Raw genomic sequence first — 72,089 nt, 5'->3', positions numbered from 1 at the left:
CTATGGGACATGATGTGTATTTTGATGTTCATTTTTATTCAACACTGCTACATTACTATTTCTGCAGTTAATGAACATCATAGTTTATATATTTTATTCAAAAGTTCGCAAATTTATATGCATGTGTTTCACGTTCAATCACTTCCTGCTTCAGAACACATGAATTTCTCCAGGTTTCTTGACTATTCTTTTCATGAGACTTCTTTCCAAACACATTATTTTTGATTTCCATAATCACTTTTGAAGCAAAACTCACACACTTTTCAGGATAAAATATAACCCTAATATTACCATTAGATGTATAAGTGGTTGGAATGAATGATTGCATATCAATATGAGAATTCTTTTATATTTTCAGATATCAATTCAATCCATTATTTAAAGTGGAACCAGTTATATTATTTATACACAGTATGGTCTATTCATGCACAATCTGCATATTCATAGACACAGGGTACACCTATTTGTACCCCAAATACTAAATTATACGTCTCCAAAACATTGCTCCAGAAACGGTGGAAGAAATATTCATGTCACCTGATCTACACATACATTTTATCACAATAATATTCTGGACACAAAATGCAATGGTCACACTTATGATTTTAAAAAAGCCTAAATGGAAAGTGAACACGGATTACAAAAAAACATCCAAGTCCTGGTTACCTAATGCTCTCGAATTCAATCCTATTTGTGACAACATATTTGTTTCTTCCTAAGATTATATATTCAAACTCAACCCTGTTAAAATAAACCAATTACACACTTTATAGTTTTGCTGGTTTCCTAATGTCTCTATTTATGTCTACTTTCCTACATATTTTCCCCTGTTCATCATTGTGACTGACTCTTCACATGTGCTGACATTTACATTCACTCTCTACCCGAAACCTTATTTGTAAAGAACTTTTGGTCCAAATCCTATACTCACTCTTCTTTATAAACCTGCTGACTATCTTGGTAATCCTACGGACTATTCCTTTTTGACTAGATATTCTTTTTGTTATTCAATCATCCGAGGTACAAGATCCAATTTCATTGTATATTGACGTATCTGAGACATCTGTGCAGAATATAATTCAAAGCTAAGTATCCCACTCAAGGGCCCAATGCCCTACTTGGCTTCAAATCTTCACTAGATTTCTGTTTCCATCCTTATATTTCACCTATAAATTCTTTTAAATATCACAGGTTCCCAATACCATTATTCATCCAGCAGAATGATTGATAACCAAAATTGAACATATTATTAACCCTAACCATACACTGTTCCCTCAATCTAACTTTAGAGCAGTGCAGGGACAGAGTTGGTCTTACAAAAAAGGAATGTAGGGGATCTTCCACCTGCTGAGAATATCAAAGATCCATGCAGAAATGATCCCCGAAGAAGATGTAGACTGCTATGAAGGACCTGAGAGAGCAAAAGTCAGCTTCCATGGCACACAACCTGGTCAGTATGAAGGGATGTGTCTGAATAAGCCTCTCTCTTTTTAATATAGAGCAAATGGACCAAACCAGGCCTGTGTGGAGATATTTTCCCCGGTACCAATGGTTGATATACCATTCTAACTTGTGAAAGTGTCACAGGAAGTAGGGGCAGCCTCCATCTCATGGGACCCTTGGAAGCAACTGTTAGGACAAAGTGGTTGCCAAGGCTGTGAGCTCATTCACTTCATGAAGGAAGTGACCTACCTCACTTTCTTGGTGATGGAACTCTCTGAACTTGGGATCCCTGAAAACAGGCACCCAGAGTCAGGCCCAATAACAGTCACAAAGGTCTCACTTGTTTGGATTTATCAAGGAGAGAGTCAATCTTTCTTGGTATCTAAAGTTGTGAGGATGGCCAAATGCCAGGAAAGATCTGAATTGGGGTCTTTCCTGAGAAAGCAGGAATTGGCTCAACGCTGGCTCCTGACAACTTCACAGAGTGGGCCAAGGAGTCAAGATTTGAGAATAGAGAAGCCATTTCGGGGGAACATAGTATGGCCCACAACTCAGAGGACACTCTGGATAGTCACAGACCCTCTTGGGGGAAAAAGGTGCCTTTTTGGGAATGAGTGTGTGTATGTGGTTTTGTCTCATGCTCTGAGAATTGATATTAAAGGCGGTTTCTTTGGTTTAGAGTGGACAGTTTCTAGTAAGTCATTTGACAAAGCAAGTGTTTCTATGTCTGTGTATCCAACTGTGTCCATCGTTGTAGACATTACAAAAGAAAATGCATCAATGGATGTGTCCTGTCTAGGAGAAAGCTTCCCCACATTCATCCTGCCCAATTTATGAAAGGACGGAGGCTTGCATTATTGATGGGCAAGACCTGCTGTCTTCTTAAGTTTCTGTTTTCTTCCTGAATTCTGGCCACTCTCCAGAATAGACTCATGGTTTTGTGACCAAGATATGTAGCACCTCCAAGCTCTGCGACATGGCCGTGTACTGGATAGCTGAAGGGAATGGCGAGAATCTCAGAAAACAGAGATATCTGTGTGATCATGAAAGTCTCAGTGGAGAATCCCTGCTTTGGGCCTTTGCTTACCTATTGTTCTGTAGCACTGAATGTCAGGAAGGTCTTTGCCTAAGGCACCACTTTGTGAAACCTGAATTAAACAGTTTTCTAATGGAAAAGAATGAGCATCACCTGTCTCTCTTTGAGTAATTGCTATGAAAGGGATGTGTCTGAGCCAGTCTTTTGGCTATGTGTGAGGCTGCGGCTTGCATTCTCAGCACCTGATGGATCTAAAGAAAGATGCCATGTGTGCATCCAAAACCAAAATGGCCAAAAGAGCAGTCATTGTGGATAAAATCTCTTGCCTTCCTCTGTAAGGTTCCTGACCTCCATCAAGTGAGAATAGGAATCCTTTGGGTCAAATGACTTCTTCAAAGCCCTGCGGAGGCTAGCCAATAGGTTCTTGGGTTTTCTCATGACCCCAATGCACATAAAGAATCTAATCCCCACAGTCATAGGCCTCAAATTGGAGAAGCTGAGCAGTATTAATGGTAGGCCTTTTTGATCACTTCTGGTTCACAGGAGGGGTGTCCAGGCCACACTGACTTTATGGAAATGACGAGCAAGAGTGCATATTTTGGACACTGTCTTGTCCTGCGCTCCTCATAGAAACCTCCAGCTAGAGGTCATGATGCGTGTCTATATGGAAGAAGATGAGAGCCATGTGGGAGTATTTTGGTTTTAATTGTGGTCATTTGTGTGGCAGTTGGTAGAGATGACTGGGTCCACCTGGGTTTGAACTCTGGTGTGAATCCCCTTAGAGACTGAGTTCTGGAAATGACCTCAGAGAAGTATTGCCATGAATCGAGTTGGGATTTTAGGAAGCCATGCATGAGAGTCGCCCTTATAAACTTAGATCAAGGTCCAGGGTGGCTTTCCACAGAGCACTGGGAATTTCAGCCAAATTATCCCATGATTTTATTCTTAAAGACTTGGAAGACATACTTGAGAGTCAAAACACACATGGAACTCACATTGTAGACCTCAATAGGCCTGGCTTCATGTAACCTTTTGGCCATTCTTTGGGAAGCGTTGCCTATGAGAGTTCTCCAGAGTTTCACTGAAATGAGCTTCCTCAACATTTAATGGTTCTTGAAAGCCACAGTGCCTCCCAACTACATCCTTGAAAAATGGCTAGATAAATACCATGAAATTTTTGAAATTCCCATGACCAGGTGGCACTGGAGAATCTTTGGATGTCCTGTTGCTGATCATGAGTATACCAGAGAGTGCCTTGATTGACTGGAATTTATAAAAATAATGTAGAACAGAGATGCTAGTAAGTTGGAGCCTGCTGAGCAGTGGGCCTAGAGCAGTGGTGGCCACGTGTGTGATAAAACATATGTGGTGGGTCCATGTGATTAGCCCATTTGCTTCCAAATGGCTTGTGATTGACAAGGTGCAGCCAGCAGACCCTTATTTGTAAAGGCATCTTTTTATTTGGAGAGCTTTCATGGTAATGATCAGAATCAGGTTGATATGGTCAAGGGTGCAAGCTATGTGAGAAAGAAACCTGGTTGTTTTATTCTCCTGCAGACCCTAACCCACCACACGTGACAGAACTCCCTCTAGCACTGTGTCCCAGTTGAACTTGTTGTATTCTGTGAAGCAAATACCAAAGCCCCAGTGCAGCAGCAAGAACCACCACAAAAATTTGAGGAGGACCAAATGGCTTCACAGTCCACACGGGGTGAAACTTAGCCTCCAGTGGCCACACTTTACCTACAAAGAGAGAATTCAGCACTGCTGCCTCAGGTTCATTGGAAAATAAGAATCCATGTTCTCCAGGCCATATAGATGCAGACCCAGCTTTGATGGTCTCACTACAAAAGAAGCTAAAACTCCTTAATACAACATATATTTCAAGTGCCCAGCTTCAGATGCAGTTTCTCAAGAAGTCTTTAGGCCAGCAGAGCTCCATGTTTGTGGAGTGTTTACCATGTCCCTTACTTTTGGAAACTGCTCTACCACCTCCAAGGTTGTGAACTCCTGAGCATATTCCATTCCAGATTTGCATTCACAGATTTTCTAACTCTTCTCCTCTAATTGTGTCATACCTGGGGTGAAGGTAATGTCAAGGCATTGTTGTGGATGAGAGTGGGAAGATTTTTGTGTAGCACATATTTGCATACACATTGGATTCATTTTCCAATTTCCCATTCAAAATACTGAATCCCTGACACGAACCCATACCCTACTAGACTCTGACTACTAATCCTAATATGATGGAGAAAAATAACCGAAACAGAATAGAAATACAAGCAGTACAGAGAAGGCATGGTGTATAATTGGACTTGCCTTTTGCATTATGTAGGGTAGGTGTTAAAAATCTAGATAATTTTTAATTGAAATAGTTCTCCATGTGTTTTTAAAGTTAACAAATATGTGAATTTCTATCTCCCTTTCTCTGTAGCCTATTCAGCAAATATATTTTTATATGCACATATAGAATCCTAGCTGGTATCACATGTGCATACTTGTTTGAAGGCTGACGTGGCAGATAAAAATTATGAGAAGAGATAACTCCTCCTAAATGCTGTTGGATCTTAAAATTCAACCTATGGGTGATCTTCCTAGTTGAACAACATTATTCATAAATCCATGTTCAGTAAAATTAATATTTTTGGATCAGTGGACGAAATATATTTCACCATGAATTTCGATTGGCATATATACTGCTACTCTTTAATGTCTGTGTGTGTTTTTTTTGTGTATATATATATATATATATATATATATATATATATATATATATATATATATAATCTCCAGATTTTTTAAAATATGAAATATAGGTGTCTTATTATACACTCCCTAAATACATTCATATTCATGTATGTGGATTTATAATCAAATTTTCACAAGATTATTCTCAGAAATATTGATGCTCCTGAAACACATATTTGTTTCCTAGTACTGAAAACTAACCTCAATGAAAGGTGCCTACAAATCCTAATCTTTCTGCAGTAACTTACCCAGGTTAATATCAATGCAAGTAGATTCCTATGGGACATGATGTGTATTTTGACATTCACTTTTATTCAACACTGGTACAGTACTATTTCTTCAGTTTATTCACATCATAGGATAAATATTTCATGCAAAATTTCAAAATTTAAAACTTTTGATTCACTTTCAATCACTTCCTGCTTCAGAACACATGTATTCTTATGTTTCTTGACTGGTCTTTTATGAGACTTCTTTGCAAACACATTATTTTCGATTTGCATAATCAATTTTGACGCAAAACTCACACACACTTCATGATCAACCGTAACACTAATATTACCATTAGATGTACAACTGGTTGTAATGAATGTATGTATGCCAATATCAATATAAGATTTCCTGTATATTTTCAGATATCAATTTATTCCAATTCCAATTTCTAATGCTGGGTCCAGTTATATTATTTATTCACAGTATGGTGTATTCATTCATCATCTCTATATTCATCAAAACAGGGTACACGTATTTTTTTTGCCAATACTAATTTATAGGTTTTAAAAATATTGCTCCCCATAATGGTGGAAGAAATACTCATGTCACCTGATCTACATATACATTTTATCACAGTAATATTCTGGACACAAATGTAAAGGTAACACTTATGATTGTACCAAAACCTAAATTGAAAGTGAAAATATATTACTAAAAACATCCATGTCCAGGTCGCCTAATGCTCTCAAATTTCAATCCTATTGGTGACTACATATTTGTTTCTCCTAATATCATATATTCAACCTCAACCCTGTTGAAAATGTCTAATCCTGTTACTCACTTTATACTTTGCCTGATTTTCTAATGTCTCTATTTTATATCTGCTTTCCTACATATTTTCCCCAGTTCATCATTGTGACTGACTCTTCATATGTGCTGACATTTTCATTCACTCTCTAAACGAAACCCTATTGCTAAAGAACTATTGTTCCAACTCAAAGACTCACTCTTCAACCTAAACCTACTATCTTCCTAATCCTACTGACTATCCCTTTTTGACTGGATGTTCTCTTCGACATTCAGGCATCTGAGGTACTAGGTTTTATTCCATTGTATGTAGATTTACCTGCGACCACAATGCAGAATGTAATTCAAAGCTAAATATCACAATCAAGGGCCCAATGCCCTTCCTGGCTTCAAATCTTACCTAGATTTCTCTTTTCATACTTATATTTCAAATACATATTCTTATAAATATTTCAGGTTCCCAATACCATTATTCATCCAGCAGAATGATTCCTAACACAAATAAAACATGTTGTTAACGCTAACCATACACTTTTCCCTCAATCTAAATTTACAGAGGGAAGGGACAGAGTTGGTCTTACAGTAAAGAAATGTAGGGGGTCTTCCACCTACTGAGACTCTCAAAGTTCCATGCAGAAATGATCACTGGAGAATATATACGCAGCTATGAAGGACCTGAGAGAGCAAAAGTCATGTTCAATGGCAAACAACCTGGTCAGGATGAAGGGTTCTGTCTGAATCAGCCTCTCTCTTCTTAATGTAGAGAAGATGGACCAAACCAGGCCTGTGTGGGTAGCTGTTCCCGGGTGCCTATGGTTGATATACCATTCTAACTTGTGAAAGTGTCACAGGAAGTAGGGGCAGCCTCCTTCTCATGTGAGACTTGGAAGCCACTGATAGGACAAAGTGGTTGCCAAGGCAGTGACCTCATTCAGTTCCTGAAGGAAGTGACCTCACATCACTTCCTTAGTGAAGGAAATCTCAGAACTTGAGATTCATGAAGCCAGGCACCCAGAGTCAGTCCCAGTCCCAGTCCCAGTGGTCTCACTTGTTTGGATTTACCAAGGACAGAGTAAGTCTTTCTTGGTACCTACTGATGTGAGGATTGCAAAATTCCAGGAAAGCTCTGAAGAGGGGCCTTTCCTGAGAAAGCAGGTAGTGGCTCACCTCTGGGTCCTGACACCTTCACAGAGTTGGCCAAGGAGACCAGATCTGAAAAATTTCAGGCCATTTCGGGGGAAAATAATATGGCCCACCAGTCAGAGGACACTCCGGATAGTAACAGACCTTTTTGGGGGAAGGAGCTGCCTTTGTGGGTGTTGGTTTGTGGTTTTGTCTCATGTTCTGAGAATAGGTAGGCAAGGCGCTTTATTTGGTGTGGAATGAACTGTTTATTGTAAGTCATTTGACAAGGTGAGTGTTTCTATGTCTGTTTACCTCACTGTGTCCGTGGTTGTACTCATTAGAAAAAAGAATGCATCAATGGATGTGTCCTGTCTAGTAGAAAGCTTCCCAGCATTCATCCTGCCCAATTTATGAATGGAGTTCAGATTGCCTTATCAATCTGTAACACCTGCAATTTTCCTAAGTTCCAGTTTTCTTCCAGAATTCTGGCCCCTCTCCAGAATAGTCTCATGGTTTTGTCTCTAAAGTATGTACCACCTCCAAGCTCTGTGACATGGCCATGTACTGGATAGCTCAAGTGAATTGTGAGCACCTCAGAAAAATCAGATATATGTGTGAACACTAAATCTCAGTGGAGAAACCCTGCTTTGGGCCTTTTGCTTACCTATTATTCTGTTGCCATGAATGTCAGGAAGTTCTTTGCCTCAGGCCACCAATTTGTGAAGCCTGAAGAAAACAGTTTTCAAATGGAAATGAATGGGCATCACCTAGGGCTCTTTGCTTAATTGCTTTGGAAAGGGATGTGTCTGAATCAGCCCCTTGGCCCTGTGTGAGGCTGTGGCTTAGATTATCAGCACCTGATGGATGTAAAGAAAGATCCCATGGATGCATACAGAACCAAAATAGCCAAAAGAACTGTCATTGTGGATGAAGACTCTCGCCTTCCTTTCTAAGGTTCCTGACATCCATCAAGTGAGAATAGGGATCCTTTGGGTCAAGTGAGTTATTCAAAGCCCTGCAGAGGCTAGCCCATACATGCTTGGGTGTTCTCATTACTCCAATTCACATAAAGAATCTAAACCCCACAGTCAGTAGGCCTCAAATTGGAGAAGCCAAGCAGTATTAATGGCAGACCTATTTGATCACTCCTCGTTCACAGTCAAGGTTTCCAGGCCACACTGATTTTAGGCAAATGGGGGGAAAGGTAGGTTATTTTGGACATTGTCTTGGTCTGTGCCCCTCATGGAAAACTCCATCAAGAGGTTATGATGAGTGTCTACATGGAAGAAGATAAGGGCCATGTGGGAGAATTTTGTTTTGAATTGTGGTAAGTTGTGTGGCAGTTGGAAGAGATGCCTGGGTTTACCTGGGCTTTAACTCTGGTGTGATTCCCCTTAGAGTCTGAGTTCTGGAACTGACCTCAGAGAAGTATTGTCATGAATTGTGTTTGAATTTTACTAGGCCATGCATGAGAGTTGCCCTTGGAATCTGAGATCTAGGCCCAGAGTGGCTTTCCACAGAGCACTGGGAATCTCAGCCAGGATATCACATGATTTTATTCTGAAAGACTTTGCAGCCACAGTTGAGTCAAAACACGCATGGACTACACATTGTAGACCTCAATGGGCCTGGCTTCATGTGACCTTTTGGCCACTCTTTGGGAAGCCTTGCCTGTGAGTGTTCTCTAGAGCTTTCATTGAAATGAGCTTCCTCAACATTTAATGGTTCCTGAATGAATTGAAACCCCCAGAGCCTCCAACTTCATCCATGAAAAATGGCTTTATAAATACCATGAAATTTTTGAAATTCCCATGACCAGGTGGCACTGGAGAACTTTTGGATGTCCTGTTGCTGATGATGAGTGTACCAGACAGTGCCTTGATTGACTGGGTTTCATGAAATTTGTGTAGAACAGTGATGCCAGTAAGTTGGATCCTGCCCATTAGTGGGCCTAGAGCAGTGGTGTGAAGGTGTGTGATAAAACATGTGTGGTGGTGACATGTGGATCTGCCATTGGCTTCCCAAAGGCTTGTGACTGACATGGTACAGCCAGCAGACCCTTCTATGCAAAGGCGTTTTTTATATAGAGAGGTTTCAGGGCAATGTTCAGAATCAGGTTGCTATGGAAATGGGGGCAACTTATGTGAAATTGAATCCTGGTTGGTGCATTCTCATGCAGACCGTGACCCTCCACACGGGACAGAATTCTCTCCAGCACTGTGTCCCAGTTTAGCTCCTTGTATTTCATGAAGCAAATACCAAACTCCCAGTGCACCTGTGAGAAACACCAGGAAAATTGGAGAATGACCAAATGGCTTCACAGTCCACACGTGGAGACACTTACAACCCAGTGACCATAGTTAAACTACAAAGAGAGTATTCAGCACTGCTGCCTCATGTTCATTGGAAAATTAGAAACAATATCCTCCAGGTCACATTGTTGCACACCCTGATTTGATGGTCTCCCAACAAAGGATGCTAAAGCTCCTAACAACAACATATATTTTAAGTGCCCAACCTCAGAGGAAGTTTCTCAAGAAGTCTTTACACCAGCAGAGCTCCATGTTTGAGAAATGTTTACCCTGTCCCTTACTTTTGATAACTCCTCTAACACCTCAGAAGTTGTGAACTCCTGAGCATTTTTCATTCCTTATATATATTCACAGATTTTCTAACTTTTCTCCTCTAATTGTGTCTTACTTGGAACTAAGGCAATGTCAAGGCAATGTTCTGGATGAGAGTGTGAACATTTTTTTGTAGCACATATTTACATACACATTGCATTCATTTTACAATTTTCCATTCAAAATACTGAATCTCTGACACCAACCCATACCCTACTAGACTCTGACTACTACTCCTAATATGATGGAGAAAAATAACACAAACAGAATAGGAATACAAGCAGTTAGGAGAAATCATAGTGTATAGTTGTACTTGTCTTTTGCATGATTAATGGTAGGTGTTATAAATCTAGTCAATACTTAATTTAAATAGTTCTCCATGTGTTTTTAAGGTTAACAAATATGTGAATTCCTGTCTCCCTTTCTCTGTATCCTATTTAACACATGTACTTTTAAATGCACATATAGAATCATACCTGGTATCACATGTACATTCTTGTGAGGTGGCTGATTTGGCAAATACAATTTGTGAGAAGTGATCACTCCTCTTTAACGCTGTTGGAACTGAAAATTCAACCTATAGGTGAGCTTCCTAGTTGAACAACATTATACATAAATCCATGTTCAGTAAAAGAAATATTTTTGCATCTGTGGATGATATATATATCATGATAAATTTCGATTGGCATATATATTGCTAATTTAATGTCTCTGTGTGTGTGTATTTTGTGTGTGTGTGTATGTGTGTGTGTGTGTGTATGTGTATATATATATATATGTATATATACTCTCCAGAAATATATGTGTCTTATATACACTCTCTAAATTCATTCATGTTCATGTATATGGATTTATAATCAACTTTTCACAAGATTTTTCTCAGAAATATTCATCCACCTGAAATACATATTTGTTTCCAGTACTGAAAACTAACTTCAGTTTATGTTGCATACAAATACTATTATTTCTTCAGTAACTGACCCAGTTTAACATCAATGCAAGTAGATTCCAGTGGGACATGATGTGTATTTTGTCGGTCATTTTTATTCAGCACTGGTACATTACTATTTCTTCAATTTATGCACATGATAGGATATATATTCCATCTACAAGTTAGCAAACTTATAGGCAGTTGTTTCACTTTCATCACTTCCTGCTTCAGAACACATGAATTCCTCTAGGTTTCTTGACTGGGCTTTTCATGAGACTTCTTTCAAAACACATAATTTTCATTTCCATGATCACTTTTGAACCAAAACTCACACACTCTTCATGATAAACCATAATCCTAATATTACCATTAGATGTATTAGTGGTTGGAATGATTGTATGTATATCAATATAAGATTTCCTGTATATTTTCAGATATCAATGGAATCCATTATTTAAATTTGGAACCCATTATATTATTTATTCACAGTATGGTCTATTCATGCATTATCTCTATATTCAGAGTCACAGGATATACCTATAAGTACCCCCAATACTAATTTATACATCTTCAAAATATTGCTCCCAGAAATCGTGGAAGAAATACTCACGTCACCTTATCTACATATACATTTTATCACAGTAATATTCTGGACACAAAAAGCAAAGATGACACTTATTATTTTACCAATGTAAAGGTCAGGCGAGCGTCGGAGGAAGAGACTACCAGAGACTGTCTCATGCAACAGCCAAGGATTTATGGGGGTCCAGCATGCTGTGGTCAGAGCTCCCTTGAATAGAGCACAGAGCCCTGAGAACAGCTTAAGCAGAGCTTATATACTTTCCTTGGAGAGGGCAGAGAGGAAATTTTATTGATGGGTCAGGGCGAGTGGGCGGTTTGCGTCCAAACGGGTGAGGAAGTACATTCTGCAGTTTTGCAGTTGGGTACAGCACTTTCAGGGAACTAGATTAGCAAACAGTTCTCAAGATATAAACAGTGTTTTGTTAAGCATACCGAAAAACTGGAAGTGACAAGTACCTATTTTATTAACCTTTCATTCCCCACTTCTTCTTTTGGTTACTTTTAATCATAAAAATGATCATTGGGGGTGTCACATTTTATGTTTGCTAGTGTGGTATATTGTTTTCTGATTACCATAAGTTTAACTTGTCCAATTTGAGCATGGAGAAAGGAAACTACACGGTTGATCAAACAGGGTCCTACAATTAGCAATAATATGAGGATTATTAATGGACGGGCCAGGGCTGATAAAAACGTAGTTAACGAGGGGGCTTTGTGAACCAAGACTCAAACCACCTTTTTTGGGCCTCTCTCTCTTGTTGATGCTCTTCAAGGCATCTTCTTAATTTAATCATAGATTCTTTTACAACTCCAGTATGGTCGGCATAAAAACAACATTCTTCCCTCAATGCAGGACGAAGGCTCTTTCTCTCATGAAGAGGAGGTCCAACCCTCGACTGTTCTGTAAAATAACTTCAGAGAGAGAGGTTAAAGATTCGTGCAAAGCTGTGAAGGAGGTTTTTAATATCTTTAAGTTTTGGTCTATTATTGCTTCTAATTGGGTCATTTTTTGTGTCCCATGGACCAGGGCAGTGGTTCCTGTGCCCACCCCTGCAGCAACTCCTATTCATAATAGGATGACTAAAGTGAGGGATACAGGTTCCTGGCAGAACCGGCTTGTTTGCCCAACTATTTGATATTTAAATGCACCTGCGTCATGATAGAGCACTCTGGAAAATATCTGCACCATTACATAATTAATCACATCTGTTGACCATTTTATGAAAACATAAACAATGTTTAAGTATATAGAATTGTACTGCTGTAGAGATGGACAAGGCAAGGTACCTAAGATAGCACAGAAAACAGGGAAACAGTCTTATTTGGTTGCATCTGGATTTAGAGGGCATTGCTTCTGTTGTAATCAATTAATCCCTGAACCCCAAGTTTAGGTTGTTTCAGAATTTTGTACCCAGCAGGTAAGGGAAGGGGCTCAGAAGTTCACAGTCTGCAGAAGTTCACAAAAAGCAGTTTTTGTTTCTGTTTTTTTTTCCTCTGTTCTGGGCAAGTTAACTTTTTAAGGACACCTGGGAGGGGGGAGAGCTTTTTTCTTCTTTTTTTTCTTTTCCTCCCTGACAGCTGTTACCATGGAGCCCAGTTGGTAACTTCTTTATCTTAGAAATGTAGCCATCTCTATGAAGCCCCAGCTCTAGGCCAGAGGCCTTCTTCATATATTTTGTTAAAAACTAGTAAGGGGGTGTCTAGCTTAGGAGTGCTGATTTTTCCAGCCATTGACCAAGTAGAACAGAGCAACACGAATAGAGGAAGTTTATCTACATTGAACTCTTTTATAGGAACTGTGATGCTGAAAGGCTTAAAGTCAGCCATGGTGAAGACATCTGGAGAAGGTCATTTAAGACTTTTCTGTGGGCCTGGTACAGAGGGGAAGACGGGGAAGGCAGGGGATGAGAGCAGCTCCGTGGATCTGAGAATGAGGAAAAAGAGATATAAAAGAATTATGGGAAAGGGGTTTGGGATTTTCCTGGCAAGAAAACTGGAGCAGTAGAACAGGTAGAGCAGAGGGGAAGACGGGAGTGAGTATCCCAAAAAGCCTGTGAGGGACTTTAAATTCTTAGTAACCTATTTTCAGTGATGACAAAGCAACTTTAAAGGCCATTTTAATTACATATTGGATAGGCGTCTGAGGGCACTCCTTAGCTGGTTTGAGCTTTGGGTTAGCTGGTAAGAGGACCTGGTGGGACCCGGTGAGAGCACTGACAGGAGGAGAGAGGAGTGAGTGGGTGGAAGGGTACCTCAGTACCTGCAAGCTCAGCAAGGGTGCAATGGTCTGAGAACCAAGGGAAATTTGGGTTTTTGATCTAGTAACTGGAGCTGAGAAATCAGGTTGCTGATGTGGGAGTGACAGCAGAGAGTCTGGGGCAGAAGGCTGCGGGTGAGGATCTATTGGAGAAGCATAGTTCAGGATTTGAGCATAGGAGGGAAAAGGCCTACACGTAGGGGAATTTCCTTCCACCTTTTTGAGCACTTGTCGAAGTTGAAAAGGTCATGCAAAATTTGAGGATCTAGAGACCCCTCTGGGGGACATCGGTTCTTCTTATCTAACTGGTAATATGGCCAATGCTGTGTACTGAATTTGATGAGGAGTTTTGCTTACACCAGGTAGCCCCTGTATCCTCACATCCCCATTATTTACAGAAGTAGTTGGCTTTTCCCCCACACAGTCATGGCTGTTTTTGGCTTTGGTAGTCCGCCGGGCAAAGATAGTAATCTAGGCTAACCAACCTGCATCTGGCTCGCGTGTCCCTACATCCATAATGTTTGTTTCTATTATCTATTGTACAGAAAGTATTTAATGGAATTTTTGGGGATCCCCTTCATCAGGGATTTCCCAATAGGAAAGACGTATAGCCAGCTGACAAATTTCTTGGTGGAGAGATGGCCACCAGGTCCCTAAGTGGGCTGTATGTGCGATAGACCATACTTCTTGTCTAGTAGGATTTGTGATCAGCCATCGCTGCTGAACGGGCTGATGAGGGTTAGGACTACTGGTGGCCAATTGGAGAGTCTATAGTCTTATTCACATGGCGAATAAGCAATTTGAAAATGTTACCAGTCTTTTCCATTTTCCAGCCAGATTCTGGACAGGGCACAGGCTTGAGATGAGAATTAGGAACCAGGAAGTGATTCCGTCTAACTTAAGCACTGTAGGTGTTATAAGTAGCACCTGGTATGGTCCTGTCCAGCTGGGTTCCAGGGATGACACCTGATGTCGTGTTATGTAGACAAAGTCTCTTACTTGATATAGATGTGGAGTACCCTCTTCAGCAGGTTGGTAGGCAGTGGCCAGCTGTTTCCACAGGTATTGCTGAGTTCCTTCCAGAACTTTAAGTCTGTCAAGCAAGGTGGTGTGGAAGGGATCGTTAGATCTTTGAGTTAGGGTTAGGTCCCTTAGTGGAGATGGGGCCCCATAGAGAATTTCATAGGGGGTGAGGTTACACAAAGAAACAGAGGGAGTATTTCTTGCATGAAACAGTGCATAAGGCAGGAGCATAGTCCAATCTTTTATGCTACTCTTTAAGCTTAATTTCCTTTAGGTGTCTTTAATGGTTCTATTTAATTCTTTTACCTGTCCTGAACTCTAAGGTCTATAAGCACAATGTAACTTCCAATTAATCTCCAGGGTCCTGGCTAACCCCTGAGTTACCTGGGCCATGAACGCTGGTCCATTATCAGACCCTATTACCTTAGGCAGGCCGTACCTTGAAAAAATATCTTTCAGGATCTTCTTGACCACCATTTGCACCTTTTTTTTTGGGGGGGGGGAGGCTTCAATCCATCCTGAAATATATCTACAAAGAGTAGGAGATATTTAAGTCCATACCATGCTTGATTAGTTTCAGTAAATTCCACTTCCCAGAATTGTCCTGGTCTGGTTCCTCGTAGGTGCTTTCCTGCAGGAAGCTTGGAAGTGTAAGCATTAACCTATTGACAGACCCGACAGGCTTTTTTTTACCTGTTCAGTTATTTCCTTTCACTGTGAGTCGGTTAGTGGAAAACTCTGTTCTTGATCCTTCAGGAATGCCTGCAATTTCTTTGAACTAACTAAGTGTTAGTTAGTTCTTTGAACTCACTAAGGTGAGTGAACTGATGTACATTTTTAATGTAGTGTAGGGCTTTCTGAAATTTCAGGCTTTGCTCAGTGAAGTTGAGGAGTACAGTGTCAGTGTCCTTAGATGTTAACAAAAGCTTGCTGGTGCTCAGGAGTCCATTAGAATTGGGCATCTCCCTTTAACAGCGGGTATAAATGAGAAGTTAAGGACCCAAACACAGGAATCCTTAACCTGCAAAACCCAGCAGTCCCAAGAAACTCTCTGTGTTGTCTGCTGTTAGATGGGGGTGGTATCTGCACAACCGTTTGATTTCTGGGCTCAGTGAGCCATCGTTTACTGCCCCTAAAGGAATAGCCCAGGAAGGTTAATTCTTGCTGGCAAATTTGGGCCTTTTAAGAAGAAGCTCTATTCCGGAGTTGAGGAATCTCATATGATACTGCTTGGGTCCCAGATTCACAGATATCCTTGGTGTTGGCTGCCAGTAGCAGGTCATCCACGTTTTGAAGCTGGGTGACTTTGGGGTGCGTAGTTCTGAAGCTGTTGAGATCTCTGTGGAGGGCTTCATCAAAGAGAGTGGGGGAGTTTTTCAACCCTTTTGGGGCGTCTAGTCCAAGTTAGTTTACCAGACGTTCCAGTTTCTGGGTCTACCCACTGGCAAGCAAACAGCAACTGACTATATTTATGCAGAGGCAAGCAAAAGAAAGCATCTTTTAAGTCCAGAACAGTATACCATTTCCTCTCAGGGTTCAGAGTGATAACAGATTGTACGGATTAGGTACACTGGGGTGAATGTCCTACACTCTGTTGTAGGTCTCTCTTATGTCTTGAATGGGGGATAGTCCCTGGTTCCTGGCTTTTTATACTGGTAGCAGGGGAGTGTTTTAGGATGATTGACAAGGCCTTAGGACCCTAAGGCCAGATATTTCTGAATATGGGGCCTTATCCCATCTTTAGCTTTTTTGCTCAGAGGATATTGTTTGACATTGATTGGGGAGGCTGAGGTTTTTAACTCCACTGTTTTTGGAGGTTGTTTCATGGCTAGGCCTAACCCAGCAGTTTTTTTCCAGGCATCTGGGTAATCTGTTATCCATTTCTGGGGTAGCTTGCCTGTTTGATCAGCCTTGGGGGGTGTGAAGAGTTGCTGTTCATCTTCTATTGACATATTTAAAGCCGTGAATATAGGAGTTTTTACTAAAGGATTTAGAAATATCATTTTGGGGCCTTCGGGGTTAAAAGTAATTTTGGCCTGGAGCTTGGTGAGCAGATCTCTGCCCATCAATGGGGCCAGGCATTCTGGGATTATTAGGAAGGAGTGATGGATTTTTCCTTTCCTCATGTCCATGGTTTTCTTAGTTGTCTAATTCCCATATTTACTGATGTTAGCACTTTGAACTAGAGAGCTTTTATTTGATAGAGGGCCCAGTGGAGCCTTAAGGAGTAAGTATACTGCCCCTGTATCCACTTCACAGTTTACTGGGGTCGCCTCCACATCAAAAGTTATCCTGGGTTTATTGGGAGTCAAGCATTCTGGGGCTGAGAGCTCACTTGAATAGAGCAGAGAGCAATGAGAACAGCTTAAGCAGAGCTTATATACTTTCCTTGAAGAGGGCAGGGAGGGAAGTTTATTGATGGGTCAGGGCGAGTGGGCGGTTTGCGTGCAAACAGGTGAGGGTGTACATTCTTAGTTTGGCAGTCGGGGACAGCACATTCTGGGAAAAAGATTAGCAAACAGTCCTCAAGGTTTCAACAGTGTTTTGTTAAGCATACAGAAAAACAGGATGTGACAAGTACCTATCTTATTAACCTTTCACCAAATCCTAAATGGAAAGTGAGCATGGATTTCTAAAAACATCCATGTCCAGGTTACTTAATGCTCGCAAATCAATCCTATTGGTGACTACATATTTGTTTCTTCCTAAGATTATATATTCAACCTCAACCCTGTTGAAAATGACTAATACTAACCCTCACTTTATGCTTTTCCTGATTTTCTAATGTCTCCATTGATATATGCTTTCATACATATTTTCCTGAGTTCATCATTGTGACTGACTCTTCACATGTGCTGACATTTACATTCACTCTCTATCCGAAACCCTATTGCTACAGAACTTTTGTTCGAAATCCTATACTCACTCTTTTTTCTATGCCTACCAACTATCTTCCTAATCCTACCAACTATCCCTATTTGACTGGAAATTCTCTTTGACAATCAATCATCCAAGGTACAAGGTCCTATGCCATTGTATATCAATTTATCTGAGACATCTGGGCAGAATATAATTCAAAGCTAAGTATCCCAATCAACAGCCCAATGCCCTTCTTGGATTCAAATCTTATCTAGATTTCTGTTTTCATACTTATATTTCACCTATATATTCTCTTAAATATCGTGAGTTCAAATACCATTGTTCATTCCTCAGTATGATTCCTAACCTAAATTGAACCTGTTATTACCCTAACCATACTCTGTACCCTCAAACTAACTGTACAGAAGAGCCGGGACAGAGTTTGTCTTACAATACAGTAATGTAGGGGCTCTTCCACCTGCTGAGAACATCAAAGGTACAAGCAGAAATGATACCCTGGAGAAGTTGCAGGCATCTATGAAGGGCCTAATAGAGCAAAAGTCATCTTCCATGACAAACAACCTGGTCAGTATTAAGGGATGTGTCTGAATCAGCCTCTCCTTTCTTAATGTAGAGAAGATTGATCAAACCATGCCTGTGTGGAGAGCTGTTACCAGGTGCCTATGGTTGATATACCATTCTAACTTGTGAAAGTGTCACAGGAAGTAGTGGCAGCCTCCATCTCATGGGAACCTTGGATGAATCTGGTAGGACAAAGTGGTTGCCAAGGCAGTGACCTCATTCAGTTCCTGAAGGAGGTGACCTCACCTCACTTTCCTGGTGATGGAAATCTCTGAATTTGGGATCCAGGAAGCCAGGCACCGAGAGCCAGTCCAAGTCCCAATCCCAGTGGTCTCACTTGTTTGGATTTACGAAGGACAGAGTCAGTCTTCCTTGGTACCTACTAATATGAGGATTGCCAAATGCCTGAAGAGCTCTGAAGAGGGGCCTTTCCTGAGAAAGGAGGTAGTGGTTCACCGCTGGCTGTTGACAACTTCACAGAGTTGGCCAAGGAGACCAGATCTGAGACAGGACAGGCCATTTTAGGGGAACATAGTATGGCCCACCATTCAGAGGACACTCCGGATAGTCACAGACCTACTTGAGTTAAGGAGGTGCCTTTGTGGATGTGGGTGTGAGTTTCTGGTTTTGTCTCATGTTCTGAGAATAGGTAGGAAAGGCTGTTTGTTTGGATTGGAGTGGACTGTTTCTAGTAAGTCTTTTGACTAGGCGAGTGCTTCTATGTCTGTGTATCCCACTCTGTCCATGGTTGTAGACATTCGAAAAGAGAATGTATCAATGTATGTGTCCTGTCTAGTAGAAAACTTTCCAGCATTCATCAGGCCTAGTTGATGAATGGACTGTGGCTTTCCTTATGGATGGGCAACACCTACTAACTTCCTAAGTTCCTGTTTTCTTCCTGAATTCTGGCCACTCACCAGAATAGCCTCATAGTTTTGTGTCCAAGATACATACCACCCCCAAGCTCTGTGACATGGCCATGTACTTGATAGCTATAGGAAATGGGAACATCTTAGAAAACTCAGACATCATTGTGACCAGTAAACGCTCAGTGAAGAAACCATATTTTGGTTCATTTGCTTACCTATTGTTCTGTTGCCCTGAATGTCAGGAAGGTCTTTGCCTCAGGCCACCCGTTTTTGAAGCCTGAATAAAACAGTTTTAAAATGGAAATAAATGGTCATAACTTGAGGTTCTTTGCTTTGGAAAGGGATGTGTTTGAATCAGCCTCCTAGCCCTGTATGAGGTTGTGGCTTAAATTTTCAGCACATGAGGGATTTAAAGATAGATACCATGTGTGCAATCAAAACCATAATGGCAAAAAATCAGTCATTGTTAATGAGTCTCTTGCCTTCCTCTGTTAGGTACCTGACCTCTATCAAGTGAGACAGGGATCCTTTGGGTCAAATGAGTTTTTCAGAGTCCTGCAGAGGTGCTTGTGTTTTCTCGTGACTCCAAATCACATAAAGAATCTATACCTGAGAGTCAATAGGCCTCAAATTGGAGAAGCAGAGCAGTATTAACGGCAGGCCTATTTGATCACTTGTGGTTTACAGGAAGGATGACCAGGCCACCCTGACTTTAGGCAAATGAGGGGCAAGGGAGAATATTTTGTACACTGTCTTGGGATGCGTCCCGCATGAAAACCTCCAGCCAGAGTTTATGATGAATGTCTATATTTAACAAGATGAGGGCCATGTGGGAGTGTTTTGGTTTTAATTGTGGTCATTCGTGTGGCGGTTTGGAAGAGATGACTGGATCCAACTGGGCTTGAACTATGGTGTCATTCCCCTTAGAGACTGAGTTCTGGAACTTACCTCAGAGAAATATTGCCATGAATTGTGTTGGGATTTAGAAGGCCACGCATGAGAGTCACCCTTGGAAACTGAGATCTAGGCCCAGGGTCGCTTTCCACAGAGCACTGGGAATCCCAGGAGGATATCACATAATTTTATTCTGAAAAACTTGGCAGACATATTTGATAGTCAAAACACACATGGACCTCAATTGTAGACCTCAATGGGCCTGGCTTAATGTGACCTTTTGGCCACTCTTTGGGAAGCCTTGCCTGTGAGAGTTCTCCAGAGCTTTCATTGAAATGAGCTTCCTCACCATTAAATGATTCCTGAATGAATTGAAACCCACAGTGTCTCGAACTTCATCCTTGAAAATTGGCTAGATAAATACCATGAAATTTTTGAAATTTCCTTGACCAGGTGGCACTGGAGAACATTTGGATTTCCAGTTGCTGATCATGAGTGTACCAGACAGTGCGTTGATTGACTGGTTTTCATGAAAATGGTGTAGAAAAGAGATGCCAGTCATTTGAAGCCTGTTGAGTAATGGGCCCAGAGCGGTGGTGAGCAAGTGTGCGATAAAACATCTGTGGTGGGGTCATGTGGATCTGCCATTGGCTTCCAAATGGCTTGTGACTGACATGGTGCAGCCAGCAGATACTGTATGTAAAGACATCTGGTTATATAGAGAGGTTTCAGGGCAATGTTCAAAATCAGGTTTCTATGGTCAAGGGAGCAACCTATGTGGTATACAAGCCCTGTTGGTGCATTCTCCCGCAGACCCTGACCCACCACACGTGAAAGAACTTCCTCCAGCCCTTTGTCCCAGTTGAACTCCTTGTATTTCATGAAGCAAAAACCAAACTCCGAGTGCAGTATCTAGAAACGTTTTGAAAAGTGGAGGATGACCTAATGGCTTAGCAGTCTACATGGGGAGACACTTAGACCCAGCGGCCATAGTTTACCTACAAAGAGAGAAATCAACACTGCTGCTTCATGTTCATTGGAGAATTATAAACCATGTCCTCCAGATCACAGATGTGCAGACCAAGATTTGATGGTCTCACTAGAAAGGAAGCTAAAGCTCCTGACAACAACATATATTTCAAGTGCCCAACCTAGAGGCAGTTTCTCCAGAAGTCTTTAGGCTGGTAAATCTCCATGTTTGTGGAGATTTTACACTGTCCCTTACTTTTGGAAACTCCTCTACCAACTCCAAGGTTGTGAACTCCTGAACATTTCTCATTTCAGATATGTATTCAAAGATTTTCTAACTCTTCTCCTCTAAATGTGTCTTACTTGGGGTGAAGGTAATGTCAAGGCATTGTTCTGAATGAGAGTGGGAAAATTTTTGTGTAGCATACATTTGCATACACATTGATCCATTTTACAATTTTCCATTTGAAATACTGAATTCTTGACACTAACTCATACCCTACTAGACTCTGACTACTAATCCTAATATGATGGAGAAAAATACCCAACCAGAATGAAAATACAAGCAGTTTAGAGCAGGCAAGGTGTGTTGTTGGACTTTCTTTTTGCATGATAGAGGGTAGGTATTATAAATCTACTCAATTTTTAATTGAAATAGTCCTCCATGTGTTTTTAATGTTAACACATATGTGAATTCCTGTCTTCCTTTCTATGTAGCCTACTCAGCACATGTATTTTTATATGCAAATATAGAATCCTACCTGGTCTCACACGTACATTTTTATCAGTTGGCTGACTGGGCAGAAACAAGTTGTGAGAAGAGATCAGTCCTCGTAAACGCTGTTGGAACTAAAAATTTAAACTTTGGGTGAGCTTCCCAGTAGAATAATATTATACATAAATCCATGCATGTTCATTAAAATAAATACATTTTCATCTGTGGATGATATATATTACTGATAAATTACGTTTGGCATATATATTGATAATTTTTAATGTATTTTTGTGTTTTTCTGTATATATATATATATATATATATATATATATATATATATATATATATACACACACACTCTCCAGATTTTATAAAATATGAAATATATGTCTCTTATATACACTCCATCAATTCATTCATGTTCATGTATGTGGATTTATAATCAACTTTTCACAAGATTATTCTCAGAAATATTCATCCACCTGAAATACATATTTGTTTCCCAGTATGAGAACTAACTTCAATCAATGGTGCTTACAAATCCTAATATTTCTACAGTAACAGACCCAGTTTAACATCAATGCAAGTAGATTCCTATGGGACTTGATGTCTATTTTGACCTTTATTTTAATTCAACACTGGTACATTACTATTTCTTCAGTTTTTGCACATCATAGGACATATATTTCATCCACAAGTTAGCAAATTTATATGAATTTGTTTCACTTCCTGCTTCAGAACACATGAATTCTTCCATGTTACTTGACTGGTCTTTTCATGAGACTTCTTTCCAAACACATTGTTTTCGATTTCCATAATCAATTTTGAAGCTAAACTCAGACACTCTTCATGATAAACTATAACATTAATATTACCATTAGATGTAAAACTGGTTGGAATGAATGTATGCATATCAATATAAAATTTCCTGTATATTTTCACATTTCAATTCAATCCATTATTTAAAGTTGGAACCAGTTATGTTATATATTCACAGTATGGTCGATTAATGCATTATCTCTATATTCATAAACACAGTGTACATCTATTTTTCCCCCCATTACTAATTTGTACCTCTTCAAAATATTGCTCCCAGAAATTGTGGAAGAAATACTGATGTCACCTTATCTATATATACATTTTATCACAGTAATATTCTGGACACAAAAAGCAAAGGTCAAACTCATGATTGTATCAAAAGCCTAAATTGAAAGTGAGCATGGATTACCAAAAACAACCATGTCCTGGTTGCCTAATGCTCTCAAATGTCAATCCTATTGATGACTACATATTTGTTTCTTCCTAAGATTATATATTCAACCTCAAGCCTGTTGGAAATGTCTAATTCTATCACTCACTTTACACTTTGCCTGATTTCCTAATATCTCTATCGATATCTGCTTTCCTACATATTTTCCCTAGTTCATCATTGTGACTCACACTTCACATATGCTGACATTTACATTCACTCTCTACCCGAAAGGCTATTGCTAAAGAACTTTTGGTCCAAATCCTATACTCACTCTTCTTTATAAACCTACTAACTATCTTACTAATCCTACTGACTATCACTTTTTAACTCGATGTTCTCTTCGACAATCAATCATCCATGGTATAAGGTCCTATGCCATTTTATATCAATTCATCTGAGACACATGTGGAGAACATAATTCAAATCTAAGTATCCCACTCAAGGGCCCAATGCCCTTCTGGCTTCATATCTTACCTACATTTCTGTTTTCATACTTATATTTCACCTATATATTCTTGTAAATATCACAGGTTCCCAATACCATTATTCATCCAGCAGAGAGATTCCTAACCCAAATCGAACATGTTATTAACCCTAAATATACACTGTTCCCTCAATCTAACTTTACAGAGGAGGAGGGACAGAGTTTCTCTTTAAATACAGGAATGTAGGGAATCTTCCACCTGCTGAAAACATCAAAGGTCCATGTAGAAATAATCCCTAGAGAAGATGTAGGCAGCTGTGAAGTTCCCGAGAGAGCAAAAGTCATCTTCCATTGCAAACAACCTGGTGAGGATGAAGGGATGTGTCTGTATCAGCCTCTATCAACTTAATGTAGAGAAGATAGTCCAAACCAGGCCTGTGTGGAGAGGTGTTCCCAGGTGCCTATGGTTGATATACCATTCTAACTTTTGAAAGTGTTACAGGAAGTAGGAACAGCCTCCATCTCATGGGCCCTTATAAGTAACTATTTGGACAAAGTTGTTTCCAAGGCAGTGACCTCATTCAGTTCATGAAGGAAGTAACCTCACCTCACTTCCTTGGTGATGGAACTCTCTGAACTTGGGATCCAGGAAGACTGGCACCCAGAGCCAGTCGCAGTCCCAGGCCCAGTGGTCTCACTTGCTTCAATTTACCAAGGACAGAGTCAGTCTTTCTTAGTGCCTACAGATGTGAGGATGTTCAAATGCCAGAAAAGCTCTGAAGAGGGGCGTTTCCTGAGAAAGCAGGTAGTGGCTCACCAATGGCTACTGACAACTTCACAGAATTGGCCAAGGAGATCAGATTTGAGACAGGACAGGCCATTTTGGGGGAATATAGTATGGCCCACCATTCAGAGGACACTCTGGGTAGTCACAGACCTACTTGGGCAAAGGTGGTGCCTTTGTGGGTGTGGGTATATGTTCCTGGTCTTGTCTCATGTTCTGAGAATAGGTAGGAAAGACTGTTTGTTTGGATTGGCGTGGACTGTTTCTAGTTAGTCGTTTTTCAAGGCGAGTGCTTCTATGTCTGTGTATCCCACTGTGTCCGTGGTTGTAGACTTTAGAAATAAGAATGCATCAAAGGATGTGTCCTGTCTAGTAGAAAGCTTCCCAGCATTCATCTTGCCCAATTTATAAATGGACTGTGGCTTTTGTTATCAAAGGGCAACACCTGATATCTTCATAAGTTTCTGTTTTCTTCCTGAATTCTGGACACTCTGCAGAATAGCTTCATGGTTTTGTGTCCAAGATATGTACCACCTAAAAGCTCTGTTATATGGCCATGTAGTGGGTAGCTAGTGTGACCAGGAAAGTCTCAGTGGAGAAACCCTGCTTTGGGCCTTTTGCTTACCTATTGTTCTGTTGCCCTGAATATCAGGAAAGTCTTAACCTCAGGCCACTTCTTTGTGAAGCCTGAAGAAAAATGTTTTCAAATGGAAATGAATGGGCATCACCTGTAGCTCTTTGCTTAATTGCTTTGGAAATGGATTTGTCTGAAACAGCCTCTTGGCCCTGTGTGAGGCTGTGGTTAGATTCTCAGCACCTGATGAATCCTATGTGTTCATCCAAAACCAAAATGGTCAAAAGAGCAGTCATTGCGGATGAAGTCTCTCGCCTTCCTCTGTAAGGTTCCTGACCTCCATCAAGTGAGAAGAGGGATTCTTTGTGTCAAATGCATTCATCAAAGCCAAGGAGAGGCAAGCCCAAAGGTGCTTGCATTTTCTCATAATTCCAATTCACATAAAGAATCTAAACCCCACAGTCAGTCGTCCTCAAATTGGAGAAGCAGAGCAGTATTAACGGCACACTATTTGATCACTCCAGGTTCACAGGAAGGTGTTCAGGCAACCCCGACTTTAGGCAAATGAGGGGCAAGGGAGCTAACTTTGGACACTGTCTTGTTCTGCATCCCTCATGGAAACCTCCAGCCAGAGTTTATAATGAGTATCTATATGGAAGAAGATGAGGGCCTTGTGGGAGTGTTTGGGTTTTAATTTTGGTCGTTTGTGTGGCGGTTGAAAAAGATGACTGGCTCCACCTGGTCTTGAACTCTGGTGTGATTCCCCTTAGAGACTGAGTTCTGGAACTGACCTCAGAGAAGTATTGCCATGAGTTGTGTTGGGATTTTAGGAGGCCATGAATGACAATCGCCCTTTGAAACGGAGATCTGTGCCCAGAAAGGCTTTCCACAAGGCACGAGGAATCTCAGCCAGTATATCACAAGATTTTATTCTGAAAGACTTGGCAGCCATAGTTGAGAGGCAAAACACACATGATTTCACATTGCAGACCTCAATGGGCCTGGCTTCATGTGACCTTTTTGCCACCCTTTGGGAAGCCTTGCCTGTGAGTGTTCTCCAGAGCTTTCATTGAAATGAGCTTCCTCAACATTTAATGGTTCCTGAATGAATTGAAAATCATAGTGCCTCCAACTTCATCCTTGAAAAATGGCTAGAGAAATACCATGGAATTTTTGAAATTTTCATGACCAGGTGGCACTGGAGAAACTTTTGATGTCCAGTTGCTGATCATGAGTATACCAGACAGTGCCTTGATTGACTGTGTTTCATGAAAATGGTGTAGAACAGAGATGCCAGTAAGTTGGAGCCTGCTGAGTAGCGGGCCTTGAACAGTGGTGGGCAGGTGTGTAATAAAACATCTGTGTTGGGGCCATGTAGATCTGCCATTGGCTTCCAAATGGCTTGTAACTGACATGGTGCAGCAAGCAGACCCTTATATGTAAAGGCATCTTGTTATATGGAGAGGTTTCAGGGCAATGTTCAGAATCAGGATGCTATGGTCAAGGGGGCAAACTATGTGAAACAGAAGCCTGACTGGTGCATTCTCCTGCAGACCCTGAGACACCACATGTGACAGAACTCCCTCCAGCACTCTGACCAAGTTGAACTCCTTGTATTTGTGAAGCAAATACCAAACTCCCAGGGCTCTACTAGGAAAAGTAGAGCATGATCAATTAGCTTCACAGTCCACACAGAGAAACCCTTAGCCTCCAGTTGCCACAGTTTACCTACAAAGTGAGAATTCAGCACTGCTGCCTCATGTTCATTGGAAAATAAGATACCATGTCCCCCAGGTCACATAGTTGCAGACCAGTTTTGATGCTCTCACTATAGAGGAAGCTAAAGCTTCAGACCACAACATACATTTCAAGTGCCCAAACTCAGAGGCAGTTTCTCAAGAAGTCTTTAGGCCTGCAGAGCTCCATATTTGTGGAGTGTTTACCCTGTCCCTTACTTTTGGAAACTCCTCTACCACCTCCAAGCTTGTGAACACCGAGAATATTCCATTCCAGATATGTATTCACAGATTTTCTAACTCTTCTCCTCTAATTGTGTCTTATTAGGGGAGAAGGTAATGTCAAGGCATTGTTCTGAATGAGAGTGGGAAGATTTTTGTATCGCACATATTTGCAAACACAATGGGTTTACTTTCCTATTTTCTATTCGAAATACTGAATCTCTGACACTAATCCATAACCTACTAGACTCTGACTACTAATCCTAATATGATGGAGAATAATAACCCTAACAGAATGGAAATACAAACAGTTCAGAGAAGGCATGGTGTATACTTGGACTTCCCTTTTGCATTATATGGGGTTGGAGTTATAAATATAGTCAATGTTTATTGAAATATTTCTCCATGTGTTTTTAACGTTAACAAATATGTGAATTCCTGTCCCCTTTCTCTGTCGCCTATTCAGCACATGTATTTTTATATGCTCATATAGAATACTACCTGGTATCACACAGACTTTCTTCTGAGGTGGCTGACTTGGCAGATACAAATTGTGAGAAGAGATTACTCCTTCTAAACCCTTTTGGAACTGAAGTTTCAACCTATGGGTGAGCATCCTAGTTGAACAACATTATAAATAAATCCATTTTCAGTAAAATGTATTTTTTTTGGATATGTGAAGGATATATATTTCATTTTGAATTTCGATTGGCATATATATTGCTACTTTTTAAAGTCTGTGTGTGTGTTTCTGTGTGTGTGTGTGTATATATATATATATATATATATATATATATATATCACTCTCCAGATTTTTCAAAATATGAAATATATGTGTCTTATTATACACTCCCTAAAATCATTCATATTCATGTATGTGGATTTATAATCAACTTTTCACAAGATTATTCTCAGAAATTCAGATTATTCATTCACGTGAAATACATATTTGTTTCCTAATACTGAAAACTAACTTCAGTAAATGCTGCATACAAATCATAATATTTCATCATTGCAAGATGGCCACGAATAGAGTGCATCACACCCAGTGTAACGAGCCACTGCACAGGTGAATTATGAGTTAGAACCACAAAAATCTATCTTGTTAAGAACTTACAGCAAAATGGGGGTGCACCGAAACCTATAAGAAAGATTTTTATCACTGAGATCCGGTAATTGGGTCTGAAAAACGAGCCAAATGTGCAACCGGAGATCCGGTCTGACTGATTCTCAAAACAATAGAGTGTCTGGGTTCCCAATAGACACCCTCCACACCCAACAATTGACAGGCCCAGAAAACAGATTGAACTGCAGAGAAGCATCACTCAGGGGAAATCTAGTCTAGCAGGAGAAACCAGGACTAGCAGGAGAAACCAGGGACTAGAGGCCAGGCCCTTGTGACTGGGAAGCTGGAGAACGCAGAAGCGCAGGTGACAGTCCATCTGCTGTCCGCGTGACTGGGGGTCTGGAGAACACCGGCCCGCAGGAGACCGACTACGCCACTGGGTGGCTAGTGATTGCCCACCCGCCAGTGACGTAGAGCTGAAACCAACTGGAGACAGTCCAGTTCCATCCCCCTATTCGAACATTTCGGCAAGGAGCCTGGGCCCGCCAAAGCAGAGAGGTGACGTCACTGGAGCTCGGCCTTCGGAATTCCTTACAAGTGGAATCCACTTTAGCAGGCATAGTCTACCAACACAAAGGAGAGACAACAGAGATACACAACACCAAAACAAATCTATAGAATAAAGCAGAAACACAGCAATCAAATAGAGCTGGAAAGTAACGTGAACATCATGAAAAAAACAAGGGAAAGAAAGGAGTAAAAACACTGCAGGACAACTTAATTCTACAGGAAGACCTAGAAGCATCAGAAACAGGGATAGGGAAAGAACTAAAGGCATACCTAACTCAGATGGAAAGGAATATTAGAGAAGACATGAGGCAGCAACTCCAAGCAATAAAAGTATATTTTGAAAATGAATTAAACAAACAAACTCAAATGGCAAACAACGAGCTTTACCAGGAGATAGAGATCGTAAAAGAAATCAAACAGTAATACTAGAAATGCAGGAAAGTATTAACCAAATTAAAAACTCAAACAAGAATATTACAAATAGACTAGATCAAGTAGAAGTCAGAATATCAGATAATGAAGACAAAGTTTATCAACTTGAAAAGAATATAATCAACACAGAAAAGAGGCTTAAATCCCACTAGCAATATATTCAAGAGATATTGGATGTCATAAAAAATGAGAGTCATCGGGATAGAAGAAGGCATAGAGATTCAAACCAAAGGAATGGAGAACATATTAAATAAAATAATTCTAGAAAACATCCCAGAGATGAAAGATGGATCGGATTGTCAAATCCTGGAAGCCAACAGGACCCCAAACATTCAAACCCATAATAGACCAACTCCAAGACATATAATTATGAAGATAGCCAACATACAGAACAAGGAGAGAATATTAAACACTATAAGAGAAAGGAGGCAGATTACATTCAGGGGAAAACCAATTAGGTTAATGACTGATTTTTCATCACAGACTTTGAAAGCGAGAAGATCCTTGAACAATGTATTTCAAATGCTGAAAAATAATGGATTCCAACCAAGAATACTGTATCCAGCAAAATTAAGTTTCAGATTTGAAAACGAAATTAAAGTCTTTCACAATAAACAAAAACTAATAGAATTCGCAGCCAGAAAACCAGCACTGCAAAGCATTTTGATCAAAATACTACAAGAAGAGGAATTGATAAATAGTGCCGAAAACTAACAGCGGGAGGTATCTCAGTAAAAGGGGAGGAAAATAACCAAAAAAGTAAAAACTAGCCAAACTAAAACATAATAAATAAATAAACATGATTGGAAGTACAAATCATATTTCAATTGTAACCTTAAATGTTAATGGCCTAAATTCACCAACCAAGAGAATGGGCTAGTAACCTGGATCAAAAAAAACCAAATCCAACAATATGCTGCCATAAGGAGACTCATATGATAGGAAAACACATACACAGGCTGAAGGTAAAAGGTTGGGAAAAATTATACCACTCACATGGCCCTGAGAAGCAAGAAGAAGTGGCCATACTCATGTAGAATAAAATCAACTTCAAACCTAAGTTAATCAAAAGGGATAAAGAAGGACACTATATTCTGTTAAAAGAAACCATCCACCAACAAGACATAACAATTATGAATTTGTATGCACCAAGCAATGGAGCTGCAATGTTCATAAAACAAACTCTCCTCACGTTCAATAGTCAAATAGACTACAACACAATAATTATGGATGACTTCAACACACCTCTCTCGGCATTAGACAGATTCTCTAGACAAGAACTGAATAAAGAAACTATCAAACTCAACAGCACAATCAGTAACCTAGACTTAAACGACATATATAGAATATATCAGCCATCACCAAGTAGATACACGTTCTTCTCAGTTTCACATGGATCCTACTCAAAGATAGACCATATATTATGCCATAGGGCAATTCTTAGTAAATATAAAAGCATGGAGATTATACCATGCACTATATCTGATAATAACGGAATGAAACTGGAAATCAATGATGAAAGAAGGAAGGAAAAATCCTACATCACATGGAAAATGAACAACATGCTACTGAATGATCAATGGGTTACAGAAGACATAATGGAGGAGATAAAAAAAATTCTTAGAGACAAATGACAATACAGACACAACATACCGGAATTGATGGGACACAATGAAAGCAGTTTTAAGAGGGAAGTTCATTTCTTGGAGTTCTTTCCTCAAAAAGAGAAAAAAATCAACAAATAAATGAACTCACACTACACCTCAAAAACCTAGAAAAGGAAGAGCAAAACAACAGCAAATGTAGTAGAAGACAAGAAATAATTAAATTTAGAGCAGAAATCAACAAAATTGAAACAAAAAAAATTAAAAAATTTGATAAAACTAAAAGTCGGTTCTTTGAAAAAATAAATAAGATTGACAGGCCCACAGCCATGCTAATGAAGAGAAGAAGAGAGAGAACTCAAATTACTAACATACGGGATGAAACAGGCAATATCACAACAGACACCACAGAAATACAGAAGATAATTAGAAAGTATTTTGAAACACTATATTCCAATAAAATAGAAGATAGTGAAGATATCGATGAATTTTTTAAGTCATAAGATCTGCCCAGATTGAGTCAGGAAGACACACACAATTTAAACAGACCAATAACAAAGGAAGAAATGAAAGAAGCCATCAAAAACTACCAACCAAAAGAAGCCCTGGACCGGATGGGTATACAGCAGAGGTCTACAAAACCTTTAAAGAAGAATTAATACCAATATTTTTCAAGTTTTTTCAAAAAATACAAAAAGAAGGAGCTTTTCCAAATTTATTCTATGAGGATAATTCACCCTGATCCCGAAACCAGACAAAGACACTTCAAAGAAAGAAAACTACAGACCAATATCTCTAATGAACTTCGATGCAAAACTTCTCAATAAAATCCTGGCGAATCGAATACAAAAGCATATCAAAAAAATTGTGCACCATGATCAAGTAAGATTCATCCCTGGGATGCAAGGCTTGTTCAATATACGAAAATCAATAAATGCCATTCACCACATCAATAGACATAAAGACAAGAACCATATAATCATCTTAATAGATGCAGAAAAAGCATTTGACAAAGTTCAGCATCACTTTATGTTCAAAACACTAGAAAAAACTAGGGATAACAGGAACTTACCTCAACATTGTAAAAGCTATATATGCTAAACCTCAGGCTAGCATCATCCTAAATGTGGAAAAACTGAAGGCATTCCCTCTAAAATCTGGAACAAGACAGGGATGCCCTCTATCACCACTTCTATTCAATTTAGTTCTTGAAATACTAGCCAGAAAAATTAGACAGACAAAAGAAATTAAAGGCATAAAAATAGGAAAAGAAGTATTTAAATTATCGCTATTTGCAGATGTCATGATAATATATTTAACAGACCCCAAAGGGTCTACAATGAAATGGCTAGTGTTAATAAATGAATTCAGCAAAGTGGCAGAATATAAAATCAACACGCATAAATGAAAGGCATTCCTGTATGTCAGCAACACAACTTCTGAAATGGAAATGAGGAAAACCACTCCATTCACAATATCCTCAAATAAAATAAGATACATGGGAATCAACCTAACAAAAGAGGTGAAAGTTTTATATACTGAAAACTACAAAACCCTAGAGAGAGAGAGAGAGAGAGAGAGAGAGAGAGAGAGAGAGAGAGAGAGAGAGAGAGAAGAAGATCTTAGAAGATGGAAAAACAAAAGACCCAGAATAGCAAAAGCAACTCTAAGCAGAAAATATGAATCTGGAGTTATAGTGATACCAGAGTTCAAACTGTACTAAAAGCAATAGTAACAAAAACAGCGTGGTACTGGTAACAAAATAGGCAGGTGGACCAATGGTACAGAATAGAGGACACAGAAACCAATCCACGAAATTACAACTTTCTTATATTTGAAAAAGGGGCTAAAGGCATGCAATGGAAGAAGGATAGCATCTTCAAACAATGGGGTAGGGAAAATTGGGGAAAGGGGGTGCAAGGGAGAGAAGTGAACAACAGCAGATGAGGTAGAGAAAGAAGATGGGAGGGGATGGGAATGGGGATAGTAGGGGATAGTAGGGGATAGAAAATGTAGCAGAATACAATAGTCACTAATATGACATTATGTAAAAATGTGAATGTGTAACCGATGTGATTCTGCAAATTGTATTTGGGGAAAATTGGGAGTTTATAACCCAATTGAGTCAAATGTATGAAAGATGATATATGATGAGCTTTGTAATGTTTTGAACAACCAATAAAAAATAAATAAATAAAGGTTTAAAATTGAGTGGGAAGAAATCAGCTACAAAAGTGTTGAGATGCATTCATTTTGCTAAGCAGAAACTTTGTTTTGTGTAGTTGTAACTATCACAAATTTATTTTACCAGAAAACTGGGTTTTAAAAATGCACATAATTGAGATTAAAGGAAAATTCACTTACCTTCATGAAAAACTCATAGCATTTCCTATATTTTTCATATTTTATTTTTTTGTGAATATTTTGACATGGACCAGGTCTAGACTTCGGCTATTCTTCCAGAATACTACCTCATCTGACAAGTTGGTACAATGTGTTGGATTGTTCTTTTCATCTTTTATTTAATAGTTTCTAGATGATAATGTGTATTTTTCCTTATCTTTGTTTGGACATACATACCCAACTATATCTTTGCATTTTATGTTTTACTGGGGAAGAGACTCATCAAAAGCTCTTTATTATATGTATCAACAATCAAACATTTAGAGCATGCAATTATACATAATTTTGCATGAAAATATTTTTGTACCAATTTAAAAAGATTTAGAATTATTAATACTGTCCCTACTGTAATTAGTAACTACTTACAAAAAGAATTAAACAATTGACTTTATATCAATTATTAATATGAGAATTACTAAAATAAGTATTTGGCAATGAATACGCAATGGATAGAAAGTGAAATCACAAGAAAACCATTTAAAATGTCAGTGCATATGGTCCTTAAATAATAGGTTGTTCAAAAAAAAATTCTCTAATTCAAAAGAGTTAAAATGCCATATTACAGCTAAATGTGATATAAAACCTTAAATTATCAGTATTGATAAATAAGAATGATACCTGTTAACATAAATATGTTTATTTGATTTTCACTGTAAGATGTTAATTCTGGAAGACTTGAGAATTAAGAAAGACTAACAGGCTAATCAAAGTCCTTTTAAATATATATGTATATATATAATATATGTAACACATATGCATGAATATAGATACATATGCATAATAAATGTATTGTAATATATTTATCAGGTGGTTATAATTTTTAAATTTTCTCAAGAAAAAAGAATGACTATAAAAAACAGTTTTAAATGTAAATTTCATAGCATAGTACTGTTTGTAATGCTATGAGAGAAAAATACTTATGGAGGGAAAATGAAAAAGGAAGAGAGAGAAGGGGAAAAATGAGGAAGAAAGTGAGTAAAGAAGAGGGAGAGGAGTGTTTGATGAGAAAATAAAAGTGGAGGGGCTGGGTTTGTGGCTCAGTGTTAACATGCTTGTCTAGCATGTGTGAGGCAGTGGGTTATATTCTCAGCACCACACACAAATAAATAAAACAAAGGTCTATCAACAACTTAAAAACATAAAAAAGGAGAAATATTACCAAAATTTCAAGATTTTATGAATGTTAAATACAAAAAATTATGTTGCATAGCCTTATGTAATTTCTAGACTCCCCAAAATAATCATTAAATGTTAGATTATTAGTGCTATAACTAAAAATCCATTGCTCTTTCCTCTACATTCTGTGGCATGCTAGTGCTAAAATAAATTGTATTATAATACCAAAATAAAATTCTAATATTTATACAGTAACTGACCCAGTTTAACATCAATGCAAGAAGATTCCTATGTGATATAATGTGTATTTTGACGTTCATTTTTATTCAACACTGGTACATTACTATTTCTCCAGTTAATGCACATCATAGGATTTATATTTCATCCACAATTTAGAAAATATATACACATTTGTTTTGCTTTCAATCACTTCTTGCTTCAGAACACATGTATTCCTCCATGTTTCTTGACTTCTCTTTTTATGACACTTCTTTCCAAACACATTGTTTTCAATTTCCATTATCATTTTGAAGCAAAACTGACACACCCATCATGATAAAACATAACACTAATATTACCATTAGATGTAAAACTGGTTTAAATGAATGATTGTACATCAATATAAGATTTCTTGTATACTTTCAGATATCAATTCAATCCATTATTCAAAGTGAAACCAGTTATATCATTTATTCACAGTCTGGTCTATTCATGCATTGTCTATATATTGATAGACACATGGTACACCTCTGTGTACTCCCAATAATAATTTGTATATCTTCAAAATATTGCTCCCAGAAATGGTGGAAGAAATATGCATGTCAACTGATCTACATATACATTTTATCACAGTAATATTCTGGACACAAAATGCAAAGGTCACACTTATAACTGTCCCAAAGCCTAAATGGAAAGTGAACATGGATTACTAAAAACATCCATGTCCAGGTTGCCTAATGCTCTCAAATGTCAATCCTATTGGTGATTACATGTGTTTCTTTCTAAGACTACATTTTCAATCTCACCCTGTTGAAACTGTCTAAACCTCTCACTCGTTTTATAATTTGCCTGATTTCCTAATCTCTATTCACATCTGCTTTCCTACTTTTTTTCCCCAGTTCATCATTGTGACTGACTCTTCACATGTGCTGACATTTATATTCAATCTCTACCAGAAACCCTATTGCTAAAGAACTTTTGGTCCAAATTCTATTCTCAATCTTCTTCGTAATCCTACCGACTATATTCCTAATCCTAGCAAAAATCCCTTTTTTAACTGGATGCTCTCTTCTACATTCAATCATCGAAGGTACAATGATCTATGCCATTGCATATCGATTTATCTGAGACATATGTGCAGAACATAATTCAAAGCTAAGTATCCCACTCAAGGGCCAAATTTCCTTCTGGGATTCAAATCTTACCTAGATTTATATTTCCATACTTATATTTCACCTATATTTTCATGTAAATATCGCAGGTTTCCAATAACATTGTTCATCACGCAGAATGATTCCTAACCCATATTGAACATGTTATTAACCCTAACTATACACTGTTCCTCAATCTAACTTTACAGAAGAGCAGAGACAGAGTTGGTATTACAATACAGGAATGTATGGATCTTCCACCTGCTGAGAACCTCAAGGGTCCATGCAGAAATAATCCCTGGAGAAAATGTAGGCTGCTATGAACGACCTGAGAGGGCAAAAGTCATCGTCCATGGCAAAAAACATGGTCAGGATAAAGGGTTGTGTCTTAATCAGAATCTCTCTTCTTAATGTAGAGAAGATGGACCAAACCAAGCCTCTGTGGAGAGCTGTTCCCCAGTACCTATGGTTGATATACCATTCTAACTTATGAAAATGTCAGAGGAAGTAGGTGCAGCCTCCATCTCATGGGACCCTTGGAAGCATCTGTTAGGACAAAGTGGTTGCCAAGGCTGTGACCTCATTCAGTTCCTGAAGGAAGTGACCTACCTCACTTTCTTGGTGATGGAATCTCTGAACTTGGGATCCAGTAAACCAGGCACACAGAGCCAGTCCCAGTACCAGTCCCAGTGGTCTCACTTGTTTGGATTTACCAACGACAGAGTCAGTCTTTCTTGGTACCTACTGATGTGAGGATGGCCAAATGCCAGAAAAGCTCTGAAGAGGGGCCCTTCTTGAGAAAGCAGAAAGTGACTCACCAATGGATCCTCACAACTTCACAGAGTTGGCCAAAGAAAACAGATCTGAGACAAGACAGGCCATTTTGGGGTAACATAGTATGGCCCACCATTCAGAGGACACTCTGTATAGTCACAGACCTACTTGGGGAAAGGAGGTGCCTTTGTGGGTGTGGGTGTGAGTTTTTGGTTCTGTCTCATCTTCTGAGAATAGGTGTAAAAGGCGGTTTTTTTGGTTTGGAGTGGACTCTTTATAGTAGGTTGTTTGACAAGGTGAGTGTTTCTTTATCTATGTATTCCACTGTGTCCATGGTGGAAGACAATAGAAAAGAGAATGCATCAAGGATGTGTCCTGTCTATTAGAAAGCTTCCCAGCATTCATCCTGCCCAATTTATTAATGGACTGTGGCTTGTCTTATAGATGTGCAACACCTACTAAATTCCTAAGTTCATGTTTTCTTCCTGAATTCTGGCCACTCTCCAAAATAGTCTCATGGATTTGTGTCCAAGATATGTACCCCTTCCAGCTCTGTGACATGGCCATGTACTGGATAGCTGAAGGAAATGGGAGCATCTCAGAAAACACAGATATCAGTGTGACCAGTAATGTCTCAGTGGAAAAACCCTTCTTTTGGCCTTTTGCTTACCTATTGTTCTGTTGACCTGAATGTCAGGAGGTCTTTGCCTCAGTCCACCCATTTGGGAAGACTGAAGAAAACTGTTTTCAAATGGAAATGCATGTGCATCACCTGTCGCTCTTTGTTTAATTGCTTAGGATAAGGATGTGTCTGATTCAGCCTCTTGGCCCTGTGTGAGGCTGTGGCTTAGATTCTCAGAACCTCATGGATCTAAAGAAAGATCCCATGTGTGTATCCAAAACAAAAATGGTAAAAAATCAGTCATTATGGATGAAGTCTCTAGCCTACCTCTGTCAGGTTCCTGATATCCATCAAGTGAGAATAGTGATCCTTTATTTCAAATGAGTTCTTCAAAGCCCTGCAGAGTCTAGCCCATAGGTGCTTGAGATTTCTCATGACTTCAAATCACATAAAGAATCTATCACTATGAGTCAGTAGGCCTCAAAATGTAGAAGCAGAGCAGTATTAACAGCAGGCCTATTTGATCACTCCTGGCTCACAGGATGGGTGTCCAGGCCACGCTGACTTTAGGAAAATAAGTGGCAAGGGAGCTCTTTTGAACACTGTCTTGGGCTGCGCCCCTCATGGAAAACTCCAGCAAGAGGTGATGATTAGTGTCTATATAAAAGAGGATGAGGGCCTTGTGGGAGTGTTTTGGTTTTAATTGTGGTTATTTTTGTGGTGGTTGAAAGTGATGACTGGGTCCACCTGGGCGTGAACTCTGGTGTGATACCCTTAGAGACTGAGGCCTAGAACTGACGTCAGAGAAGTATTGCCATGAATTGTGTTGGGATTTTAGGAGGCCATGCATGAGAGTCGCTCTTGGAAACTGAGATCTTGGACCAGGGTGGCTTTCCACAGAACACTGGGAATCTCAGGCAGGATATCACATGATTTCATTCTGAAAGACTTGGCAGCCATAGTTGAGAGTCAAAACACACATGGACCTCACATTGTAGACCTCAATGGGCCTGGCTTCATGTGACTTTTTGGTCACTCTTTGGGAAGTCTTTCCTCTGAGAGTTCTCCAGAACTTTCATTGAAATAAACTTCCTCAACATTTAATGGTTCCCGAATGAATTTAAACCCACAGTGCCTCCAACTTCATCTTTGAAAAATGGCTAGATAAGTACCATGACATTTTTGAAATTCCCATGAGCAGATGGCACTGGAGTAACTTTGGATCTTCTGCTGTTGATCATGAGTGTACAAGACAGTGCCTTGATTGACTTGGTTTCATGAGAATGGTGTAGAACAGAGATGCCAGTAATTTGGAGACTGCTGAGTAGGGGCCTAGAGCAGTGGTGTGCAGGTGTGTGATAAAACATCTGTGTTGGGGCCATGTGGATCTGCCGTTGGCTTCCAAATGGCTTGTGACTGACATGCTGCAGCCAGCAGACCCTTATATGTAAAGGCATCTTGTTATATGGAGATTTTTCAGGGCAATGTTCAGAATCAAGTTGCTATGGTCAAGGGGGCAAGCATGTGCGATAGAAGCCTGGTTGGTGCATTTATCTGCAGACCCTGACACACCACATGTGACAGAAATCCCTCCAGCACTGTGCCCCAGTTGAAATCCTTGTATTTCAAGAAGCAAATACCAAACTCCAAGTGCAGCAGCAAGAAACACCACGAAAACTGGAGGATGACCAACTGGGTTCACAGTCCAAACAGGGAGACACTTAGCCCCAAGTTGCCACAGTTTACCTACAAAGAGAGATTTCAGAACTGCTGCCACATGTTCATTAGGAAAATAAGAAACAACATCCTCCAGGTCACATAGATGAAGACCCAGCTTTGATGGTCTCACTACAAAGAAAGCTAAAGCTTCTGACAACAACGTATATTTCAAGTGCCCAACCTCAGAGGCAGTTTCTCAAGAAGTCTTTAGGCCAGCACAGCTCCATGTTTCTGGAGTGTTTACCCTTTCCCTTACTTTTGGAAACTCCTCTACCACCTTCAAGGTTGTGAACTCCTGATCATTTTCCATTCCAGATATGTATTAACAGATTTTCTAATTCTTCTCCTCTAATTGTGTCTTACTTGGGGCGAAGGTAATGTCAAGTCATTTTTCTGGATGAGAGTGGAAAGATTTTTGTTTAGCATATGTTTGCATACACATTGGATTCATTTTCCTATTTTCCATTTGAAATACTGAATCCCTGACACTAACCCATAGCGTACTAGAATCTGACTACTAATCCTAATATGATGGAGAAAAAGAATCCTAACAGAAAAGAAAAAGAAGCTGTTCAGAGAAGGCATGGTATATATTTGGACTTGCCTTTTCCATGATAAAGGGTAGGTGTTATAATTCTAGTCAATTTTTAATTGAAATAGTCCTCCATGTGTTTTTAAAGTTAACAAATATGTGAATTCCTGTCTCCCTTTCTCTGTATCCTATTCAGCACATCTATTTTATATGCACATAAAGAATCCTACCTTTTATCACGTGTATATTTTTGTGCGGTAGCTGACTTGGCAGATACAAATTTTGAGAAGAGATCACTCCTCCTAGATGCTGTTGGAACTGAAAATTGAAATTATGGGTGAGCTTCCTAGGAGAACAACATTATACATAAATCCCTGTTAAGTAAATTGAATATTTTTGGATCTGTGTATGATGTATATTTCATGGTGAATTTCGATTGGCATATATGTTGCTACATTTTAAAATGTGTGTGAGTGTGTGTGTGTGTGTGTATACACACACACACACTCTCCAGATTTTTCAAAATATGAAATATATGTGTCTTATTTACACTCCCTAAATTCATTCATGTTCAAGTATGTGGATTTATAATCAACTTTTCACAAGATTATTTTCAGAAATATTCATCCACCTGAAATTCATATTTGTTTTCTAGTACTGAAAACTAACTTCAGTGAATGGTGCATACATATCCTGTTGATAGTCACAGCCGAAGGGGCCACAGCAAACTTCCAGATGCCAGCAAACTTTCAGCTGCCGGCTGATGATTGGCTCACAGCGGCCCCAGCAACTTCTAGCTAATTGACTCCTCTGAGGTGATGCTCATTGGAGATGCTCATTGAGATGTTTCCCCGCCTTTCAGACTTCCAGCTTAAGATTGGCTCACAGCAGCCCCAGCAACATCTAGCTGATTGGCTCCTCTCCGGTGATGCTCATTGGGCTGTTTCCCTGCCCATTCAGACCATGGAGCTGCTCATTGGGAGACTTTTTTGGCTCTGCCCACGTGACCCAGCCAATCTGCCTCAAGAGCAGGAGGATTGTGAGAAGTGGATAGAGGCTTGTGTGGGAGGGAGAGGCTTTTGGGAAGCTGGTGTTGGGAGTTGGGGTTCTGAGGATTTTTCCTTAGAGGCTGTTTTGCTTGGCGTGTGTGGTTCTAAAAATAAAGTTAGTTTCTTTTGACAAGTGGATCCTGATTGTGCCCAGCCAGACTGCGGCATTTTGGTGGCTTGCATGGGGAGCGACTGAGGGTAACTGATAAGGTAAACTGCTAGCTCATGAGGGCAGAGCGAGAGGATGGGTAGCCATTTTATGATTCCTCTTTTGTTTTAAGTTGCCTGTCCCTGGAGATGAGTGAGATGGAAGAAAAACTGCTCACATCTGAGGAAAAACTATTTGTGTCTGAGAAACAGATAGGGAGAAAGGCTATAATAATTTTTTGTTGTTCCATTTTTATTTCGTTCTATCTCTTTTTTGTTTGGTGTTATCTTGTTGGTTTGTATTATAGTAGAAATATGGGATCAAAAATTAGTAAAAAGCAAACCAAAAAAGTGTTAAGTAAATTGTTAGAGGAATGAGGCATCCCAGTAAAATCAAGAGCAGTCATGGCAATTGTTGATACAATACAAAAATGTAGACCATGGCTTTTTAAGGAGGAGTTGTTAAATATATCACAATGGAACCATCATGGTGCAGATTTAAAAAGAATAGAAAAGAAAAGCCCAGGGACTCTGCCAGTTGGCACATTGCCATTGTGGACATTCATATCTTGTTTGCTTAGTCCAAAGCCTTCAGTTCAGTCAATGGTAGAGGAAGGAGAAGACATATTGATTCAAGTAAAACAGAAGGTGTCTCAAGTTAATCAGACAGAGAAAAAAATTCAAGTAAAAGAGAAGGTCTCTCGAGCTAGTCAGACAGAGGAAACTATTCAAGTAAAAGAGAACGTCTCTCGAACTAGTCAGACAGAGGAAAAAATTCAAGTAAAAGAGAAGGCCACTAAAGCTAGTTAGACAGAGAAAGAAAGTGTAAAACAGTAAAAACCATCAGGGGAAATTTACAACAGGAGACTGCTACTAACATCTTTCTATTACCAGAGGGTGTAAGTGTCCAACCAACAGCACCACCTCTACAGGAGACTGCTACTAACACCTTTCTATCACCAGATGACATTAGTGTCCAACTAACAAGGCCACTTTCATATGCTGGGAGGCCCCCAACTCCCGCAGTTGATAGTTAGGATCCTGAGACAAGATCTCAAATATTAACATGCCCTGTATTTGAGGGAGGAGGGCAGCGTGTTTACCATGCTTTAAATTTCAAAACAGTGAAGCAGCTAAAAGAGGCTGTAACAACCTATCGTCCTCAAGCACCCTTCACTGTAATCATGGTCGAATCCATTAACAACTTGAACATGAAGCCAGCGGATTGGGCTAATATGTGTGATGTTGTGCTAAATGGAGGACAATACATGTTATGGAAGGTTGCCAATGAGGAATGTTGCAAGGAGACAGCTAGGCGAAATGCAGAAGCTGGTTATCCTCAGAGAAATCTAGATATGTTTTTAGGAAAGGGACCTTATGAAGATTAGCAGCAACAAATTGCATATGATCATGGTGTATGTGCACAAATTGCTGTAGATGCAATTAAGGCATGGAAGACTTTACAAGAACATGGAGGTTTACAAGGTCAATTATCTAAGGTAATACAAGGAGCTAATGAACCTTATGCTGAATTTGTAGATAGGCTTATTCAAAGAGCTACCAGAGTTTTTGGGAATACAGAACAAGCAATGCCGTTACTAAAACAACTGGCTTATGAGCAAGCAAATCGTTGTTGCAGAGATATCATTAGACCATGGAAACATGAAGATTTAAACACATTTATTTAATTATGTAGAGACATTAATGAACAAGAGCAAGTCATGGCAGCTGCAGTAAAACAGGCTTTAGTTGCCAGATACATTAATGAACAAGGGCAAATTGAGGCAGCTGCAGTAAAACAGGCTTTAGATGCCAGACCAAGAACATGCTACAAATGTGAAGAAACAGGACATGTTAAAAGGAATTGGCCCATAGGAGGAGGGTTTAACAAAATTAGGTATCAAAGGAGTAGAATACCAGGTATTTGGCCACAATGCCATAGAGGGAGACATTGGGCTAATGAGTGCTGTTCTCAAACCACCATAGAGGGTACTCAATTTTCAAAAAATGAACAGGGACCAGGTGTTTATCCATGATATCATGGAGAAAGGCATTGGGCTCAATTGCCAAAAAAATGGAGAGGGGGTTCCAATGATCCAGGGCCCAAAACCACAAATATACAGAGCACTGGAGGAACCCAGCAACCCCATCAGGGTAGTGCCCAGGACACATTGTCCATCAGATCCCTCATCAGACAAACCAGAGGGAGCACAGGGTTGGACATCTGCGACTCTGCCAGATCAGTACTAACTCCAGAGATGGGAGTTCAAATCATTCCCACAGGGGTAAAAGGACCTCTTCCCAAAGGAACCGTAGGCTTATTATTGGGATGCAGCTCTTCTACTCTAAAAGAACTTATGATAAGTCCTGGGGTGATTGATCCCGATTATGAAGGTGAAATAAAAATTATAGCCAGTTCTCCAAAGGATATATCAGTAATTTCACCAGGAGATAGAATAGCACAGTTACTAATAATAACCAGCCTACATGATAAATTTTCCAGTCGTACTGTAGAAAGATGTTCCAAGGGATTAGTCTCCACAGGTGTAGATTTGGCTATGCTTTCTTTAAATTTAGATTCTCACCCCATGCTAAAACTAAATATTCAAGGGCATGAATTTAATGGGCTACTGCATACAGGTGCAGATATTAGCATCATCTCTCGTCAAGAATGGCAAAAACATTGGCCATTAAAACAAGCCACTCAAACGCTTCGAGACCTCTGAGTGGCGACTAACCCCCATAGAAGTGCAATGGTATTAGATAGAAAGGATCCTGAAGGATGTGAAGGAACTCTACAGCCATATGTATTGGATCATCTTCCCATAAATTTATGGGGACGAGATGTCCTAGATCAATTAGGTTTGACATTAACAAATAACATCAACCAAAATGCAGCCACTATAATGACTAGACAAGGTTTTAGGAAAGGAAAAAGATTAGAAAAACAAGAACAAGGCATAGCAGCACCAATACAAATAGATCAAGGAACAGACAGACATGGGTTGGATTTTCAGAAAGGGCCACTGAGACAATAAAAATTACCTGGAAATCAGAAAGACAGTATGGGTTCCTCAGTGGCCCCTGACTAAAGAAAAGATACAAGCAGTCCATGACCTGGTAAAACAACAATTAGCAGAAGGACATATACAACTGACTGTATATCCCCAAAATACTCCCATTTATGTCAACAAAAAGAAATCTGGTAAATGGAGACTATTGCAAGATTTTAGAGCCATTAATAATGAGGTGGTTATTATGGGACCTGCTCAATCAGGGATTCCTCAATTGTCTGCTTTGCCAATAACCTGGTATGTTTTAGTTATAGATATTAATGATTGTTTTTTTTTTTCAATTATAATTCATCCTGAAGATAGTCCAGGTTTTGCTTTTACTATCCCTGCACTGAATCATGAAGGTCCTGATCAGAGATATGAATGGAAAGTACTCCCTCAAGGGATGGCTAACAGCCCACTATGTGTCAAATTTATGTTAACAAAGTAATCCAGCCACTTAGAAATCAAAATCCTGGACTACAAATATTTCACTATATGGATGATGTATTATTAGCACACAAAGCTAAAAACGCATTGCTAGAAAGTTATGCCACACTTACAAACTTATTAAAAATTATAATCTAGAGATAGCAATAGATAAAGTACGATTAAATTTTCCAATTAATTATTTAGGAGTTCTATTATCCTCAACCATGGTCAGTCCACCAAAAATTCAAATACGAGTAGATCAACTCAAATCACATAACGACTTTCAAAAGTTATTAGGAGACATAAATTGGATAAGGCCTTATCTAGGTATACCAACAGGAGAGTTGGGACCTTTATTTGATATCCTAAAAGGTCTATCAGATAAAAATTCACCCCGCATGTTAACACCTGAAGCAAGAAAGGCATTAAAAATCAATGAAACATATATGGAAAATATGCATTTGGATAGAATTGATATAAGTTTGCCTTTATTAGTTATTGTACTACCAACAAAAAATATTCCTACAGGAGTATTTTGGCAAGAAGGTCCATTATTATGGATACATTTATCTTATTCTCCTAACACTATTCTTACTAGGTATCCTGAGGCTTTAGGATAATTAATACTCAAAGGAATTAAAGCAGCAAAGGGAGTGTTTGGAATTTCTTCCAATAAAATTTTTACTCCATATACTCTGAATCAAATTGATGAGTTAGCTAATGAGTTAAATACTTGGGCAATAATCATGGTCCAATCTAATGTTTCATTTGATAACCACTTACCATCTAACCCTTTATTGTCTTTTTGGTCATCGCATCTTGTAATTTTTCCAAAATTGAGAAGAAAAACACTTATCATGAATGCTCCAAATATATTCACTGATGTATCAATTAATGGTACAGCAGCAATAGTTATACCTGATAAAACTTATACATTTTTAGTACCCAAACAATCGGCTCAAAAGGTAGAGCTTAATGCAGTATTACAAGCTTTTGAGATATTTAAATATTCTGTATTTAATTTATTTTCCGATAGTCAGTATATAGTTAATGCTATAGTATCCCTTGATGATGCTGATAAGTTTTCTCCTTTCTCTACTGTTTTCTCTTTGCTTTCCAATATACAAAGTCTAATCTGGGACAGAAAAGATCCATTCTTTAAAAGACATATCAGGGAACATCCAAAAAGAAGATGATTTGACTAAAGTCCATATCAGCTGATATCCAAAATTCCAGTTTGGCTATCCTTACATCTGAGATAGAACCAGGATGCTTTTTTCGTTATCTATTTTATTATTGCCCTTTCCCACATTTTATTTTGTTTTTTGAGCTCATACAGACCTAGTTTAATGTTTTGCTGATCAGTTATATTTTTTGACAAAAGAGTTTTTGAACATTGCAATGGAGATTTCACGTGTAAAAAGTTATAAGGCCTTTACTATTAGGTTATATGTTGTATGTATTATATTATGTGTGCACACTTGTGTTTTGTGTTATATGTTTGAATGTTTGTATGTCCATATATAATATATGATGAGCGCTCATAAAAAAATGGATCCAAATATTTTTTTATTCACATTATTTAAATGGTTTAATTTAAATTGGGTAAAGAGCTGTTGAGGTTTGTTTTAAAATGTGAAAAAAAGGAGGTTAACATATCTGTTTCCTTTCTTTCACCTTTCCTTTTCATTATATTTAATAATTATTTTCAAGACAATGTAAATAGTTAAGAAAATTGTTTTCTTTCAGTGCCTTCTGGAATGTTACATAATTTTTCTTTAGCCATTATTGCCAGAATTCCTATCTTCATCCCTGTGCTGGTGAAATCAAAGATAAAACCAATCTACAGCTTCTCCAATAGCCATCACTGAAATGCTTGCAGAACTTGCCTAGACACATTGAGAACTCACCTGTATGCATTGTAAACTATCTGTGCAGTGACTTGTGGTAGTGTTCGGGTATATTTGCTGATGATGTCATCGGTGGTACAATTTTTCCAAAAGGAGCCGTCAATTGGCTTGGTGTATCTTCCTCTCTTCTGTGTGTCATTATCGTCCAGGTAATGTTTGGGCGCCATTAGAGGTGAGGCAAAGAACCTCACCACCCCCTGGTGGTACAAAGACCTCTCCACAGGTGTTGCTGTATACTGGACCGGTAGTCAGTGATGGGTAAGATCCAATTGCAATGGTACCAACTTAACGGGTAAGGACCATATGTACTATTGGACAACTTAAGGCAGGCACTGTCCCTAAGCCACATGTGTGTTGTTTAAACAGAGACGGGGAGATGTTGAGAGCCACATCCGAAGGGGCCCCAGCAAAATTCCAGAAGCCAGCTAACTTCCAGCTGCTGGCTGATGATTGGCTCACAGCGGCCCCAGCAACATCTAACTGATTGGCTCCTCTGCGGTGATGCTCAATGGAGATGCTCATTGAGATGTTTCCCGCCCTTTCAGACTGTCAGCTGATGATTGGATCACAGCGGCCCCAGCAACACCTAGCTGATTGGCTCCTCTGCGGTGATGCTCATTGGGCTGTTTCCCTGCCCTTTCAGACCACGGAGTTGCTCATTAGGGGACTTTTTTGGCTCTGCCCACATGACCCAGTCAATCGGCATCAAGAGCAGGAGGATTGTGGGAGGTGGAGAGAGGCTTGTGTGGGAGGAAGAGGCTTTTGGGAAGCCAGTGGTGGCAGTTGGGGCTCTGAGGGTTTTTCCTGAGAGGCTGTTTTGTTTGGCGTGTGTGGTTTTAAAAATAAAGTTAGTTTCTTTTGACAAGTGGCTCCTGATTGTGCCCAGCAAGACTGCGGCATTATCCTAATATTTCTACAGTAACTGCCCCAGTGTAACAGCAATGCAAGTAGACTCTAATGGGACATGATTTGTATTTTGACGTTCATTTTTATTCAACACTGGTACATTACTATTTCTTCAGTTTATGCACATCAGAGGGTATATATTTCTTGCACATGTTAGCAAATTTATAGGCATTTGTTTCACTTTCAATCACTTCCTGCTTCAGAACACATGTATTACTCCAGGTTTCTTAACTGGTGTATTCGTGAGACTTCTTTCCAAACATATTATTTCCGAATTTCTTCATAATTGTTGAAGCAAAACTCACACACCCTTCATGATAAACCATAACTATAATTTCACAATTAGATGTATAACTTGTTGGAATGAATGATTGTATATCAATATAAGATTTCTTATATATTTTCTGATATCAATTCAATCCATGATTTAAAGTGGAACCAGTTATATTATTTATTCACAGTATGGTCTATTCATGCATTATCTCTATATTCATAGTCACAGGGTACACCTCTTTGTACCCCCAATACTAATTTATACGTTTTCAAAATATTGCTCCCAGTAATGGAGGAAGAAATACTCATGTCACCTGATCTAAATATGCATGTTATCACAGTAATATTCTGGACGCAAAATGCAAAATTCACACGTGTGATTGTACCAAAGCCTAAATGGAAACTGAACATGGATTACTAAAAACATCCATGTCCAGCTTGCATAACGCTCTCAAATGTCAATCCTATCGGTGACTACATATTTGTTTCTTCCTAATATATTCAACCTCAAAACTGTTGAAAATGTCTAATACTATCACTCACCCTATACTTTGCCTGATATCCTAATGTCTCTATTGATATCAGCTTTCCTACATATTTTCCCCAGTTCATCATTGTGACTGACCCTTCACATGTGCTGACATTGATATTCACTCTCTAACCAAAACCCAATTGCTAAAGAACTTTTGGTACAAATACTAAATTCACCCTTGTTCCGAAATCTACCGACTATCTTCCCTGATCCTATTGATTATCCCTGTTTGAGTGGATGTTCTCCTCTACATTCAATCATCCAAGGTACAAGTCCTATGGCATTGTATATCAACTTATCTGAGACATGTGTGCAGAAAGTAATTTAAAGCTATGTATCGCAATCAGTTGCCTAATGCACTTCTGAGCTTCAAATCTCACGTAGATTTCTGTTTACATACTTATATTTCACCTCTGTATTCCTATAAATATTGCAGGTTCCCAATACCATTATTCATCCCGGCAGAATGATTCCTAAACCAAATCGATCCTGTTATTATCCCTAACCATACACTGTTGCCTCAATCTAACATTACAAAAGAGCAGGGACAGAGTTCATCTTACAATACAGGAATGTAGGGGATCTTACACCTGCTGAGAACCTCAAATTTCCATGCAGAAATGATCCCTGGAGAAGATGTTGGCAGCTATGAAGGATCTGAGAGAGCAAAAGCCATCTTCCATGGCAAACACCTTGTGATAACGAACGGATGTGTATGAATCAGCCTCTCTCTTCTTAATGTAGAGAAGATGGACCAAACCAGACCTGCATGGAGAGGTGTTCCCAGGTGGCCATTGTTGATATACCATTCAAACTTGTCAAAGTGTCACAGGAAGTAGGGGCAGCCTCCATCTCATGAGACCCATGAAAGCAACTGTTAGGACAAAGTGGTCGCCAAGGCAGTGATCTCATTCAGTTCCTGAAGGAGGTGACCTAAATAACTTCGTTGGTGATGGAACTCTCTGAAATTGGGATCCAAGAAGCCAGGCACCCAGAGCCAGTCCCAGTCCCTCTCCCAGTGGTCGAACTTGTTTGGATTTTCCAAGGACAGAGTCAGTCTTTATTGGTACCTAATAATATGACGGTGGCCAAATGCCAGTAGAGCTCAGAAAAGGGGCCTTTCCTGAGATAGCAGGTAGTAGCTCAATGCTGCCTGCTGACAACTTCGTAGAGTGGGCCAAGGAGAACAGATCTGAGACAGGACAGGCCATTTTGGGGGAACATAGTATTGCCCACCAGTCAGAGGACACTCCAGATAGTCACAGACCTACTTGGGGCAAGGAGGTGCTTTTGTGGATGTGGATGTGAGTTTGTGGTTTTGTCTCATGTTCTGAAAATAGGTAGGAATGGTGGTTTGCATGGTTTGGAGTCGACTGTTTCTAGGATGTCGTTTGGCAAGGCGAATGTTTCTATGTCTGTGTATCCACTGTGTTCCTGGTTGTAATCTTTAGGAAAGAGAATGCATCAATGGAGGTTTCCTGTCTAGTTGGAAGCTTCCCAGTATTCATCCTGCCCACTTTATAAATGGACTGTGGCTTGCCTTATGGATGGGCAACACCTACTATCTTTCTAAGGTCCTGTTAACATCTTGATTTCTGGCCTCTCTCCAGAATAGGCTCATGGTTTTGTGGCCAAGATATGTACCACCTCCAAAATCTGTGACATGGCCATGTAATGTATAGCTGAAGGGAATGGGAACATCTCAGAAAACTCAGATATCAGTGTAACCAGTAAAGTCTCAGTGGAAAAACCTTGCTTTGGGCCATTTGCTTGCCTATGGTTCTTTTGCCCTGAATGTCAGGAAAGTATTTGCCTCAGGCCACCCCTTTCTGAAGCCTGAAGAAAACATTTTTCAAATGGAAATGAATGGGCATCACCTGTGGATCTGTGCTTAATTGCTTTGGAAAGAGATGTGTCTGAATCAGCCTCTTGGCCCTGTGTGAGGTTGGGGCTTTGATTCTCAGAACGTGATAGATCTAAGGAAAGATCCCATGTGTGCTTGGGTTTTCTATTGCCTTCAAATCACATAAAGAATTTATACCTGACAATCAGTAGGATTAAATTAGAGAATCAGAACAGTATTAACGGCAGGCCTATTTGATCACTCCTGGTTCACAGGAAGGGTGTCCAGGTCACCCTGACTTTAGGCAAATGAGGGGCAAGGGAGTTTATTTTGGAAACTGTCTCGGGCTTCGCCCCTCATGGAAAACTCTATCCAGAGGTTACGATGAGTGTATATATGGAAGATGATGAGGGCCATGTGGCAGTGTTTTGGTTTTAATTGTGGTCATTTGTGTGTTGGTTGGAAGAGATGACTGGGTACACCTGGACCTGAACTCTGGTGTGATTCCCCTTAGAGACTGAGTTCTGGAACTGACTTCAGGGAAGTATTGCCATGAATTGTGGTGGGATTTTAGGAGGCCACGCATGAGAGTCGCCCTTGGAAACTGAGATCTAGTCTCAGGGTGTCTTTCCACAGTGCACTGGAAATCTCCACCAGGATATAACATGATTTTATTCTGAAAGACTTGGCAACCATAGTTAAGAGTCAAAACACATATGGAACTCACATTGAGTAGACATCAATGGGTCTGGCTTCATGTTACATTTTGGCCACTCATTGGGAAGCGTTGCCTTTTAGAGTTCTCCAGAGCTTTCATCCTCACCATTTAATGGTTCCTGAATGAATTGAAAAACCAGTGCATCCAACTTGATACTTGAAAAATGGCTAGATAAATACCATAAAATTTTTGAAATTCCCATGACCAGGTGGCACTGGAGAACCTTTGGATGTCCTGTTGCTGATCATGAGTGTACCAGACAGTGCCTTGAATCACTGGGCTTCATGAAAATGGTGTAGAACAGAGATGCCAGTAAGTTGGAATTTGCTGAGTAGTGGGCCTAGAACAGTGGTGGGCAGGTGTGTGATTAAACATCTGTGTTGGTGTCATGTGGATCTGCCATTGGCTTCCAAATGGCTTATGACTGACATGGTGCAGCCAGCAGACCCTTGTATGTAAAGGCATCTTGTTATACGGAGAGGTTTCAGGGCAATGTTCAGAATCAAGTTGCTAGGGACAAGGGGGACGTCTATGTTGGATAGAAGACTGGTTGGTGCATTCTCCTGGCAGACCCTGACCCACCACACATGACAGAACTCCCTCCAGCACTGTGTCCCAGTTGAACTCCTTGTATTTCGTGAAGGAAACACCAAACTCCCATTGCAGCAGCTAGAAAGACCATGAAAAATGGAGGATGACCACATGGCTTCAGAGTCCACACAGGAAGACACTTAGCCCCCATTGGCCACAGTTTACCTACAAAGAGAGAATTTTGCACTACTGCCTCATGTTCATTAAAGAATAAGAAAACATGTGCTCCAGGTTACATAGATGCAGACCCAGCTTTGATGGTCTCACTGCAAAGGAAGCTAAAGCTGCTGACCACAACATATATTTCCAGTGCCCAAACTCAGAGGCAGTTTCTCATAAGTCTTTCGGTCAGCAGAGTACCATGTTTGTGAAGTGTTTACCCTGTCCCTTGCTTTTGGAAACTCTTTTACCACCGCCAAAGTTGTGAACTCCTGAGCACATTCCATTCCAGATAAGTATTCATAGATTTTCTAACTCTTCTCCTCTAATTGTGTCTAAATTGGGGCGAAGGTAATGTCAAGGCATTGTTCTTGATGAGAGTGGGATGATTATTTTTAGCACATATTTGCATAAACATTGGATTCATTTTCCTAATTTTCATTCGAAATACTGAATCACTGACAGTAACCCATACCCTACTAGACTCTATATTCTGATTCCTAATCCTAATATAATGGAGAAAAATAACCCAAAATGAATAGACATACAAGCATTTCAGAGGAGGCATGGTGTATAATTGGACTTGCCTTTTGCATTATGTAGAATTGGAGTTATAAATCTAGTCAATTTTTTGTTGAAATAGTTCTCCATGTGTTTTCTTTTTAACTTTTGTTGTTTGTTGTTCAAAACATTATATAGTTCTTGATATATCATATTTCACACTTTGATACAAGTGGGTTATGAACTACCATTGTTATCCCGTATACAGTTTGCAAAATCATATCAGTTACGCATCCATTGATTTACATATTGCCATACTAGTGTCTGTTGTATTTTGCTGCCTTTCCTATCCTCTACTATCCCCCCTCCCCTCCCCTCCCCTGCCATCTTCTCTCTCTACCCCCTCTACTGTAATTTATTTTTCAACCTTGTATTTTTCCCTTTCCCCTAACTTCCTCTTGTCCGTAATTTTGTATAACCCTGAGGGTTTTCTTCCATTTATATGCAATTTCCCTTCTCTCTCCCTTTCCCTCCTACCTCTCATCCCTGTTTAATGTTAATCTTCTTCTCATGCTCTTTATCCCTACTCTGTTCTTAGTTACTCTCCTTATATCAAAGAAGACATTTGGCATTTGTTTTTTAGGTATTGGCTACCTTCACTTAGCATAATCTGCTCTAATGCCATTCATTTCTCTGCAAATTCTATGATTTTTTTCATTTTTTAATGCAGAGTAAAACTCCATTGTGTATTAATGCCACATTTTTTAAACATTCGTCTATTGAAGGGCATCTAGGTTGGTTCCACACTCTTACTATTGTAAATTGTGCTGCTGTGAACATCAATGTAGCAGTGTCCATGTACCATGCTCTTTTTAGGTCTTTATGAAATAGACCGAGAAGAGTAGTAGCTGGGTCAAATGGTGGGTTCCATTTCAAGCTTTCCATGAAATCTCCATACCGCTTTCAAAATTGGCTGCACCAATTTGCAGCCCCACCAGAAATGTACATGTGTACCCATTTACACACATCCTGGCCAGCACTTGTTGATGTTTGACTTCATAATGGCTGCCAATCTTACTGGAGTGAGATGGTATCTTAGGGTGGTTTTGATTTGCATTTCTCTGACTGCTAGAGATGGTGAGCATTTTTTCATGTACTTGTTGATTGATTGTATTCCTCCGCTATGAAGTGTCTGTTCAGGTCCTTGGGCCATTTGTTGATTGGGTTATTTGTTATCTTATTGTCTAATTTTTTGAGTTCTTTGTATACTCTGGATATTAGGGCTCTATCTGAAGGGTGAAGAGTAATGATTTGTTCCCAGGATGTAGGTTCCCTATTTACCTCTCTTATTCTTTCTTTTGCTGAGAAAAAAAAATTAAGATTGATTAAGTCCCATTTCTTTATTCTTGTTATTAACTCTTGTGCTATGGGTGTCCTATTGAGGAATTTAGAGCCTGACCCCACAGTATGTAGATAGTAGCCAACATTTTCTTCTATCAGACGCCCTGTCTCTGATTTGATATCAAGCTCCTTGATCCATTTTTTGTTAACTTTTGTGCATGGCGAGAAGAAGGGATTAAGTTTCATTTTTTTTTCATATGAATTTCCAGTTTTCCCAGCACCATTTGTTGAAGAAGCTATTCTTCCTCCATTGCATGCTTTTAGCCCCTTTATCAAATATAAGATAGTATGTAGTTTTTTGGATTGGTTTCTGTGTCCTCTATTCTGTACCATTGGTCCACCCGCCTGTTTTGGTACCAGTACCATGCTCTTTGTGTTACTATTGCTCTGTAGTATAGTTTGATGTGAGGTATCGCTATACCGCCTGATTCACACTTTCTGCTTAGCATTGTTTTTGCTATTCTGGGTCTTTTATTTTTCGATATGAATTTCATGATTGCTTTCTCTATTTCTACATGAAATTCCGTTGGGTTTTTGATTGGCATTGCATTTAACCTATAGAGAACTTTTGGTAATATCGCCATTCTGATGATGTTACTTCTGCCTATCCATGAACAAGGTATATTTTTCCATCTTCTAAAATCTTCTTCTATTTCTCTCTTTAGGGTTCTGTAGTTTTCATTGTATAAGTTTTTCACCTCTTTTGTTAGGTTGATTCCCAAGTATTTTATTTTTTCTGAGGATATTGTAAATGGAGTGGTTGTCCTCATTTCCATTTCAGACAATTTTTCGCTGATATACACGAATGCCTTTGATTTGTGGATGTTGATTTTACATCCTGCCACTTTGGTGAATTCATTTATTATCTCTAATAGTTTCTTTGTAGACCCTTTTGGGTCTGCTAGGTATAGAATCATGTCATCTGCAAATAGTGATAATTTAAGTTTTTCTTTTCCTATTTTGATGCCTTTAATTTCTTTTGTCTGTCTAATTGCTCTGTCCAGTGTTTCCAGAACTATGTTGAACAGAAATGGTGAGAGAGGGCATCCCTGTCTTGTTCAAGATTTTAGAGGGAATGCCTTCAATTTTTCTCCATTCAGAATGATGCTAGCCTGAGGCATAGCATAGATTGCTTTTACAGTATTGAGGTAGGTTCCTGTTATCCCTAGGTTTTTTAGAGTTTTGAACATAAAGGGATGCTGTACGTTGTTGAATGCTTTTTCTGCATCTATCGAGATGATCATATAGTTCTTATTTTTAATTCTATTGATGTGGGAAATAACATTTATTGATTTCTGTATATTGAGCCAGCCTTGCATCCCAGGGATGAATCCTACTTGCTCATGGTGCACAATTTTTTGATATGTTTTCGTATCCGATTCACCAGAATTTTATTGAGGATTTTTGCACCTAGGTTCATTAGAGATATTGGTCTGTAGTTTTGTTACTTTATAGTGAGTTTCTCTGGTTTAGGAATCAGGGTAATGTTGGCCTCGTAGAATGAATTTGGAAGTTCTCCTTCTTTTTCTATTTCCTAAAATAGCTTGAAAAGTATTGGTATTAATTCCTCTTTAAATTTTTTTAAAACTCCGCTGTATACACATCCTGTCCTGGGCTTTACTTAGTTGATAGTCTTTGGATGGTTTCTTCTATTTCCTCAATTGATATTGGTCTGTTTAGGTTGTCTATATCCTCCTGACTCAATCTGGGCAGATCAGATGACTTAAGAAATTTATCGATGCCTTCACTATCTTCTATTTTATTGGAGTATAAGGATTCAAAATAATTTCTGATTATCTTCCGTATTTCTGAAGTGTCTGTTGTGAAATTGCCTTTTTCATCCTGTATGCTAGTAATTTGAGTTCTCTCTCTTCTTCTCTTCATTAAAATATCTAAGGTTCTGTCGATTTTATTTATTTTTTGAAAGAACCAACGTTAAGTTTTGTCAATTTTTTCAATTGTTTCTTTTGTTTCGATTTCATTAATTTCAGCTCTGGTTTTAATTATTTCTTGCCTTCTACTTCTTTTTGTGTTGTTTTCTTCTTCTTTTTCTAGGGTTTTGAGATGAAGTATGAGATCATTTATTTGTTGGTTTTTTCTTTTTTTAAGGAATGAATTACAAGCAATGAAATTTCGTCTTAGAACTGCTTTCCATGTGTCTCATAGATTTTGATATGTTGTGTCTGTGTTTTCATTTATCTCTAAGAATTTTTTAATTTCCTCCTTGATGTCTTCTAAAACCCATTGATCATTCAGTAACCTATTGTTCATTCTCCAAGTGATGCATGATTTTTCTTTACTTCTTTTATCATTGATTTTCAGTTTCATTCCATTATGATCAGATGAGATGCATGGTATTATCTTTACTCCTTTATATTGTTTAAGAGTTGCCCTGTGACACAATATATGATCTATTTTGAGAAGGATCCATGTGCTGCTGATAAAAAAGTGGAACTGCTTGATGTTGGGTGATTTATTCTGTATATGTCAATTAAGTCTATGTTATTAATTGTGTTATTGAGTTCTATACTGTTGCCTCAGTCTAACATTACAAAAGAGCAGGGACAGAGTTCGCCTTACAATAAAGGAATGTAGGTTATCTTCAAACTACTGAGAACCTCAAAGTTCCATGCAGAAATGATCCCTGGAGAAGATGTAGGCAGCTATGAAGGACCTGAGAGAGAAAAAGCCATTTTCCATGGCAAACAACCTGATCAGGATGAAGGGATGTGTCAGAATCAGCCTCACTCTTCTTAATGTTGACAAGATGGACAAAACCAGGCCTATGTGGAGAGCTGTTCCCGGGTGCCTATGGTTGATATACAATTCGCAGTTGTGAAAGTGTCTCAGGAAGTAGGGGCAGCCTCCTTCTCAGGAGAACCTTGGAAGCAAATGTTAGGACAAATTGGTTGCCAAAGCAGTGACCTCATTCAGTTCATAAACGAAGTGACCTTCTTCACTTCCTTGGTGATAGAACTCTCTGAAATTGGGATCCAGGAAGCCATTCACCCAGAGCCAGTCCCAGTACCATTCCCAGTGGGCTCACGTGTTTGGATTTACCAAAAACAGAGTCAATTTTTCTTGATACCTACTGAAATGAGGATGGCCAAATTTCAGGAGAGCTCTGCATAGGGGCCTTCTCTGAGAAAGCAGGTAGTGGCTCACTGCTGGCTCCTGACAACTTCACAGAGTTGTCCAATGAGATCAGATTTGAGACAGGACAGGCCATTACAGGGAAACGTAGTATGGCCCACCAGTCAGAGGACACTCTGGATAGTCACAGACCTACTTGGGGAAAGGAGGTGCCTTTGTGGGTGTGGGTGTGAGTTTGTGGTTTTGTCTCATGTTCTAAGAATAGGTAGGAAAGGACGTTTATTTGGTTTGGAGTGGACTGTTTCTAGTAAGTCTTTTGACAAGGTGAGTGTTTCTATGTCTGTGTATCCCACTGTGTTCATGGTTGTAGATATTAGGAAATAGAATGCATCAATGGATGTGTCCTCTTTAGTAGAAAGCTTCCCAGCATTCATCCTGCCTGATTGATGAATGGACTGTCGCTTCTCTTATGGATGGGCAACACCTACTATTTTCCTAAGGTCCTGTTTTCTTCCTGATTCTGTCCACTCTCCGGAATTGGCTCATGGTTTTGTGTCCAAGAAATGTACCACCTCCAAGCTCTGTGACATAGCCATGTACTGAATAGCTAAAGCAATGGCGAGCATCTCAGAAAACTCAGATACCAGAGTGACATGGAAAGCCTCAGTGGAGTAACCCTGCTTTGGGCCTTTTGCTAACCAATTCTTCTCTTCCACTGAATGTGAGGAAGGTCTTGGCCTCAGGCCACTCCTTTGTGAAGCCTGAAGAAAACAGTTTTCAAATGGAAATGAATGGGCATCACCTGTGGCTCTTTGTGAATTGCTTTGGAAATGGATATGTCTGAATCAGCCTCTTGGCCCTGTGTGAGGCTGTGGCTTAGATCTCAGCACCTGTTGGATCAAAAGAAAGATCCCATGTGTGCATCCAAAACCAAAATGGAAAAAGATCAGTCATTGTTGATGAAGTCTCTCGCGTTCTTCTGTTAGGTTCCTGACTTCCATCAAGTGAGAAAAGTGATCCTTTGAAACAAATGAGTTCTTCAAAGCCCTGCAGAGGCTAGCCCATACATGCTTGTGTTTTCTCATGTCTCCAAATCACATAAAGAATCTATACCCGACAGTCAGTAGGCCTCAAATTGGAGAAGCAGAGCAGTATTAATGGAAGGCATATTTGATTCCACCTGGTTCACAGGAGGGGTGTTCAGGCCACCCTGATTTTAGGGAAAAGACGGGCAATGGAGCTTATTTTGGACACTGTCTTGGGCTTCGCCCCTCATGGAAAACTCCAGACAGAGGTTATGAGTAGTGTCTATATGGAAGAAGATGAGGGCCATGTGGGAGTGTTTTGGTTTTAATTGTGGTCATTTGTGTGGTGGTTGGAAGAGATGACTGGGTCCACCTGGGCTTGAACTCTGCTGTGATTCCACTTAGAGACTGAAATCTGGAACTGACCTCAGAGAAATATTGCCATGAATTGTGTTGTGGTTTTAGGAGACCACACATGACATTCGCCCTTGGAACCTGAGATCTATGCCCAGGGTGGCTTTCCACAAAAAAACTGGGAATCTCAGACAGGATATCCAATGATTTTATTCTGAAAGACTATCCAGCCATAGTTGAGAGTCAAAACATACATAGACCTCACATTGTAGACCTAAATGGGCCTGACTTCATTTGACCTTTTGGCCACTTTTTGGGAAGCCGTGCTTGGGAGTGTTTTCGAGAGCTTTCATTGAAATGAGCTTCCTAAACATTTAATGGTTCCTGAATGAATTGAAAACCACAGTGCTTCCAATTTTATCCTTGAAAAATGGATAGATAAATACCATGAAATTTTTTAATTTCCCATGACCAGGTGGCACTGGAGCACCTTTGAATGTCCTGTTCCTGATCAAGAGTATACTAGACAGTGCCTTGATGGTGTAGAACTGAGATGCCAGGAAATTGGAGCACGCTAAGTAGTGGGGTTAGAGCAGTGGTGGGGAGGTGTGTGATTAACCATGCATGGTGGGTTCATGGGGATCTGCCATTACCCTACAAATGAATTGTGACTGACATGATGCAGCCAGCAGACCCTTTTATGTAAAGGCATCTTTTTATATTGAGAGGTTTCAGGGCATTGTTCAGAATCGGGTTGCTATGGTCAATGGGGCAAACTATGTGGGATAGAAGCCTGTTCCGTGCATTCTCTTGCAGACCCTGAAAAACCACACATGACCGAACTCCCTCCAGCACTGTGTTCCAGTTGAACTCCTTGTATTTTGTGAAGCAAATACCAAACTCACATTGCAGCAGCAAGAAACACCACGACAAGTGGAGGATGATCAAAAGACTTCACAGTCCACACGGAGACAGACTTAGCCCCCAGTGGCCACAGTTTACCTACAAAGAGAGAATTCAGCACTGCTGCCTCATGTTCATTAGAAAATAAGAAACCATGTCCTCCAGGTCACTTAGATACATACCCAGCTTTGATGGTCTCTCTACAAAGGAAGCTAAAGCTCCTGAAAACAACAAATATTTCAAGTGCCCAAACTCAGACCCAGTTTCTCAAGAAGTCTTTAGTCCAGCAGAGCTCCATGTTTCTGGAGTATTTACCCTGTCCCTTACTTTTGGAAACTCCTCTACCACCTTCAAGGTTGTGAACTCTTAAGCATATTCCATTCCAGATATGTATTCACAGATTTTCTAACTCTTCCACTCTAATTGTGTTTTACTTGGGGCGAAGGTAAAGTCAAGTCATTGTTCTGGATGAGAGTGGGAAGATTTTTATGTAGCACATATTTACATATACATTGAATTTATTTTCCTATTTTCCATTCAAAATACTGAACCCTGACATTAACCCATAACCTACTAGACTCTGACTACTAATTCAAATATGATGGAGAAAAATAACCCAAACAGAATAGAAATAAAAGCAGTTCAGAGGAGGCATGGTGTATACTTGGACTTGCCTTTTGCATTATATAGGGTAGTAGTATTAAATCTAATCAATGTTTTGTTGAAATAGTTCTCCATGTGATTTTAAAGTTAACAAATAGGTGAATTCCTCTCTCCCTTTCTCTGTAGCCAATTCAGCACATGTATTTTCATATGCACATATAGAATCATACCTGTTATCACATGTACATTCTTGTGAGGTGGCTGACTGGGCAGATACAAATTGGGATAACAGATCACTCCTAAACCCAGTTGGAACTGAAAATTCAACCTATGCGTGAGCTTTGTAGATAAACAACCTGATAAATAAATCCATGATCAGTAAAATGAATATTTTTGGATCAGTGGATGATATATATTTCATGATGAATTTTGATTGGCATATATATTGCTACTTTTTATTTTCAAAATATGAAATATATGTGTCTTATTGTACACTCTCTAAGTTCATTCATATTCACTTTATGTGGATTTATAAACAAATTTTCAAAAGATTATTCTCAGAAAAATTCATCCACCTGAAATACATATTTGTTTCCTAGAACTGAAAACTAACTTCAGTGAATGGTGCATATGAATCCTAATATTTCTACAGTAACTGACGCAGTTTAACATCAATGCAAGTAGATTCCTATGAGACATGATGTGTATTGTGATGTTCATTTTTAGTCAACACTGTTACATTACTATTTCTTCAGTTGATGCCCATCATAAGATATATATTTCATCCACAAGTTAGCAAATTTAAAGGCTTTTGTTTCAATTTCAATAACTTCTTGCTTCAGAAAACATGTATTCCTCCTTGCTTTTTGACTGGTCTTTTCATGAGACTTCTTTCTAAACACATTATTTTCGTTTTCCATAATCAATTTTGAAGAAAAACTCACACACTCTTCATGATAAAACATAACCCTAATATTACCATTAGAAGTATAACTGGTTGGAATGAATGATTGTATATCAATATAAGGATTCCTGTATATTTTCAGATATCAATTAAATCTTTTATTTAAAGTGGAACCAGTTATATTATTTATTCATAGTATGGTCTATTCTTGCATTATCTCTATATATTCATAGACACAGGGTACACCTATTTGTACCCCCATACTCATTTATACACCTTCAAAATATTGCTCCCAGAAATGGTGGAAAACTTATTCATGTCACCTGATCTACATATACATTTCATCACAGTAGTATTCTGGACACAAAATGCAAAGGTCACATTTCTGATTGTACCAAAGCCTAAATTTGTAGTGAGCATGTATTTCTAAAACATCCATGTCCAGGTTGCCAAATGCTCTCAAATGTCAATCCAATTGGTGACTACATATGTGTTTCTTCCTAAGATTATATATTCAAACTTAACCCTGTTGAAAATGTCTAATCCTATCACTCACTTTATACTTTGCCTGATATCCTAAAGTCTCTACTGATATATGCTTTCCTACATAATTTCCCAGGTTCATCATTTTGACTGACTGTTCATATGTGCTGACATTTACATTTACTCTCTACCTGAAACCTAATTTCAAAATAACTTTTGGTCCAAATCCTATACTCACTCTTCTTTCTGAATATACCTACTATCTCCCAAATCCTACTGACTATCCTTTTTTGAATTGGTGTTCTCTTCGACATTCAATCACCCAAGGTACAAGGTCCAATGCCAATGTATATTAATTTATCTGAGACATCTGTGGAGGACATAATTCAGACCTAAGTCTCCCAATTAAGGGCCTAATACTTTTCTGGGCTTCAAATCTTATTTAGATTTCTGTTTACATACAGTGTGACCAGGAAAGTCTCAGTGGAGAAACCATGCTTTGGGCCTTTTGTTTACCTATTGTTCTTTTGCCCTGAATGTCAGGAAGGTCTTTGCCTCATTCCACACCTTTGTGAAGCCTGAAGAAAACAGTTTTCGAATGGAAATGAATGGGCATCCCCTGTGGCTCTTTGCTTAATTGCTTTGTAAAGATATGTGTCTGAATCAGCCTCTTAGCCCTCTGTGAGGCTGTGGCTTAGATTCTCAACTCCTGATGGATGTAAAGAAAGATACCACGTGTGCATCCAAAATCAAAATGGCAAAAATTGCAGTCATTGTGGATGAAGCCTTTCGCCTTCCTATGTAAGGTTCCTGACCTCCATCAAGTGAGAATAGGGATCCTTTGATCAAATGAATTCTTCAAGGCCCTGCAGAGGGTAGCCCATAGGTGCTTGGGTTTTCTCATGAGTCCAGTTCACATAAAGAATCTAAACCCCACAGTCAGAGACCTCAAGTTGGAGAAGTGGAAAAGTATTAATGGCAGGCCTATTTGATCTCTCCTGGTTCACAGGAATGATGACCAGGCCACAGTGACTTTAGGCAAATGAGGGGCAAGGGAGCATTTTTTGGACACTGTCTTTGGTTGCACCCCTAGTGGAAAACTCCAGCCAAAGGTTATGATGAGTGTCTATATGGAAGAAGATTAAGGCCTTGTGGAGTGTTTTGGATTTAATTGTGGTCATTTGTGTGGTGGTTGGAAGAAATGACAAGGTCCACCTGGCCTTGAACTCTGGTGTGATTCCTCTTAGAGACTGAGTTCTAGAACCGACATCAGAGAAGTATTGCCATGAATTGTGTTGGGATTTTAGGAGGCCACACATGAGAGTTGCCCTTGGAAACTGAGATCTAGGCCCAGGTTGGCTTTCCACATATCACTGGGAATCTCAGCCAGGATACCAAATGAATTTATTCTGAAAGACTTGGCAGCCATAGTTGAGAGTCAAAAATCACATGGACCTCACATTGTAGACCTCAATAGGCCTGGCTTCATGTGACCTTTTGGCCACTCTTTGGGAATCCTTGCATGTGAGAGTTCTCCAGAGCTTTCATTGAAATGAGCTTCCTCACCATTTAACGGTTCCTTAATATATTGAAGCCCACAGTCCCTCCAACATCATCTTTGAAAAATGGCTAGATAGATACCATAAATTTTTTCAAATTCCCATGAACAGGTCGCACTGGAGAACCTTTGGATGTCCTGGTGCTGATCTTGAGTATGCCAGACAGTGCCTTGATTGACTGGGTTTCATGAAAATGGTGTAGAAAAGAGATGCCAGTAAGTCGGAGCCGGCTGAGTAGTGGGGCTAGAACAGTGGTGGGAAGGTGTGTGATAAAACATGTGGTGGGGCAATGTGGATCTCCTTTTGGCTTCCAAATGGCTTGTGACTGACATGGTGCAGACAGCAGACCCTTCTTTGTAAAGGCATCTTGTTATATGGAGAGGTTTCAGGGCAATGTTCAGAAATAGGTTGCTATGGTCAAGGGAGCAAACTATGTGGGATAGAAGCCTGGTTGGTGCATCCTCCTGCAGACCCTGACCCACCACTCAGACAGAAATCCCTCAAGCACTGTGACACAGTTGAACTCCTTGTATTTCGTGAAGCAAATACCAAACTCCCAGTGCAGCAGCAATAGACACCACAAAAATTGCAGGATGACCAAAAGGCTTCACAGTCCACACGGGGAGACACTTAGCCCCCAGTGTCCACAGGTTACCTACTAAGAGAGAATTCAGCACTGCTTCCTCATTTTCATTGGAAAATAAGAAACCATGTCCTCCAGGTCACATAGATGCAGACACAGCTTTGATGGTCTCACTACAAGGGAAGCTAAAGCTCCTGAACAACTACATATATTTCAAGTGCCCAACCACACAGGCAGTTTCTCAAGAAGTCTTTAGGCCAGCAGAGCTCCATGTTTGTGGAGTGTTTACCATCTCCTTTACATTTGGAAACTCCTGTACCACCTCCAAGGTTTCAAAACCCTGAGCATATTCCATTCCAGATATGTATTCACTGATTTTCTAACTCTTCTCCTCTAATGGTGTTAGTACTGTCAAGGCATTATTCTGGATGAGAGTGGGAACATTTTTTTGTAGCACATATTTACATACACATTGGATTCATTTTCTAATTTTCCATTCGAAATATTGATTCCCTGACACTAACCCCTAACCTACTACACTCTGACTACTAATACTAATAAGATGGAGAAAAATAATCCAAACAGAATAAAAATACAAGCATTACAGGAGGCATGGTGTATAGTTGGACTTGCCTTTTGCCTTAAATATGGTAGGAGTTATAAATCTAGTCAATTTTTTGTTGAAATCGTTCTCCATGTTTTTTTAAAGTAAACCATTGTGTGAATTCCTGTCTCCCTTTCTCTGTAGCCTATTCACCACCTGTATTTTTTTATGCACACATAGAATCCTACCTGGGACCACACGCACATTCTTTTGAGGTGGCTAACTTGGCAGATACAAATTGTAAGGGATCACTCTTCCTAAACGATGTTGGAACTGAAAATTCAAATTATGTGTGAGCTTTCTACTTGAACAATATTATTCATAAATCCATGTTCAGTAAAATAAATATTTTTGGATCTGTTGATGATATATATTTTATTATAAATTTTGATTGGCATATATATTGCTGTCTTTAATGTATCTGTGTGTGTGTGTATCTATATATCTATATATCTATATCTATATATCTATCTATATATATATTTATATCTATCTATCTATAGATCCATATCTATATCTATATCTATCTATATATATATATATATTTATATATACACTCTCCAGATTTTTCAAAATATGAAATGTGTGTCTTATTTTACACTCACCAAATTCATTCATATTCATGTATGTGGATTTATAATCAACTTTTCACAAGGTTATTCTTAGAAATATTCATTCACCTGAAATACATATTTGTTTCCTAGTACTGAAAAGTAATTCAGTGAATGGTGCATACAAATCCTATTATTTCTACAATAACTGACCCAGATTAACATCAATGCAAGTAGATTCCAATCAGACATGATGTGTATTTTGACGTTCATTTTTATTCAACACTGGTAGATTACTGTTTCTTTAATTTATGCACATCATAGGATATATATTTCATCCACAGTTAGGAAATTTATAGGCATTTCTTTCACTATCAATCTCTTCCTGCTTCAGAACACATGTATTCCTCCATATTTCTTGACTGGTCTTTTCATGAGAAAAGGGACGGACAAGGCAAGGCAAGGCACCTAAGATAGCACCGAAGACAGGGAAACAGTCCTATTTGGACTGTTGTCCAGAGCTTTCATTGAAATTAGCTTTCTCACCATTTAAAGGTTTAGAGGGCATTGCTTCTGTTGTAATCAATTAATCCCCTGAACCCCAAGTTTAGGTTGTTTCACAATTTTGTACCCAACATGTAAGGGAGGGGCTCAGAATTCCACAGTCTGCAGAAGTTCGCAAAAAGCAGGTTTTTTTTTTTTTTCTCTATTCTGGGCAAGTTAACATTTTAAGGACACCTGGGAGGGGCAGAGCTTTTTCTTCTCTTTTTTTCCTTGCCAGCTGTTACCATGGAGCCCAGTTTGTAACTTCTTTATCTTAGAAATATAGACATTTCTGTGAACCCCCAGCTCAAGGCCAGAGGCCTTGTTCACATATGGTCAGCATTGTGACTGACTCTTTCCAAACACATTATTTTCAATTTCCATAATCACTTTTGTAGCAAAACTAACATATCTTCATGATAAACCATAACCCTAATATTAATATTATATGTATAACTGGTTGGAATGAATGATTGTATATCAATATAAGATTTTTTATATATTTTCAGATATCAATTCAATCCATTATTTAATGTGGAAACACTTATATTATTTATTCACTGTATGGTCTATTCATGCATTATCTCTATATTCATAGACACAGTGTACACCTCTTTGTACCCCCAATACCCATTTATATGTCTTCAAAATATTGCTCCCAGAAATGGCGGAAGAAATACTCATGTCACCAGATCTACATATACATTTTATCAGTGTAATATTCTGGACACAAAACGCAAATGTCACACTTATGATTGTACCAAAGCCTAAATGGAAAGTGAGCAGGGATTACAAAAAACATCCATGTCAAGGTTGCCTAATGCTTTCAAATGTCAATCCTATTGGTGATTACATATTTGTTTCTTCCTAAGATTATATATTCTAAGTAAACTCTCTTGAACATGTCTAATCGTATCACTCACTTTTTACTTTGCCTGATATATTGATATCTGCTTTCCTTCATATTTTTCCCAGTTCATTATTCTGACTGTTCACATGTGCTGACATTTACATTCACTCTCTAACCGAACCCCTATTGATAAAGAACTTTTGTTCCCAATCCTATACTCACTCTTCTTCCTAAACCTACCGACTATCTTCTTAATCCTACTGACTATCCCTTTTCGACTGGATTTTCTCTTCTACATTCAATCATCCAAGTAATGTTCGTGCAAGCATTGGAGGAAGAGACCACCAAGAGACTGTCTCATGCAACAGCAAAGGGTTTATTGGGGGTCCAGCATGCTGGGGTTCACAGCTCACATGAACAGAGCAGAGAGCCCTGAGAACAGCTTAAGCAGAGCTTATATAATTTCCTTGGAGAGGGCAGGGATGGAAGTTTATTGATGGGTCAGGGCGAGTGGGCAGTTTGCGTGTAACCGGGTGAGGGAATACATTCTGCAATTTGGCAGTTAGGAGACAGCACATTCTGGAAACAAGATTAGCTAACAGTTCTCAATATTTCAACAGTGTTTTGTTAAGCATGCAAAAATAACAGGAAATTACACGTACCTATTTAATTAACCTTTCTTTTCCCACTTCTTCTGGCTACTGTTAATCATAAAAGTGATCATTGGTGGGTGTCACATTCTATGTCTGCAAGTGGGGAATTACCAAAAGTTTAAATTCTCCAATTTGAGCTTGGAGAAAACAAATTACACGTTTGAGCACACAGGGTTTCATAGTTAGCAATAATATGAGGATTATTATTGGACCGACCAGGGTTGATAGAAGCGTAGTTAACCAAGGGTACTGTATGAACCAGAATCAAACCACCCTTTTTGGGCCTCTCTCTCTCATTGATGCTCTTCAAGGTGTCTTTTTAATTTACTCATATATTTTTTTACAACTAAACTATGTTCACCATAAAAACAACATTCTTCCCTCAATGCAGCAAAAGGCCCCCTTCTCTCATGAAGAGGAGGTCCAACCCTTGACTGTTCTGTAAAACTACTTCAGAGAGAGAGGATAAAGATTCTTGCAAAGCTGTGATGGAGGTTTCTAATATCTTTAAGTTTTGGTCTATTGCTGCTTCTAATTGGGTCATTTGTTGTGTCCCATGGAGCAGGGCAGTGGTTCCTGTGCCCACCCCTGCAGCAACTTCTATTCCTAATAGGAAGGCTAAAGTGAGAGAAATATGTTCCCAGCGGAACGGGTTGTATGCCCCCCTGTTTGAACTTCTAATGAACCTGCATCATTATAGAGCACTCTGGGAAACATCTGCACCATTACACAATTAATCACATCTGTTGACCATTTCATGAAAACATAAAAAATGTTTAAGTATATAGATTTTACTGTTGTAGGGGTGGACAAGGCAAGGCACCTAAGATAGCACCGAAGACAGGGAAAAAGTCCTATTTGGTTGCAACTGGATTCAGAGGGCATTGCTTCTGTTGTAATCAATTAACTCCCTTAACCCCACGTTTATGTAGTTTCAGAATTTTGTACCCAACATGAAAGGGAAGGGGCTAGGAAGTTTACAGTGTGCAGAACTTCACTAAAACAATTTTTTTTCTGTTTTTTTCTCTGTTCTGGGCAAGTTAACTTTTCAAGGACACCTGGGAGGGAGAGAGCTTTTTCTTCATTTTCTTTTATCCCCCTGCAGCTGTTACCATGGAGCCCAGCAGGTAATTTTTTATCTTTGAAATGTAGCCATCTCTGTGAAGCCCCAGCTCAAGGCCAGAGGCCTTGTTCACATATTGTGTGAAAAACTATTAAGGGGGTGTCTAGCTTAGGAGTGCTGATTTTTCCAGCCAGTGGCTAAGTAGAACTGGCAACAGAAAAAGAGGGAGTTTATCTACACTGAACTCTTTTGTAGGGACTCTTTTGCTTAAAGTCCTAAAGTCAGCCATGGTGAAGACTTCTGGAGAAGTTCAGTTAAGATTTTTCTCTGGGCCTGGTAAAGAGGGGGAAGATGGGGAAGGCGGGGGGTGAGAGCAGCTCCGTGGATCTGAGAATGAGGCAGGTGAGATGTAAAAGAATAATGAGAAAGGGGTTTGGGATTTTCCTAGCAACTAAAACTTGAGCAGTAGAACAGGTAGAGCAGAGGGGAAGACAGGAGTGAGTATCCCAAAAAGCCTGTGTGGTACTTTAAATTCTAAGTAACCTGTTTTTAGTGATGACAAAGCAACTTTAAAGGCCATTTTCATTACATCTTCAATAGGGGTCTGAGGGCTCTCCTAAGCTGGTTTGAGCTTTGTGTTAGCTGGTAAGAGGACCTGGTTGGACCCGGTGCAGGCACTGACAGGAGAAGAGAGGAGTGAGTCGGTGGAGGGGTACCTCAGTACCTGCTACCTCAGCAAGGGGGCAATGGTCTGAGAACTGGCAGAGGTTTGGGTGTTTGATCTAGTAATTGGAGGAGAGAAATCAGTTTGGTGAGCTGGGACTGACAGCAGAGAGTCTTGAGCAGAAGGCTGAGGGTGAGGATTTATTGGAGAAGCATAGTTCAGGATGTGAGCGAAAGAGGGAAAAGGCCTTCACATAGGGGAATTTTCTTTCACCCTTTTGAGCACTTGCAGAAGTTAAAAAGGTCACACAGAATTTGAGGATCTAGAGACTCCTCTGGGGGTTTGGTTTTGGTTGTCTAATTGGTAATATGGCCAATGCTGTGTACTGAATTTAATGAGGATTTTGGGTTCCACCAGGCAACCCCTCTATGCTGAAATCCTCATGACTTACAGAAGATTTCGGCTGTTCCCCCACACAGCCATGGCTCTTTGAGGCTTTAATAGTCTGCCGGGCAAACATACTAATCTAGGCTAGCCAATCTGCATCTGGCTCGCATGTCCCTACATCCATAATGTTTGTTTCCATTATCTATCGTATGGAAAGGATTTAATGGAATTTTAGTGGGATCCTCTTCATCTGGGATATCCTAATAGGAAAGACCTATAGCCAGCTGACAAATATCTGGGTGGAGAGATAGGGGGCTGTATGCGAGGTAGACCATACTTCTTGTCTAGTAGGATTTGTGATCAGCCATTGCTGCTGAACGGGCTGATGAGTGTTAGGTCTACTCATGGCCAAGGGGAGAGTCTATAGCCTTATCGACATGACAAATACACAATTTGAAAGGGTTACCAGTCTTTTCCAGTTTCCAGCCAGAGTCTGGACAGGGTGCAGGCTTGAGATTAGAGGCATGGATCCAGGAAGTGATTCCGTCAACTTTTACCGCTGTAGGTGTTATAAGTAGCATCCTGGGATGACACCTAGTGTCGTCTTATGTAGATGATGTCTCTTACTTGATATCGATGTGGAGTCCCCTCATCCCCAGGTTGGAAAGCAGTCACCAGCTATTTCCACAGGTATCGCTGAGTTCTTTCAAGAGATTTAAGTCTGTCAAGCAAGGGGGTGTGGAAGGAATGTTTAGGTCTTAGAGTTGGGGTTAGGTCCCTTACTGCAGGAGAGGCATCATAGAGAATTTCATAGGGGGTGAGTTTACACAAAGAAACAGAGGGGGTATTTCTTGCATGAAATAGTGCATAAGGCAGGAGCATAGTCTAATCTTTTATGTCGGTATCTAAGCTTAATTACGTTAAGGTCTCTTTAATGGTTCTATTTATTTTTTTTTAACCTGTCCTGAGCTCTAGGGTCTATAAGCACAATGTAACTACCAATTGATCCCCAGGGTCCTGGCTAACCACTGACTTACCTGGCCCATGAACGCCGTTCAATTATCTGATCCTATTACCTTAGGAAGGCCGTGTCTTGGAAAAATATCTTAATATTTTTCAGGATCTTCTTGACCACCATTTGTGCCGTGTTTTTTTTTTTTTGGGGGGGGGAAAGGCTTCAATCCATCCTGAAAATGTATCTACAAAGACTAGGATATATTTATGTCCATATATTCCTGGCTTAATTTAAGTAAAGTCAACTTCCCAGAATTGTCCTGGTCTGGTTCCTCGTAGGTGCTTTCCTTCAGGAAGCTTGGAAGGGTAAGCTTTAATCAATTGACAGAACCGACAGGCTTTTGTTAACTGTTCAGTTGTTTCCTTTCACTGTGAGTGAGTTAATCAAAAACTCTGTCCTTGATCCTTCAGGAATGGCCGCAGTTTCTTTGAACCAAGGTGAGTGAGTTGATGTACATTTTTAATGTAGTGTAGGGCTTTCTGAAATTTTCAGGCTGGGCTCAGTGAAGTTGAGGAGTTCAGTGTCAGTGTCCTTAGATGTTATCAAAAGCTTGCTGGTGCCCCAGGGTTCATTGGAATAGGGCATTCTCATTTAACAGCGGGTATAAAGGAGCAGCTGAGAACACAAACCCAGGTATCAATAACCTGCAAAAGCCAGCAGTCCAAGAAACTCTCTGTTTTGTCTCCTGTTAGATGGGGGTGGTATCTGCCCAACGGTTTGTTTTCTGGGCTCAGTGAGCCATCATTTACCGCTCCTAATGGAATACCCCAGGAAGATTACTTCTTGCTGGCAAATTTGGGCCTTTTTGGCTGAAGCTCTATATCCGAGTTGAGCAAGCTCGGATAATAGTGCTTGGTTCGCAGACTCACAGTTTTCCTTGGTGTTGGCTGACAGTAGCAGGACATCCACATATAAAAGCAGGGTGACTTCAGGGTGCATAGTTCTGAAGTTGTTGAGATCTCTGTGAAGGGCTTCATCAAAGAGAGTGGGGGAGTTTTTGAACCCCTGTGGGAGTCTAGTCGAAGTTAGTTGACCAGACATTCTGGTTTCTGGGTCTACCCACTCGAAAGCAAACAGCAACTGACTATCTTTATGCAGAGGCAAGCAAATGAAAGCATCTTTTAAGTACAGAACAGTATAGCATTTTCACTCAGCAACAGCAAAGGGTTTATTGTGGGTCCAGCATGTTGGGGCTCAGAGCTCACTTGAATAGAGCAGAGAGCCCTGAGAACAGCTTTAACAGAGCTTTTATACTTTCCTTGGCGAGGGCAGGGTGGGAAATTTAGTGATGGGTCAGGGTGAGTGGGCGGTTTGTGTCCAACGGGGTGAGGGAGTATATTCTGCAGTTTGTCAGTTGGGGACAGCACATTCTGGGAACAAAATGAGCAAACAGTTCTCCAGATTTCAACAGTGTTTTGTTAAGCATACAGAAAAACAGGAAGTGACAAATACCTATTTTATTAACCTTTAACCAAAGCAAAATGAAAAGTGAGCATGGATTACTTAAAACAACCATGTCCAGGTTGCCTAATGCTCTCAAATGTCAATCCTATTGGTGACTACACATTTCTTTCTTTCTAAGATTATATATTCAACCTCAAACATGTTGAAAATGTCTAATCCAATTACTCACATTATACTTTGCTGATTTCCTAAAGTCTCTATTGATATCTGCTTTCCTGCATATTTTCCCCAGTTCATCATTGTGACTGACTCTTCATATGTGCTCAAATTTATGTTCACTCTATACCTGAAACCCTATTGCTAATGAACGTTTTGTCCAAATCCTATACTCAATCTTTTTTCTAAACCTACTGACTATCTTCCTAATCCTACCAACTATTTCTTTCTGACTAGATGTTCTCTTGGACATTCAATCTTCCAAGGTACAAGGTACTATGCCTTTGCATATTGATTCATCTGAGACATCTGTGCAGAACAAAATTCAAAGCTAAGTATCCCACTAAAGGGTCCAATGTCGTTCTGGGCTTCAAATCGTTCCTAGATTTCTGGTTTCATACTTATATTTTACCAATATATTCTTGTGAATATTGCAGGTTCCCAATATCATTATTTATCCTGCAGAATGATTTCTAACCCAAATAGAATATATTATTAACCTTAACCATACACTCTTCCCTCGATCTAACTTTACAGAAGAGCAGGGACATAGTTGGTCTTACAATACAGGAATGTAGGGGATCTTCCACCTGCTGAGAACATCAAAGGTCCATGCAGAAATGATCCCTGGAGAAGATGTAGGCAGCTATGAAGGACCTGAGAGAGCAAAAGTCATCTTCCATGGCAAACAACCTGATCAGGATGAAGGTATGTGTCTGAATCAGCCTCTCTCCTCTTGATATAAAAATATGGACCAAACCAACCCTGTGTGGAGAGCTTCTCCTGGGTGCCTATGGTTGATATACAATTGTAACTTGTGACAGTGTCACAGGAAGTAGGGGCAGCCTCCATATCAAGGGACCCTTGGAAGCAACTATTAGGACAAAGTGGTTGCCAAGGCAGTGACCTCATTCCCGTCCTGAAGGAATTGACCTACCTCACTTCTTTGGTGATGGAACTCGCTGAACTTGGGATCCAGGAAGCCAGGCACACAGAGCCAGTCCCAGTCCCCTTCCCAGTGGTCTCACTTGTTTGGATTTACCTAGGACAGAGTCTGTCTTTCTTGGTACCTAGTGATTTGAGGATGGCCAAATGCAAGTAGAGCTCTGAAGAGGGGCCTTTCCTGAGAAAGCATGTAGTGGTTAGCACAGGCTCCTGACAACTTCACAGACTTGGACAAGGAGACCAGATCTGAGACAGGACAGGCCAATTTGGGGGAACACAGTATGGCCCATGAGTCAGAGGACACTCTGGATAGTCACAGACTTACTTGGGGAAGGGGGTGCCTTTTTGAGTGTGGGAGTGAGTTTGTGGTTTTGTCTCATGTTCTGAGAATAGGTAGGAAAGGCGGTTTGTTCAGTTTGGAGTGGACTCTTTCTAGAAAGTCCTTTGACAAGGCGAGTGTTTCTGTGTCTGTGTATCCCACTGTGTCCATGGTTGTACACATTATAAATTAGAATCTATCAGTGGATGTGTCCTGTCTAGTAGAAAGATTCCCAGCATTAACCCTGCCCTTTTTAGGAATGGACTGCAGCTTGCCTTATCCATGGGCAACACCTACTCTTTTCCTAAGTTTCTGTTTTCTTCCTGAATTCTGGCCACTTTCCAGAATAGGCTCATAGTTTTGTGTCCAAGATATGTACCACCTTCGAGCTCTGTGACATGGCCATGTACTGGATAGCTGAAGGGAATGGCGAGCATCTCAGAAAACTAGATATCAGTGTGACCAGGAAAGTCTCAGTGGAGAAACCCTGCTTTGGGCCTTTTGCAAACCTATTGTTTTGTTGCCCTGAATGTTAGGAAGTTCTTTGCCTCAGGCCACTCCTTTGTGAAGCCTGAAGAAAACAGTTTTAAAATGGAAATGAATGGGCATCACCTGTGGCTCTTTGCTTTATTGCTTTGAAAATGGTTGTGTCTGAATCAGCCTCTTGGCTCTGTGTGAGGATGTGGCTTAAATTATCAGCACCTGATGGATCTAAAGAAAGATCTAATGTGTGCATCCAAAACCAAAATGGCAAAAAGATCAGTCATTGTGGATGAAGTCTCTCGCCTTCCTCTGTTAGGTTCCTGACCTCCATCAAGTGATAGTAGGGATCCTTTGAGTCAAATGAGTTCTTCCAAGCGCTGCAGAGGTGCTTGGGTTTCCTCATGACTCCAAATCACATAAGGAAACAATACCTGACATTCAGTAGGCTTCAAACTGGAGTAGCAGAGCAGCATTAACGTCAGACCTATGTGAT

This window comes from Callospermophilus lateralis, chromosome 9 (genome assembly GCF_048772815.1).
Source record: "Callospermophilus lateralis isolate mCalLat2 chromosome 9, mCalLat2.hap1, whole genome shotgun sequence".
Lineage (NCBI taxonomy): Eukaryota > Metazoa > Chordata > Mammalia > Rodentia > Sciuridae > Callospermophilus > Callospermophilus lateralis.
Note: the sequence above shows the minus strand (reverse complement) of the source record.